This window comes from Bufo bufo, chromosome 8 (genome assembly GCF_905171765.1).
Source record: "Bufo bufo chromosome 8, aBufBuf1.1, whole genome shotgun sequence".
Taxonomy (NCBI): domain Eukaryota; kingdom Metazoa; phylum Chordata; class Amphibia; order Anura; family Bufonidae; genus Bufo; species Bufo bufo.
The window spans coordinates 131,893,228-131,954,175 of NC_053396.1; the positions used below are offsets into that span (position 1 = coordinate 131,893,228).

Sequence of the window (60,948 nt, forward strand, 5' to 3'; positions counted from 1 at the left end):
TCACATGACCTACATTAGCCAATAGAAGCCTGCAGGTCTTTCTCTTCATACCCCAACTGCCATACACACAGTCACATGTCCCTTATCAGTGAACAGAAGCTCGCAGGCCCTTAGTCTCCACATACACACAGTTTTACTCCAGGTTTCCATAACAACCCAGCCATTTTTCTTCACTGCTGCAGGTCAGCTTTAAAGGGGCAGAGCGCTGTAGATGACACTGTTAAGAGAATGGAGTGCTGTGGAGGTGACAGTTCAGGGGGCAGGCAAGGTTGCCATTCAGGCCACCCTCAAAAGACGGACTTAAAAACCCCACGCCCAGGTCCAGCTAAGCCACACCTCCAATCCGGTTAGGCTACGCCCACTCTCACTCCGCAGCCGACAGGGATTGAAAAAATGTAGGTAAAAATCAGCTTCTGTCAGCTGCAGGGGTGGGAGGGACGGTGACTCTCTCCCTGCAGCTCACGCTCAGACAGCACTGTGCTGCTATATGAGAGTGAGCTGTTCAAAAGGACATTCCTGCAAGAGATATTCCCAAAAAATGCATTAGCCAATAGAAGCCTGGTCACATGACCCTTATCAGCCAATAGAAGCATGTAGGTCCTTAGTCTCCATATACACACCAGATTTCCATAACAACCCAGCTATTTTTCTTCACTGCTGTAGGTCAGCTTTAAAGGGGCAGGGCACTGTGGATGACACTGTTAGGGGAGCGGAGTGCTATGGAGGTCACATTTCAGGGGCAGATAGGGTGGACATTCAGGCCACCCTCAAAAGACGGACTTAAAAACCCCACCCCCAGGTCCCACTAAGCCACGCCCCCTCCCACTCCGCAGCCGATGGGGATTGAGAAAATAAAGGTAAAAATCAACTTCTGTCACCCTCCCTCGATCCCCTGCAGCTCACGTGAGCTGTTCAAAAGGACATCCCTGTGTCCGTCCAGGCCCTGAGCTGGACGGAGAACAGGGAGTCTGAAAGCCAGACTGTCCGGCCTAAAACCGGACCTCTGGCCACCCTAGGGCAGGCTGTTGTGGAGGTCACAGTTAAGGCGAAGGTCCGCTATGGAGGTCAGTGTTAAGGGGCAGATTGCTGTAGAGGCCACTGTTAAGGGGACGGGGTGTTGTGGAAATCACTGTTAAGGAGATGGGGTACTGTGGAGATTACTGTTAAAGGGGCAGGCTGCTGTCGAGGTCACTGTTAAAGGGGCAGGCACTGTGGAGGTCTCTGTTAAGGGGACAGGGAACTGTGGAGGTCTCTGTTAAGGGCACGGTCCGCTATGGAGGTCAGTGTTAAGGTGGGCGGGGTGCAGTAGAGGTCACTGTTAAGGGGGTGGGGTGTTTTGGAGGTCACATTTTAAGGGAACAGAGCTCAGTAGAGGTCACTGTTAAGGGGGCGGGTTATTGGGGAAATCACTGTAAACAAGAGGTGGAGGTCACTAATAAAGGGGTGGCTGCTGTGGAGGTCAATGTTAAAGGGGAGGATGCTGTGGATGTTACTGTTAAGGGGGCAGACCGCTGTGGAGGTCACTGTTAAAGGGGCGGGGTACTGTAGATGTCACTATTATAGTGGATACTGTTGATATCTTTTAATGACACACACAAACATTAAATGAAATAGATGAAATATACCCGTACAAATCCGGGTCCTTCTGCTAGTTTATTATAAAATAATATTTAAGTATTTTAATTTTTTTAATTCCTGGAGAACCCCTTTACGGCTACTTTCACACTTGCGTTTTTGCCTGATCCGGCAGGAATCGGCAAAAACGCTTCCATTTGTAATAATACAAGCGGCTGCATCTGTTATGAAGGGATCCAGTTGTATTATGTCTAAAATGGCCATGACCATGATCCGTCACTAAAACCATTGTAAGTCAATGGGTGCCGGATCCGTTTTCTATTGTGTCCAAGAAAATGTTTTGCTCCACATCCCATGACGGTAAGAAAACCGCAGCTTGCTGCAACGAAACAGAACAGAATGCATTTTTGGGCATTCCGTTCTGTTCAGTTCAGTTTTGTCCCCATTGAAAATGAATGGGGACAAAACTGAATTGTTTTTCTCCGGTATTCATATCCTCTGCCGGATCTCAATACCGGAAAAGTTAACACAAGTGTGAAAGTAGCCTAGTCATGTACAGTCAGGATGGCGCTGATTTATCAAAACCGGCGTGTTCCACATCACTCATGATGGGCCCTGTGCTGCTAGAGGAGGCATTAAATGCTGGTTTAGATTTCAATAATAATTTAAAGGGCGTTGTCCCATGAAAAATATTCAGTTTTCAAACCAGCACCTGGATCTGAATATTTTTGTATTTGCATGTAATTAAACATTTTGTATAACCACTAAGGGCTCTTTCACACTTGCGTTGTTCTGTTCCGGCATAGAGTTCCGTCGTCGGGGCTCTATGCCGGAAGAATCCTGATCAGGATTATCTCCATGCATTCTGAATGGAGAGAAATCCGTTCAGGATGTCTTCAGTTCCGGATCGGAACGGTTTTTGGCTGGAGAAAATACCGCAGCATGCTGCGCTTTTTGCTCCGGTCAAAAATCCTGAACACTTGCCGCAAGGCCGGATCCGGAATTAATGCCCATTGAAAGGCATTAATCCGGATCCAGCCTTAAGCTAAACGTAGTTTCGGCGCATTACCGGATCCGAAGTTTAGCTTTTTCGGAATGGTTACCATGGCTTCCAGGACGCTAAAGTCCTGTTTGCCATGGTAAAGTGTAGTGGGGAGCGGGGGAGCAGTATACTTACCGTCCGTGCGGCTCCCGGGGCGCTTCAGAGTGACGTCAGGGCGCCCCATGTCACGTCATCCATGCCCATGGGGCGCTCTGACGTCATTCTGGAGCGCCCCGGGAGCCGCACGGACGGTAAGTATACCGCTCCCCACTACTACTATGGCAACCAGGACTTTAATAGCGTCCTGGCTGCCATAGTAACACTGAACGCATTTTGAAGACAGATCAGTCTTCAAATGCTTTCAGTTCACTTGCGGTGTTACGGATCCGGCGGGCACTTCCGGCAAATGGAGTACACAACGGATCCGGACAACGCAAGTGTGAAAGAGGCCTAAGATATTAAATAAAATGTATCTGTATAGCGCCACCTGCTGTTTGTTCTTTTTCTTATTTCTTTGTCCGGCTCACTGGCCGCACATGCTCAGATTAATCCTTCAACTGCTTCCTGAGTTGTAATAGGGAGAGAGCTGCATCCAAACGGACACACCCAAGCTTGATATAAATCTAGCAGAGCATTGAATGGGGAGATCTCTGGGTCCATGTGAGGTACAGGGCTGGGTCTAGCTTTTTTTTTTACAAAGAGACTGTCATGTACAGTCTGATTGGTACAGTCTAATATGGTGTCTGTGTCAGGCCACACAATGATAAAAGGAAAAGAGGTGCAAGCCTTATGGTGTTATGGTACAACCTGCACCAGGAATTGTCTTCTTGGTTGATCCCCCCCCCCCCACACACACACACACACACACACACACACACACACACACACACCCTTACATCTATGTACCTATCCTATAATACAATAGAACATTATTTCACACCACCTTTTCTTATGCCTATAACTTTTATACAAGACGTCAGAGGTCCATCGCACTGGGTCCTTGTCATATCAGTTACATTCTCTGGTTTCCTCCCATCACAGCACATAGGGGGAGATTTATTGTCTCTCTACGACAGTTTTCTGGTGGAAAACATTTGCGAAATGCATGTTTGCAACTTTTTTTAAACACCATTGTAACTAAATTTGATCACAAGGTCTCTACACTGCCCTCGCCACTTTCCCAGAAGGGAGAGTGGTGATGGTGGGAAGGGGGCAGAGATAGCAGAAGATGTGCCTCACCATAAACTAAGCACAGGGAATATCAAGACCGGCATACCACATGTCAGTCTTGATAAATATTTCCCATACTTTCTCACAGTCTGAGTCTCTACATAGGCCTTTGTCTAGCTGTGGGTCAAAGAGGGCAAGAATGATTCAGTGTATATATACACACCTCAACATTGAAATTGCAACACCAAGAAGGACAAGAGGTAAATCAAGGAAGTAGCAAGTGTTTGGGGAAAACAAATTTTTTTAGTCACATGAAACCTCAAAAGAAATCTGATGAAGTCCTGTGGTATGATTGCCTCCTGTTTGTCAATGTGCAGTTAACGCCAGTTCTTGCAAACTGAGAGGAACAGAATCCTTGAACTGAGAGTCCTTGGTTTATCATGGCAGATTGCTACACACTAGAAATGAGCGAATTTCTAAAAAATTTGATTTGGCCGGTTCGCCCAATTTTCTGAAAAGATTCAATTCGATCCAAATTTATTTGCGGTGAATCGCGTTAAAATACATCTATTTCCTGGCTGCAGAGAGCCTGTATAGTTGTGTAGAACACTGTGCCTTGCAGTAACACACATAGAGAGTCTGCTGTGGTAGTGAAACAATACTGTGAGTCAGTATGACACACACATGACAGGCGTCGCTCTTCACTTATTTGGGCAGTAACGGGGCCAAAACTGCCCAAATAACTCAAGTGTGAACTCAGCCTTACAGGTCGATGTTAGCACCATGTATAAGGAACTGTGCAGAGGGCCAAGATCCTACTGTAACGTGAAAGAGCGCACTCATTTCACACCGGCGTCAGCTGATTCCACATAGATGTCTACAGAAGCTGTCTGTTGAGCATCCGCATTCACATAGTCAGCATTTGGTCATTAATCCATCAGTATTGCTAAAGACATAAAAAAACAGGAGTGGATCCAAAACAGAGAAGACACGTGAATGGAATATTTGCATGTCTTCTGTGTTTTGTACCCACTCCTGCTTTTGGCTACCAAATCATAAGCCAATTCTGATGGGACCATACAGGCCTTACAGCTGCTACACAGACAGGATCCGTTGTGCGTCTCATTTTTCCTTCCTTCTGACAGATCAGAAGAAGGGTCAAATAAATGATGATGTCAACCAGGCCAAAAAGAAAAAATAGTGGCCCAATCATGGAGTGGGGAGGGTGAGGGAACAGCTTGAGAAGTCCACAGAGTGGCCCAATGACATAGTGTTGAGTTAGCAGCAGCATATGGAGGCCACAGAGTGGCAAGGTAACATAGTGTGGAGGTGGCAGCAGCAGCAGCATGAGGAGGCCACAGAGTGGCAAGGTGACATAGTGCAGAGGTGGCAGCAGCATGAGGAGGCCACAAAGAGGCACAATGACAAAGTGTGGAGGTGGCAGCTACATGAAGAGACCACAGAGTGGCCCAATGACATAGTATTGAGTTAGCAGCAGCATGAGGAGGCTACAGAGAGACAAGGTAACATAGTGCGGAGGTGGCAGCAGCATGAGGAGGCCACAGAGTTGCAAGGTGACAGTGTGGAGGTGGCAGCAGCAGCATGAGAAGGCCACAGAGTGGCAAGGTGACAGTGTGGAGGTGGCAGCAGCAGCATGAGGAGGCCACAGAGTGACACAAATACAGAGTGTGGAGGTGGCAGCTGCATGAGGAGACCACAAAGTGGCAAGGTGACATAGTGTGGAGGTGGCAGCAGCATGAGGAGACCACAGAGTGGCAAGGTGACATAGCGTGGAGGTGGCAGAAGCAGCATAAGGAGGCCACAGAGTGACCCAGAGACATAGTGTTGATTTAGCAGCAGCATGAGGAGACCACAGAGTGGCAAGTTGACATAGTGTGGAGGTGGAAGCAGCAGGAGCAGCATGAGGAGGCCACAGAGTGGCCCAGTGACATAGTGTTAAGTTAGCAGCAGCATGAGGAGGCCACAGAGAGATAAGGTAACATAGTAACATAGTGTGGAGGTGGCGGCAGCAGCATGAGGAGGCCACAGAGTGTCAAGGTGACATAGTGTGGAGGTGGCAGCAGAAGCATGAGGAGGCCACAGAGTGGCACAATATCAGAATGTGGAGGTGGCAGCTGCATTAGGAGACCACAAAGTGGCCCAGAGACAGATTTGTGAGTTGGCAGCAGCATGAGGAGACCACAGAGTGGCAATGTGACATAGTGTGGAGGTGGCAGCAGCAGCATGAGAAGACCACAGAGTGGCAATGTGACATAGTGTGGAGGTGGCGGCGGCAGCAGCATGAGGAGGCCACAGAGTGGCAAGGTGACATAGTGTGGAAATGGCAGCAGCAGCATGAGGAGGCCACAGAGTGGCACAATGACAGAGTGTGGAGGTGACAGCTGCATGAGGAGACCACAGAGTGGCAAGGTGACAAAGTGTGGAAGTGGCAGCAGCATTATGAGGAGGCCACAGAGGGGCCCAGTGACAGTGTTGATTTAGCAGCAGCATGAGAAGACCACAGAGTGGCAATGTGACATAGTGTGGAGGTGGCAGCAGCAGCATGAGGAGGCCACAGAGTGGCTCAGTGACATAGTGTTGAGTCAGCAGCAGCATGAGGAGGCCACTGAGTGCCACAATGACAGAGTGTGGAGATGGCAGCAGCAGTATGAGGAGACCTGAGTGGTGAGGTGGCAGCAGCATCAGGAGACCACAGAGTGACCCGGTGATAGAGTGAGGAGATGGGTGGCAATAACAGTACCCGCTGATGATGGTGGGTGTAAGAAGGAGCACTTGAGGATCATTAACATGAATGTGGTATAATTTTGTAGATTTTGCCCTTTTTTCCTCCCCCTCTCGTTTTTCATCTTCTCATGTACTCATTTTCGCAATATATGAGGTTCGTTAATATAAATATAGCCTAATCTTATAAACATAGGGACAGTTATATAGATTAACAATTTTGACATATGTCTCATATATGTATATGTGATTTTATATATAATGCATTTATTGTTAGTTTTTCTTTGATGCTGCATGATGATCATATGTATGGAGATGCATCTTGCCAAGCAATACTTATATGAATGATTTGTTATTTATACATATCAGGATGAACAACAATTAGTCTCCATTCTATATAGTATACAATAAAATTCACTCCACATACGATCATCTGCTTCTTTTCCGCCCCCTCATACGTCACAAGCACACATGACAGGAAGCTGGAAACATCTGACACGCAGGTGGAACGCACAAAAACACTTCCGGTCACGTGATTTCCGGATCACGTGCCCGGCATTGCCCGCACGCTGGCATACTTTAAATAGACACACACACAGGCACCAGCCTGAGATCCAGTGTACTCCATTACAATTGCTCCCAGGTAAGAGTCCTGCCTCCCAGATCTCCAGCCTTCAATATCGGCAGCATATTTATCTTTGCCTGATACCTTATCTGCATCTCGGTAACCCCGTTGTATTGCTTTTACCCCGTTTATTACTTCCCCTGTAGTGCTTTTGGACCGTTATATTATCTCTGTAACCCTTCATGGTGTCCTTTGATCACCGGCCTCTACAAACTGACCCCTGTATCCTTATATTACTTAATCACCTGTCCTCTCTTCCGCCCAACTCCCCTCCCCCTTTTTACATTTATTCACCCCTTGCAGTTCTTTTGCTTTTTCCCCACAGATATTTAGCATAATATATTGGGAGCTATATGCATGCATGTAATTTGATAAGTGTACCTTCTGCCTCCTCTAATCATGTATATTTTTGTAACCATTTTTTCCACCAAAAAAAAATTATTTGTAATTTTATTTTATTTCCCATTTGCAATTAAGTCACCCATTATCTCTGTTACTTTAATTATAGATTTTGACCGCCGAAGAAGGCCACTCTGGCCGAAATGTACGGTCATTGTACTCACCGATTGTGACTACCATTATGACATGGGGATTGTAACTGGATCATGTTAATGACGTAAAGTGATACTATTAAAACTTGAATAATTGCAGATCTAAGATGCTGTGTGCCGCAATTTTCTACTATTAAGAAGGAGCACTTGGCATCAGATGTGTGGCATCAGGCGTGTGGCAGCATCAGAATAGTAGCTGAGGCAGGTAGCCAGAAGAAACTGGTGTCTTTTGTCAAGGTTTGGGTGAGGCAGCATGGATGATCTAATCTGATGCATCAGGCATTGTTGGGTGGAAATCCTGGCTGATCTATGCCTGATTCATCTTGATGAAGGTCAGTCTCTCCACATATTGGACAGGCGAGTTCTCCTTGGGGTAACTATGGCCCCCGCCACACTAAACACCCGCTCTGATGCCACACTACTGGCTGGGCAGGACAACTTTTCCAGGGCAAACTCGGCCAGTTACAGCCATAAATCCAGTTTGGCTGCCCAGTAGTCCAGCGGATCTTCAATGTGGGGTGGCAGGGTGCTGTCCAAGTATACCACCACCTGCTAGTTCAGGTTATGCTCCAGGTCTAGCTGCTGCTGCTGCTGGTGAGTAGTTTCTTCACTAGGAGGGTTAAGAAAGCTGCTCATCATCGACTCTAGACTCGAGTTTCTGCTGATGGAGCTGGTACTGCTCCTACCCCACCCCCCCACCCCGCCACAGCAGCCATGGCAGTGGAACGAGAGCGCTTAGGGCCCCCCGGGTCAGACCTGCGAGAGGATAAACAATGGCACAGATAGGCAGCCGCCAACTGACTACATAGGATGTCTCTATTGTAGTTCAGTTTGTCCTCCCTCTCAGCGGGTGTAAAAAAGGCGCCCAACTGGTAGCAAGGGTTCAACAAGGTGGAGAGCCAGAAGTCACCCCTCTGCCGAATTGTGACAATTCAGCTGTCACTACCCAAGCAAGTGAGCATGCAGCGGGCCATTTGCGCAAGTGACTCGGAGGGACTCCCTGCCTCTATCTCCACTGCATACTGCTTTGGTGTGCCTAGGTCATCTGTCTCATTTTCCTCATCTCCCTCTTGCTCCTTCGGCTGCTCCTGCTCCTCCTCTCCTGTCACCTGTGTACAAAAACAACCCATTTCGCTACACATTGCTTGTGTTCCAATGTCCTCTTTCTCCTCTATCGGTTCAGCCCCCACAGGGCTCATGTGGCCGTGAGATGTAGGCGCCAAGTCTCCAGTCCCCTGACCAGCCAGATATACCAGCATCTGTTCCATGATATTAAGCAGTGGAATAACGTTGTTCATCCTGTAGTACTGGCGACTGACAAATAACGTGGAATCCTCAAAAGGCCTGAGCAAACGGCAGGTGTCACGCATGAGCTGCCACTGGCTGACATCGAAGTTACACAGTTACACAGTTACACTGTCTGCTTGGATCATCAAGAAATCGTTTAGGGCCTTTCTCAGTTCCTATAATCGGTCCAACATATGGAGGGTGGAATTTCAACAGGTGAAAATGCCGCATATCAGCCTATGTTGGGGGACCCCGTTCTGCCGCTGCAGCTCAAGGAGGGTGTGCTTGGCGGTGTACGAGTGGCTAAAGTGCATGCAAAGTTTCCTGGCCATTTTTAGGATGTCTTGCAGATGGGTGGAAGACTTCAGGAACCGCTTGACAACCAGACTGAACACGTGCGCCATGCAGGGCGCATGGCTCAGCCCTCCTTGACGCAGCGCCGACACCATTTTCTTCCTGTTGTCGGTCACCATGGTTCCGATTTTGAGTTGTCGCGGAGAAAGCCAGGATTCGATCTCTTGATGGACATGGAGCAGTTTCTTCCCTGTGTGACTGTTTTCCCAGGCAAACGAGGTGTAAAACAGCGTGACACCGGCGTGCCCTGCATATGTGGTATGCTGGAGGAGCACTGTGAACTGTCCCTGCAGTGGAGGCTGAGGACACGGTGGAGGATGAGGAGGCAGAGGCGGACATTGTCGCAGGACAAACAGCATGAGAACGTGGAGGCGGAAGCGGCGTCACCTGGCCAAGTTGCTGGTTTGGCTGGGCAGGAACCACATTTACCCAGTGGGCCGTAAAGGACATATATTGTCCTTGACCGTAGTTACAGCTCCACACGTCGCCGCTGTCGTGCACTTTGGCAGACACCGACAGGCTCAAGGACTGGCCAACCTTCTGTTCTACATATTTGTGCAGGGCTGGTACTGCCTTTTTGTCAAAGAAATGATGGCTTGGGACGCTCCACCTCGGCTCGGCACAAGCCATCAGTTCTCTGAAAGGTGCAGAGTCCACCACTTGGAAAGGGAGGGACTGCAGCACCAGCAACTTGCTCGCATACTATTGTCTCTTGGAAATCGTTTTGGTTATCGATTGCTAACAGAATGACTGACGAGGAGTAGGAGTGTGAGGAGCAGGAGCATTAGGACCAGTAGATGATGGGAAGGACAGACAGCTCCCTTCGGCTGAGGTGGTGGAGCCTTGACTGCCTGAAATCTTGTGCATGCCAATGGGTAATGCAGGGGTTGCTGTGGCAGGCTGGACCACCACATTGGAGCCACAGTTCTCCCAAGGCCACTTTATTGTGACGCTGCATATGTTGACGCAGGGCCGTGGTGCCAACATTGGCACCCTGGCCACTCTTCACCTTCTGCCCACAGATTCGGCAAATGGCCATGTTCACCTCCTCCGGCGGCATAACAAAAAACTTCCACACCACCGAGTAGGTGATTTTACCCCCAACACTCCGCACTGACAACTACTTTCTGGACAGGTAGGCTCCTGCGAAGCGGGTGGTCTACCCCGGGCACGTTTGGCTCCCGACCTCCCACCCTGCTGACTCCTGGCCACGCTTCTGACTTGCTGGCTTAGCCGCTGCCTTACGCGCAAACTGCCTCTTCTCCTGTTGATAATGAAGCCTCTTCGTCACCAGGCTCCCAATTGCGATCAGCTACATCATCATTGAGTACTATCTGCACGTCACTGATGTCCTCCTCAACGTTCTCTGAGCCAGGAGCCTGACCGCTCGCAACACCAGCTCCCACTCCACTCTCCTCATCACTACTTGCCCGCCTACCGGAGGAAATGACGGATGTCTCCTCCAGATCTTGGCTGGGCAGTATCTGCTGACTGTCCTCTAGTAGCTCGTCCTCGCTGTATAGTGGAGCTGAGCCCACAGCATATAATGCTTCTCTGGCTGAGGGAGCAGAAAAGGACAGAGGCAGGTTGAGGACAGGTGAGGGCACAGAGCCTGCTTTCGGGCCATGCCAACTAAGGGTTGTGTCTGACGAACCCACCGACTCTTGGCAGGGGTGTCTGATGACGCGGGACGAAGTGGATGACAGAGTCAAACATTCAAGAACCGCTGGGTCGCTGGTCAAGACACGACCACTAGCTAACACCGGGAGCTCAGGCCTCTGAAAGTGACCCCTGCTGCCACGCCCCCTTACTCTGCTGCGACCTGTGCCTTCGACAGAAACATTTAGGCCTCTGCCCCTCCCCTGTGCAGGGCCTGGCACTTCTGTGTCTGACATACTGTTAGAGCAAATAAGTACCATATTTTCGCTTTATAAGACACCCCCCCCCCCCAAAAGTGGGGGGGGAAGTGGCCATGTGCATTATAAAGCGAATAGAGCAGTATTACATGGCCAGCACATCGCAGGCCGTGCTGTGCTGCATAGGCATAGTGGCCTGCGATGTGCCAGTGACATGTAAACAGGGGCGCTATCAGGGTAGTAGAGGGGACTGCGCAGTCACTGAACTTCGTTAAGCCGGGCCCCGGTCAGAGCAGCCATCACATATAAAATGTATGCAGCAGTCCCTAGCAGTGCTGCTTTACTAAACTAGCTGTAATCGCTTCTCTGCAGTACTCACTATGCACGCAGCGGACAGGCCGGCAGCGCACATCACTCAGTGACACTCCGGCCTGGCCCAATTCATTAATGAAGTGGACGGAGCCGGAGTGTCACTAAGTGATTAATGTGCGCTGCCGGCCGGCCTGCCCGCTGCGTGCATAGTGAGTACTGCAGAAAACCGATTACAGCTAGTTTAGCAAAGCAGCACTGCTAGGGGCTGCTGCATACACTTTATATGTGATAACTGGGCTGCCCAATGTAATAAGGTCAGATTCTCCCCCCCCCACATAACAGAGTCATCCACAGATTCCCCCCCCCCCCCACATAACAGAGTCATCCACAGATTCCCCTATAAGTGGTCCTCTACAGATCCCCCATAATAGTGCGCCATCCACAGACCTCCCATTAGTTCCAAACCCACCAAAAACAAACCACTTGGTTAAAAATATTTATTTTTTCTTAATTTCCTCCACAAAAACCTAGGTGCGTCTTATAAAGCGAAAAATACGGTAAATAAACTTTAACCTCTATCGATCCTGTGATTTCCATAATCCCACAATATTTCCTTCTTGGTGTTGCCATTTTAATGGTGAGGACTCAGTGCAGTATGCAGTAAGCTCCCCCTAGTGGCAACTACATGGAAACATCCAGTTGCCAATTTATTCTCACATTTCCAGTAGGACTAAGAGGGGAACAGTACCGCACAGAGTTCTAAAACATGAGATAAATTAGGTGAGGATGGTATTTTATTGTTTTATCGAAAATGCTGCCTTGTTAAAGGTTTTGTAATAACTTACACATCCCCTTAAAGGGGCTGTACAGCTTTGAAGCCGACAATCCCTGGGGTCCTCTCCTGTTCCCCAGAACATACCTGTTTGTGTTCCCAATGCTGCTCTGTTCACACAGGATTGGGAAGTGGCTAATCAAAGGCCGCCGCAGCTTGAACAGTACATCACTGCAGTGACGGAGCGCTCAAATTGCTGTGACTGGCCGCAGTGCTCCTGGGACCAAGCCGCTTCCTAGTCCTGCAGGGACTAGTAGCCGCTGGGAACGGAGAAGCAAAGAGAACATGGACAGGTGTTTTTTTTTATGTTCAGGGACACAGTGGAGGACCCCAGGGGTTGTTGGCTCCAAGGCTAGACAATGGGGCACATTTACTAAGGGACTTGCGACACTTTTAGGCGTAGAAAGTGTCGCAAGTGCCCTTTTCTGTCCGGCCGTGTGACAGGGGCTGGCATAGTTTTTACTCCAGGCGCACAGACAGCCATAGATGCGCCTAATTTATTACGATGTATCAAACGGCAGTGCAGAGGGGAAACTAAGAGCGGCGTAAGTGGGCCCCAATCACTTTAATTTTAGCTGCACAAATAAGGTTGTTGTCTGCACATAGAGTAAATTATTTTTTTTACCAGCACCTGAATATTCCTCGGTTTTCACTGGAAGACATTCAGTATCAGAGCCCCCTTTTCCAGCTCACTTTATTCACCACTTCTTTTTGTAACAATCCTGCAGAAGATGGTTAGAGGGGTGATTTGGTTGTGTCCTCCAGGTTTCTGCAGGGTGCACCACATTGATTGATAGTTGTCTGGTCAAGGCTTTAGAAGTTCCATCGGTGCCTTTCATTGGTGGATTAATAGTGTTTTTCGGGCAGCCTCACCATAAAAAAAAAAAATACATGATCTTTTCAGACAAGTTGAATGGGTCTGCATTCTCCAGCGCTGGCCACATGGACGGTACACAATGCAGGGCACCGGTGGCACACTTTCTTGTACCTTATACTTACATAAAGTTGACAGTATAATTCTGTAGATGTATGATCATGCAGAGACACACAGCATTATAACGCAGAGCGCTCCTGCAAAATGAGCAGTGTCAAGAACAGAGACTCACCCTCAAACATGGAGCGTGATTTACACCCAGGACACGCTCGTCTGAAACTAGCCTCAATAGGCCTTGCAACATTACTAAAGGATAGCAATCTCCACTAGATGGCACTATAGAGATAGATTTCTTTCGGAAGAATCTGCAAATCCTGAAATTTGTGAATCTTCTGCATGTTTACCCTGTACCATTAGGGCTCATTGCACATGACCGCATGAATTTTACAGTCCACAAACAGATAACATCTGTGTGACATCCGTTTTGCATCCGTGGTTTTTTTTGCAGATCCAAAATTGACAATAGGATATGCTCTATTTTTTTGCGGAACAGACATGCGGACATATGGAAACAGAATTCACACAGTCATTTCCACTTTTTTGCTGACCTATTGAAGTGAACGGTTCCGCATACGATCCGCAAAAAAAAAAAAAAAAAACAGAACGGACATGGAAAGAAAATATGTTTGTGTGCATGAGGCCTAACAGTACTATCCTTGTCCATAATAGGACATGTTCTATGTCTTTGTGGAACGGATATACAGAAACAGAATACAGAGTAACTTCTGTTATTTTGTGGAACCATTGAAATGAATGCACATACAGTCCGCAAAAACGGAATGGACACGAAAAGAAAATACGTTAGTATGCATGAGCCGTTAGGATTCACATGATGGTCTGCAAAAAATACAGATGATATCCTTTTAGCATCCGTATTGCATCGTTTTTTGTGGATCTTTTGTAACAATGCCTATCCTTGTCTGCAAAACGATCAAGAATAGGACATACTCTATTTTTTGCGGGGCTACGGAACAAACATTTTTTGCGGATCCATTGAAATGAATGGGTCTACATCCTATCCACAAACAAGAAAACAGAACGGAACCAAAATAAGTTTGTGTGCATGAGGCGCTAGTTTTTAGTGTTAGAGTCAGATCTTAGCTGAAAGTCTACGGTTCTTTGACACTTCCTTCTCTAAGAAAAAAGCTCCAGAAAAAAAACAAAAAACTGCATGCAGTATAGAAAACAGCACTTTCTATAGCTTTTTTATTTTTTTTTTTTAAACGCCACTGAAAATTTAGGTGTTTAAGGCTACTTTCACACTAGCGGCAGGACAGATCCAACAGGCTGTTCACCCTGTCAGATCAGTCCTGCCACCATTTCGTCGCGCTGCTGGACTGACGCTCCATCCCCATTGACTAATGGGGACGGGGCAGAGCTCCAGCACGGCTAGAGGCTGCCGGACTAAAAAGTCGGACATGCAGTACTTTTAGTCCAATGGCTTTTCGCCGTGCTGGAGCTCCGCCCCCATTATAGTCAATGGGGACAGAACGGCAGCATGACAAAATAGCGGCAGGACGGATCTGTCCTGCAGCTAGTGTGAAAGTAGCCTACGTGCAGATATTACAACTCAATTACAGCTCAACATCTCACCCTGCACTGTGTGTTTGGGAGGGGGCGCGGGATGAATCCAGCACACCGATCATCACTATGACCAGGTGAGATTTTCATCTACTGGACGTAAACACAGGTTCCCATTCCCTGGCCACAAGCTGTAGATGTGAGATTTCCTTTCATGTCAGATGATAATCCTAACAGACTACAATTGTATCTGTACCAGTGGCATTTGCATTGGTTCCTTCACCCTCGGGTCAAGTTCACATGTGGTCGTTTTGTTGCAGTTTTTCATGCTTTAACATTACCGTACCACACTGTACTGTACTAAAACATCAAGGGATGAAAACCACACGTTGGGCCTCACATATGACCGTGGTTCAGGTCCACATCCAAGCACCTTTTTTTTGCGGGTCAAATACAGACCGTCACTTAAATTGGTCTGCAAAAAGATGCGGGCAGAATCCAGTGTGCTGTCCACATCCGCACGTCTGTTCCTTGGACCCGCAAGAAGAAAAAAAAATGTTTGTTTTTTTAAAGAAAATTGTACTTGTCCGATTGTCTATCACAGACAATAGGACTGCTCTATTAAGGGCCGGATGTTTTGTTCCACAAAGTGCAGAACGCATGACCGGTATCATTATTTTCCAGATACTCAAGTAGTGGACCGCAAAACGGACATGGTCATGTGCATGAGGCCTTAAAAGCACATCAAAACTGGTTTCAGAAGGCTTTAAATGCTCTACTGGACCATACATAGACCAAAGAACACTATGGTGATGTATGTTCTAGAACTGCAGTAGACCCGGGTATTGCGTTTATTATAGGACTGTCAAAATGGTTTCACAATGGAGTTCTTATACATTTTCATTTTGGTCTTCAATAATCCAGACTGACAATCTGGTGTCCGATCGCTTTGATACTGGTTATGGATCGGTTATCTATCCTCTGGCCCGTATTAGAGAGTGACTTATTCCAGATCAGACTACTATTAAAATCAGGGTATGGCTACACGGCAACACGTTTCACGCAACATTTCATATAATTTATTTCAATGGTGCTGCAATGCAACACGCCATGACTGCAACGCAATAGTCACAAAAAAATTCCAATTTAGATGGATATTTTGCAACTGTTGCAGTCACAGCCCACCATTGAAGAACATTATATGAAATGTCACCCAAATGCCAAGCTTCACAGCAATATTACATCCCACAGCGCCGCAAAACCGTGGATGCCTGAAACTGCATCTAGACATGAAATTCTGGGCTCTCAGGCTAATCCGTTGAATGACCACAGGACACAGTATCATGAAGCCTGGGCTTTGGCTGGGGCTACATAGACTTTTGTAGCACTACTTCAATGTGACAGAACTACACTGTGGACCGATGAGCCCATGAGACGACCATCCCGCTACCTGGAGTTAAAACGCTTGTGCAGCAATACATAGTGATGACCTATCCTCACAATAGGTCATCAATATCAGGTCGGTGGAGGCCTAAAACCTGGCACCCCCGCCGATCAGTTGTTTGAAGAGAAGGTGGCGCTCCATGCGGGCACTGCTTCCTGTTTATGAAGGCTGATTCTCGGCCAGATAATCGCCAACAAGCACTCATAGGAATGCTCATCATCGATTATCTGGCGGTGTTATGGTGCTACTGATTACACAATGAAAGAGCAAAACATCCAGAATCCAAGGTGTGGGCTTTTATTCTGAGTAGACTGAACGGAGACACCCAATTTGTAGCTTGTCATGTAAACCGTGAATACAATGGTAGTTGGATGAATAGCACAGACCCCATAGACATCTTCAGGGCAATATATACACATCTAGGAGGCAAACCATATACACCACACGAGGGGCCTAGCACACTGCAACATTATCTGTCCAGACAAGCCATGAACTTGGCAATGGTGACAAAGCATGGTAAACCCTTTCACTACCAACACAGACTATGCAATGCTCTGAGGCTGCCAAGTAAATAGCTTGATGGCCGTCCAGGTGAGAACCGTAGGATTTCAGGGTAAAGTGCTCGTGGCTTCAGCTTTCATTCCCCAGGACATGACTCCAACCGTTCTTGCTCAAGAATTGGCTCTTGATATCGTTGACATTCAAGGGTTACACGTTACTCAGCGCATCCACACCAGGGAGGACTTTACCTGGAAGGTACAGGACAGAATACACAGATCTGGTTAGATGCTTACCTAGAAGCAGGGGAAACCCCGCATGAAATGGCAACCAAGTAAAAGGCCAGGCCAAGTCCACCAGTGTAGAATCTGCTCTCATCAGTTCTCCCTTCTAGCCAATACAGATGGAGGGACCCAACCCTCTGACATACATGACTGAATAGGGTCTCTGGACAGGTTGTTCTGGGACTACCCCTTTAAAATTACGTTACCTTCGAGAAGCTCCAGGCTCGCTCCTCCTCCGGTGCTCACGTGGCTGACTTTGTCTTCAGTGTCCCACTTTGCACAGCAGGTTGCTGTGTCTCCTCCACCTGTGGGCAGATTAAAATGTAAGATAACAAAAAGCATAAAAATAACAAAAAAAACTGTTTAAGGGTACTTTCACACTTGCAGCACTGGAACTGCCTGCTGGATCCGTCAAAATGCATGCAAACTGACTACAAATGCATTCAAAAAAACTGATCCGTCTCTCCGGTGGCATATTTTTTTTTTTCACTTTTTTGCGGTCAGACCGCAATGCCGGATGCGTTTTGCCGGAACACTCGGGATTAATGCATGTCAATGGGAAAAAATGCATGTGTTCAAGAATTTTGGACAGAGATAAAACCGTAGCATGCTGCGGCATCATCTCAGTCCTGAAAAGTCAAAAAGGCTGAACTGAAGACGTCCTGAACGGATTGCTCTCCATTCAGAATGCATGGGGATATGCCTGATCAGTTATTTTCCAGTATTGAGCCCCTAGGATGGAACTCTATGCCGGAAAAGAATAACGCTAGTGTGAAAGTGCCCTTAAACTGTATCAGACAACTGTAGTTTGGTAATACTGAGGTGATGAGTGGAAAAAACACTGGAAAATTTAAACGTCTGCTATATTTGGGGTGTTTGTGGTGCTTTTTGCTTACAGTGGCACAGACTTATTGAAAATGCTTATGTACATTCTTTGCGTCACATTTACCAACTGTTTTACACACTTTCCTAAGCATTTTACATAGGGCTGCACGATAAAATCGAAAAAATAATCGAATCGCGATAATCGGCAAGTGCGATATGGCGATTTGGCCGAACCGAAAATGCCGCAATTATATATGAAGGGGCCCCGCGCACATAACTGGCTTTGCGTGTAAAGTATTTTACTAGTGTGTGAAACAATCTCTCCTTTTGATAACATGGCCGCCTCTGTACTCACTGTCACTATGAATGCAATGCACGGCAGCGAGCGGGCCGGCGCGTGACTGACGTCACTTAGTAACGCTCCTCCCACTTCAGGAAGCAGGAGCGTTACTAAGGGAGGGAGCTTGTTTCACACACACACTAGTAAAATACTTTACACACAAAGCCAGTTATGTGCGCAGTTTAGGACACATGAGGGGACACATAGGGCCATGAGGGGGACCAGCATAAGATGCTATATGTCATAGCACAGATCCCCCCACACCACAGCGTCAGCCACAGATCCCCCCACACCACAGCGCCAGCCACAGATCCCCCCACACCACAGCGCCAGCCACAGATCCCCCCACACCACAGCGTCAGCCACAGATCCCCCCCACACCACAGCGTCAGCCACAGATCCCCCCACACCACAGCGTCAGCCACAGATCCCCCCCCACACCACAGCGTCAGCCACAGATCCCCCCCCACACCACAGCGTCAGCCACAGATCCCCCCCACACCACAGCGTCAGCCACAGATCCCCCCACACCACAGCGTCAGCCACAGATCCCCCCACACCACAGCGTCAGCCACAGATCCCCCCACACCACAGCGTCAGCCACAGATCCCCCCACACCACAGCGTCAGCCACAGATCCCCACACCACACAGAGTCAGCCACAGATCCCCCCCCACAGAGTCAGCCACAGATCCCCCACAACACTGTCATACCCAGCCGCGTCAGCGGCTCATTTGGGAAAATCCAAGCAAATAAACCTCTAGCACAATTCCCTTAAAATATCACATCGCATATAGTTATCGCAATTTTTAGGGCCCTAATCGCAATCGCACAAAATTCCCATATCGTGCAGCCCTAATTTTACACCTCTCCTGACAAGATGGAGTGGCCTAAATGCATGACTGTGCGCCAAATAGTTGGTGCGTTTTAAAAGTTCAAATTCAAACAAAGGATTCCTCCTGGAACTCCAGTTTCCTCCCACACTCCAAAGACATTACCATTTTCTGCTGTCATGATCTAAGTTCCCTATCAGTATGTCTGTAAAGTGCTGCAGAATATGTTAGCACTATATACACTGCTTGTCCAAAAAAAAAAAAAAAAAAAAAAGGAAATAAAATTAAATCCATTGATGAATAACCTGGTCATTTAGTATGTTCAGACCACATGACCTTCTTCTATTGCCCCAGAGTCCAATCTTTATGCTCCCTAGTAAATTGAAGCCTTTTTTCTGGTTTGCCTCACTGATTAGTGGTTTTCTTACGGCTACACAGCTGTTCAGTCCCAATCCCTTGAGTTCCCTTCGCATTGTGCGTGTGGAAATGCTCTTACTTTCACTATTAAACATAGCCCTGAGTTCTACTGTTTTTCTTGGATTTGATTCCAAACGTTTAAAGTGATCGCCGATCACCATCATTTAGGATTTTTTCCCGCCACATTTCTTCCTTGAAATTGATGGGTCCCCACTATCCTTCCAGTTTAATAATGCGTTGGGACAGTTCTGAACCCAATTTTAGTAGTTTCTGCAATCTCCTTAGATGTTTTCTCTGCTTGATGCATGCCAATGATTTGACCCTTCTCAAACAGACCAACATCTTTCCCACGACCACGAGATGTGTCTTTTGACATGGTTGTTTAAGAAATGAAAAGCAACTCATTGCACCAGTTGGGGTTAAATAACTTGTTGCCAGCTGCAGGGCCGATCCTACACGGGGTGCAGTGGGTCCCCCGCACCCCAGCGCTGTCACCCGAAAGGCCCCAAGCGCAGGGCCGGACTGGCCTGCCGGGATAGCGGGAAATTTCCCGGTGGGCCGGCAAGCCTGAGTGCCGCAAGGCCGCGGCCCTGGTGACAAGTGGGGGCGGCAATACAGATGCCTGTGCTGCGGGAGAGGTGTGTCCCCTCCTGTTCCTCTGATAGGCTGCCAGCACTAAGCCGGCAGCCTATCAGAGGCCGGTGCAGGCGGCGCGATGACGTCATCGCGTCGCCTGAGCCGTATAGCGAGGGACACAGACGGAAGAGGCGGCCTGCATCGCATTGCTGGAGGTAAGTATAAGTGTATTATTTTTTTTTTTTTTTTTTTTTTTATAGGGGGGCCTACTGGGCTGGCACATGATGAGGGGGGCCTTCTGGGCTGGCACATGATGAGGGGGGACTTCTGGGCTGGCACATGATGAGGGGGGACTTCTGGGCTGGCACATGATGAGGGGGGACTTCTGGGCTGGCACATGATGAGGGGGGACTTCTGGGCTGGCACATGATGAGAGGGGGCTGCTGGCACGGGAGGGGGGCTGCTGGCACGGGAGGGGGGCTGCTGGCACGGGAGGGGGGCTGCTGGCACGGGAGGGGGGCTGCTGGCACGGGAGGGGGGCTGCTGGCACGGGAGGGGGGCTGCTGGCACGGGAGGGGGGCTACTGGCACGGGAGGGGGGCTACTGGCACGGGAGGGGGGCTACTGGCACGGGAGGGGGGCTACTGGCACGGGAGGGGGGCTACTGGCACGGGAGGGGGGCTACTGGCACGGGAGGGGGGCTACTGGCACGGGAGGGGGGCTACTGGCACATAAGGGGGGCTACTGGCACATAAGGGGGGCTACTGGCACATAAGGGGGGCTACTGGCACATAAGGGGGGCTACTGGCACATAAGGGGGGCTACTGGCACATAAGGGGGGCTACTGGCACATAAGGGGGGCTACTGGCACATGATATGGGGGGCTCTGGCTACTGGCACATGACATTTATTTTGACTTGTCAAAGCCGTTGACTAAGTTATTGTCAAAGCAAATTGGTGGGGCTGAAGTTGGGGGCTGAAGTTGTTGCCATAGAAACATTGTAAAGGGGAGGAGTTAGTAAGATAACCACGCCCATGTGGGGGCACCAGAAATATTTCTGCACCCAGGCGCCTGTGACCCTAGGATCAGCCCTGGCCAGCTGAGATAATTTCACTGCACTTTCCACTACTTAAAGGCGCTGTACTCCACTAGTCATTTGACCTCCTGACGAAGCTCAGAGCAAGACTTGCATCGAGGTGTTAGGTCCTCCTAGATCAGGGTTTCTCAACTCTGGTCCTCGGGACCCACCTACTGGTCATGATTTGAGAATATCCCAGAGAATAAACACCTGCAGTAAGTCCTGATGCACTGACACTAATTCTATCACCTGCTCAATACTAAGGAAATCCTGAAAACATGAAAGGTAGGTGGGTCCCAAGGACCGGAGTTGAGAAACCCTGTCCTAGATCCACATTCCTTCATTATGTCCATGGGTGGGTAATGCATTTTGGAAGCTGAAACGAGTACTAATTATATTGTTTTGAGCTTCCCCTTCCAATTAGGGTCGATTTATGCATATTAGACACATCAGTCTGTGGTTACCAATTCTAGCACCTTTCGTTCCATATGGTTATCCTTTTTCCAGGGTACATGTTATTCTATTCTATAGGGGGACTGTATTGCCAGGGGTGATTTACTTGGAGCAGCATTTCTATGAGTATTGTGTTTATGTCTTAATGTAATCCTCCTGATTATTTATTGGGATATTGTATAACTTTAAATCAAATTTGATTTTATATTTTTCTACATATTAAAATTTCCTCTGTTCCTACTGTTGTATACTGATTCCACATGGTGGATAAAGCAGGAAAAAAACAACGTATTGTTTTTTGTAATACTCTGTATTTATTGATTCAATAAAAACGATTTGATTTAAAAAAAAATTTCCTCTGTTCCTTATGGGGACTTTTTTGTAGGTTGTACCCCAAATTTGTAGTTCTGGAAAGATTCAAATGAATTCCTTCTAATAAAGGGACACTAATATGCTGGCTTAGAGAAACGAATAAAAACTGAAGTACAACTCACCAATGATGGTTATACAGCCCTTTCCTGTGACTTCCACAACCTTGTCCATAACGGCTTTAGTTCCTTTAGCAAATTTGTCCCACTCAAATACACCGACTGGACCATTCCATACAATCAGCTTGGCTCTTCCCACAGCTTCCACAAACAGCTTAATACTTTCTGGCCCACAGTCAAGACCCTGTAAACCAAGAAAAACAAATTAAAAATAAATCATTCCACCACCACATGAAAACCTCAAAATACTAGCAACCCCCTCTCGAGCACCCTTCACTGGCAGCATTTTATTTTTAAGTTCAGCGCTTACATCTTCATCTTTCTGGCATTCTTGAGACTCACCATCCATCCTGCTGGGATTCCAGTGGAGACGCTGGCCTGGCCAGTGTTGGCGTTCTCATCAAACTTATCAGCGGTGGTGAAGTCCACGGGCAGGGTGATCCTTACACCATTCTTCTCAGCTTTAGCCATTAAGTCCTTTACAATTTTTGCACCCTCTTCATCATATAATGAAGTGCCAATCTGATTTTATAAGAAAAAGTTTGTATTAAAGCAAAGACATTAGGAATCATACACTGAACGACATACAGTAGGGGCAGAGATGGGGCTGCGAACCAACACATTTACCAATATGTGCAAAAAAAAAAGAAAAGTTATTATATATAATATATATTTATTTATATTATACATGAAATCTAGGTTAGCTCCTTGCCTGGGCAGCCTTCAATTTGTGACGCAAAGACCTTCAGAAGATGTGCCAAAATTATTAAGAGGCCAGCGCCTCTTAATTCTGGGGCATTGTACGCCAGCATGTTTCTTTATCAAGGCTGGCATTAGTAACACCAGACAATACATTTGTTAGCTTTAGAGAGGTGGCAATGACCACTTTCTATAACTTGAAGTGAGTGAAGACAGTGTACAAGCTCGTATAGGGGGATGAGACAGCGACAGACAGTCTACAGGAAAATGGCAACATTTCAACCTACTACAATGGAAAAGGCTTTTAAAAGAGGTTGTCTAGGATTTTACCATTGATGGTTTATCCTCACGATAGGCCACTAATATCTGATCTATGGGGTTTGACACCGCTGCTGATCAGCTGTTTTAGGTAGCATCAGAACTACACAGCCAAGTCCATTAACTAGTGGACAGAGCTGGTTTCTGCAGCACTGCTCCCACTGAAGCAGATTTCTGCAGCATTGTTCCAACTTACTTCAGTGGGAGCCATGCTGCAGTAACCAGCTTTGTCCACTATCTAATGAATGGAGTTGTGTAGTTCCAACTCCAAACTACAGCCCTATCTTGAAAAAGCTGATTGGTGGCGGTGGTGCAGGGTGTCGGGCTCCCAAAAATCAGATATTAACGGCCTATTCTGACAATAGGCCATCAATAGTAAAGTCCTGGACGAGTTATTTTGCTGGTTAGTAAAATGTCAATTTTAGCTTTACCGGATCCCCTGGATTTAACAAGTGATATTTAACAGTATATAGTGTGCCACACACCATGCAGACTTGTAGTTGCACTACTGTAGTCCCCTATCCTGTCGGCAATGCCCCCACAAAAAAAAAAAAAATATTATTTACCTCCATATTGTTCAACACTTTCAAGAAGGTGAATGCCATTCCTCCGCCAATAATCATTTCATTCACGTTATCCAACATGTTATTGATGAGCTGGATCTTGTCCTTGACCTTGGCACTAGAAATGAAAGGCAGCTGTCACGCACTTAGAGATTTATATGTGCAACTCTCCCACTGCCCTAAATCTGACCCATGCAAAGGAAGATTATCCAACCCGAGTTATGAAATTCACTGAGCCAACAGATTGAAGTAGGATTATGACCTGCCATTCATCAGCAGGGGAGCGTTTGCTACCTCCCAGTGAACACATTAGCTTTAAGTTAAAGGGGTTGTGCAGGGCACCTGAGGATAGGTCATTAATACAAAACCCCTGCACAACCCCTTTAATAAATGCAGCTACTCTAATGCACAGGGTTAAACTTGGCAGGGGGAACACACACACAGATGTTACATGAGTTGCTTTCGTCATGGTTGTATATGAAGGAATTCTATGAGGGTAACCCTTTTGTAAAATGTCAAGGAAGGGATTAAAATATAAAAATAAGTTATACTTACTGATTCAGATACCCTCCACTCCTGAACCACCGCTCCAGCAGGGATATGCCCATATACTGCATGTGACTGCTACAGCCAATCATTGGACTTAGTGACTGCCTGCAGTGGTCACATGTGGTATACGGCAAGTCCTCATTGCAGCCAAAAAGGACAAAGTAAAGGTTGCAGCAATGTGGAGGATCGGAGCACGGAGGTTAAATATAACTTTTTTTATTACTTTAACCCCTTCCGTTATTTAACAATCCTTTAAAGGGGTTTTCCAGGTGTTTGATATTGATGGCCTATCCTGAACCTAGGTCATCAATACCTAATCAGTAGTGATTCAACAACTGACACCCCTGCCGATCAGCTTTTTGAAGAGACTGTGGCGCTCTGACCGTGTCGTCCCCGACCCAGAAAGCGGCAGCAGTGGCTTCTTCAAACAGCCAAGTCAGACCCCCACCGATCAGATTTGACCCATCCTGAAGATAGGTCATCAATATTAAAGAAGCACTCCCACAAAAATCTTTATTCTCAGGCCCATTGGAAAGGTACATGTAAGTTGTACTGAAGGTAATCTTACCAGTCATTATTTGTGAGTTATAACCTCCTTTCTGATCCCCAGCTATGTCATGTGACCAACACTGCCTCCAACTGACACAGGACAGGAAGTCAGTTTCTCTGAGACAGACATTGAAGCTCCTATATGAATACATAGAGAAAATGGCTTTGTCCACACATAAGATGCTGTGTCAGTTGGAGATGCAGAGTGTTGGTCACATGACATAGCTGAGGATCAGAAAGGAGGTTATAACTCAGTCACCAGTAAGAAAATTACTTTCACTACAAGTGACATCATGTACCTTTCTAATAAGCCAGAGAATAAAAATGTTGTGGGAGTGTTTCTTTAACCCCTTAAGGACCCTGACATTTTTCACCTTAAAGGGTTTCTATCACTTCGTTTCACCTATTTAGCTTCCAGACACTAGCGATCCGCTAGTGTCTGCTTTATCTAACCATCCTAATATAAGAGCTTATTGTCCTGCCGTTTGGCTAAAAAAATAACTTATATAGATATGCAAATGAGCCTCTAGGTGCTATGGGGGCGTGATTAGCACCTAGAGGCTCCGTCTACCTTAACAAACTGCTGCCGCCGCCCAGCGCGTCCCTCCAGCCCGCCCATCTCCTCCGGAATGCGATGCTCCTCGTATTCGGCGCATGCGCAGTGAATATCTGATCGCTTCCCTGCTCAGACATCTCCACTGCGCCTGCGCCGATGACGTCATAGTGCTCCGAGGAACAGGCGCAGTGGAGATGTCTGAGCAGGGAAGCGATCAGACATTCACTGCGCATGCGCAGAACAGAGACGCGCACGGAGAGGATCGCTTCAGCTGGAGATGGGCGGGCTGGAGGGACGCGCTGGGCGGCGGCAGTTTGTTAAGGTAGACGGAGCCTCTAGGTGCTAATCACGCCCCCATAGCACCTAGAGGCTCATTTGCATATCTATATAAGTTATTTTTTTAGCTAAACGGCAGGACAATAAGCTCTTATATTAGGATGGTTAGATAAAGCAGACACTAGCGGATCGCTAGTGTCTGAAAGCTAAATAGGTGAAACGAAGTGATAGAAACCCTTTAAGGACCAACCAAGTGTCACTTTGTGGTAATAACTTTAAAACGCTTTCTTATCCAGGCCATTCTGAGAATGTTTTCTCATCACATAATGTACTTCATGACAGTGGTAAAATGGAGTCAAAATATTTCATTTTTATTTAAAAAAAAATAACTTACCAAAAATGTGGCAGAATTAGCAAATCTCCAAATTTCAAAACTTTTATAACAGATAGTAATACCTACAAGAATAGTTATTACTTTACATTCCCTATATGTCTACTTCATGTTTGGATCATTTTGAAAATGAAATTTTTTGGGACGTTAGAAGGCTTAGAAGCAAATCTTAATTTTTAAGAAAATTTCCAAAACCAAATTTTTCAGGACCAGTTCAGTTATGAAAATCACTTTTTGGGCTTACATATTTGAAACCACCCATAAATCACCACAATTTTAGAAACTACACGCCTCAAGCTATTCAAAACTGATTTTACAAACGTTAACCCTTTAGGTGTCCCACGAGAAAATGGAAATGAAATTTCAAAATTACACTTTTTTTGCAGATGTTAAATTTTAATCAATTTTTTTCTGCAACACATCAAGGGTTAACAGCCAAACAAAACTCCATCTATTACCCCAAATCTAGAGTTTACAGAAACACCCCATGTGTGCTCAAAAACTGATGTATGGGCACACAGCAGGCTTCAGAGTGGAAGGAGCACCATATGGCTTTTGGAGAGCGGATTTAGCTGGAATGGTAATCGGGAGCTGCGTCGCATATTAAGACACCCTGAGGTGGCCCTACAGTGGAAACCCCCCAAAAATTACCCCATTCCGGAAACTACACACCTCAAGGAATATTTCAGTGTGTGTAGTGAGCACTTTGACCCATCAGGTGTTTCACAGAATCAGGAAACACTTGGCTGTGAAAAGGAAAAATTAAAAAACGTTTCAAGAAAAAAGTTGCTTTACACCCAAATTTCTCACTTTCACAAGGCGTAACAGGACAAAGCGCACACCACATTTTGTTCCCCATTTTCCCCCGAATACGGCAACACCCCATATGTGCTCAAAAAAAAAAAAGGATGTATGGACGCACAGCAGGGCTCTATAGTCAAACAGCAAAATATGGATTTTGCTGACCTGAATTAGCAGACATTGATTTCAGGTGCCATGTTGCATTTAAAAGATTTCGGAGGTCCCCAGAAATTAAAAACCCCAAGAAGTGACCCCATCCAAAAATTTTAAGTGGTAGAAATGGTAATTTTCAGCAAACAGGCGTCTCACAGAAGACAGAAACACTTAAAGGATTTCAAATCACACATTTCTGAAAGAAATTTTTTCACTTTCACAAGGGGTTAAAGGAGAAAATTGCCCCCAGTATGTGTTCCCCAATTTCTCTCCATTCAGGAAACATCCCATATGTACTTGTAGCCTGCTGTATGGGCGCACAGCAGGGCTCTAGAGGCAAAGTGCAAAATATGGTTTTTGGCAGGCCTGAATTGGCAGACATGGATCTTAGGTGCCATGTTGCATTAAAAAAAAATTCTGGAGGTCCCCAGAAGTTGAAACTCTCCAAGAAGTGACCCCATTTTGGAAAGCGCACCCCCGTACGAACATTTTAATGGGTGGAAAGGGCACTTTTGACCTAACAGTTGTCTCACAGAAAAGAATATGTAGTGGTTGTTGGAAAGTGGATATGCAAGCGATGTGGACTAAATCAGAGATATAAAGTGGAAATATTACAGGGAGCATAAAGGATGAAAATAAATTTATACTCCATAAATGAGTGGTACATTTTAAAACACCCCTGCATGCACAGGCCAGGTTTCACAGTGGTAAATGGAGTCTTTCCTTATACCCCTTTTGAAACACATTGCATCTTTTTTGGGTCCTTCCCTTGATGTCTGGGAAAACCTGACCTAGAAAATGTTGCCCTGGTACAACACTGGCATCATGACTTCCTGAAGTGCTGGGACCCTCCCCGGCCTGGGTTTGAAAAAAATTAGGCCCTTGATAACCACCTCTTGGAACTGAAGGAAAGTTCCCGTGTGGCCTACAGACTGAAATAGCACGTAGGTATTGCACATTGCCATCTGTACAATGTGTTCGGCCAGCTTTTTGTACCACACTTTAGTTTTTCTTGTGGCACTGTAGGGCTTCAGAATGTGCCTGTTGTAGTCCAGGATACAAACTGGTCTGGGGGTAGCGGTTTTGGTACCTCATACAGGAGCAGGGGAGCTTGCATTAGTGTGAATGGTGGTCAGTACAAGGATGTCCCTCTTGTCCCAATTGGGTGAAAGTAGGGCTTTCACCCATTCTCAGTGGTTGCCCTACCAGGGATCTAGGGAGGCCTGATTTTTGCGCACTGTGCCGCAAGCCACAGTACCTATGGCAGTTAGGGACATGATTAGGGGTAAGCTGGTATAATAGTTATCCACATAGAGGTGATAACCCTTATCTAGCAGTGGGTGCAGCAAGTCCCGCACGATCTTGCCACTAACTCCTAGGATGGGGGGGGGGGGGGGGGCATTCTGGGGGTTCTATCCGGGAATCTTTCCCTTTGTAAATGAGGAACTTGTGGGTGTACCCGGAGCTACTCAAAGTTTGTATATTTTTATGCCATAGCTTGCCCGTTTGCTAGGCAGGTACCGGCGGAATCTAATCCTCCCTTTGAGTAATAGGGACTCATCTACACAGACATTTTTATCTGGGTTGTACACCTCAGCAAACTGTGTTAAAGTGGTCAACGACAGGCCTAACCATGAACAGACAGACAAATGTGGTGTCGTTTTGGGGTGTGCACTGAATTGTCATTGTAGTGTAGGAATTTCCTAATGGACTCAAACCGCTTCCAGGTCATTGTGTTACTGTAAATTGGAGTTTGGTACAAAATGTCCGAACGCCAATATTGTCCAACGTTTGATATTTTTACAATGCCCAAATGCAGCACGAGTCCCCAAAACGTAATCTCTGCTGCACTTACTGGGGTCCAACCTAGGGGTCTAGCGTATGCCGATGTAGGGTTCTGATCAATAAATTGTTGGGCGTATAAATTAGTTTGGACCACCATTACATTTGGAAAATCTTCAGAAGATTAAAAATTAATAAGAACAAATCTAGTTCAGGGAAGCCCACACAGTCAATCTGTATTCTGGAGCTGCCCTCAAAATCCAGAATTTGGGGCTGATCATTGTCAGGGGGTGGGGTCCATAAGGATTCACTCTGAGGGCAGGCGGGCTGCCTCCGCTGCTACCCTGGGGCACCTTCTAGAGGGTCCCTCATCAGCAGATAAAGATGATTGGGTAGCCGAGTATACTTCTTGGGTTGGACGGGCCATTTTTATTTTATTGGGGTGTGTAGAAACCTTTATTTCGTGTGAGGGGTGTGTATGTTGTGTTTTCACATGTGAAGGGGCTTGTAATAAATTTGATTTTAAATATTTTAAATAAAAAATAAAAAAGTGCAAAGAATAATCCCCAGGTGCTGATCAGGCAGGTACGCACTGAACAGCACTTGGCGGTCACAGCCCGCACGCAGAAAAAGTGGTGCAGAGCTGGAAAATTGCAAATAAATTATTTTTTGATTTTATATTTATATTATATTAAGTCCCAGCAAGCCAACAGCAGCACAGAACCTCTGCATGCAGTCACCAGCTAGTTCAGCCCTTTCCTGTGCAGCTGTAGCGCTGCTATTGGCTGGAGCGTTGTTCCAGCCAATCACAGCGCTGGCAGGGGACACCAAACACTGGTGTCCCCTGCCTCAAGTCTGAGGAGACCGGTGCTGACCGGTCACCTAACCCCTGACAGCTTCTTCCTGCGCTGGGATGTGCCGGTGTTCTGTCAGAAAAACCTTAAATCGTCAGATTCCCTTACCCCACGTGACTTCCAGGGGTGTGCGCCTCCGCGCAAGCGCAGCACCATGGCACGGCGCCTCCTCCTCGACAGCGCAGTACCACGGCTTGGGCAAGTTAAATTTAAAGTGAGCGTTGATTCATGGACGCTCGCATGGACACCGCACAGGCACCCAACCGCGCGTGCTCTCTCAGGTGCGTCCATGAATCAACGCGCACTGTCATTTTACCTTGTCCATGCCGTGGTAGGTGCTGTGCCGTGGTACTGCGCTTGCGGAGGCGTACACCCCCAGAAGTCACCTGGGGTAAGGGAATCTGACGATTTAAGGTTTTCTGACAGAACACTGGTCTACATTGACAGGCAAATAGCGGCACTGCCAGTAAGAGCGGACATGGTGCCCCAATTCCCCAGAGTCACACAGACCTTGCGCCGTACATGTACGGTGCTGGTCCTTAAGGGGTTAAACACCTGGACAACTCTTAATTGCCAGCCATGTAATATTCAGTAAGCCCTCAAACTCATCCTCCTAAACCCGACCTGCCTATATACCGCATATATTGACAGGTATTCCAGGTGACCGTCCTTGGATGGTTAGCAGTCCGGCATAAACATGTAGAAAACCGTGAAATACCTGAAATAAAAAGATCCAAGTGCACTCAGACCACGCTATAATAACGGAGCGGCAGCGGCCTGTACAACTGAAAACACACAGGCTACGCTATAGCAGACATCTTGCTGCTTACTCAGCATTTGCCAACTCATCCAGAACATGGAGTAGAGAACAGGTCAAAGTCCATAGAGCCTCACGAAGACACATCAATGGTCTTCCACAATGGAAGCAGCCCGATCATGCACATCAATGAGCACTTTGTGCCAAGCTGTTCCCTTGTAGTTAAAGGCCACACTATAACCAAATAAATTGGGACCCACAGCTTTCTGCAGTGCTAACAGACTAGGACATTTATCAAAACTGGTGTAAAGTAGAACCAGCTTAGTTGCCCGTAGCAACCAATCAGATTCTACCGTTGATTTTTCAGAGCTCCTGAAAATGAAAGGTGGAATCTGATTGGTTGCTATGGACAACTGAGCCACTTTTCCTTTACACCAGTTGATACATCTCCCACGTTGTACATACAGTACAGACCAAAAGTTTGGACACACCTTCATTCAAAGAGTTTTTTATTTTCAGGACTATGAAAATTGTAGATTCACACTGAAGGCATCAAAACTATGAATTAACACATGTGGAGTTATATACATAACAAACAAGTGTGAAACAACTGAAAATATGTCATATTCTAGGTTCTTCAAAGTAGCCACCTTTTGCTTTGATTACTGCTTTGCACACTCTTGGCATTCTCTTCATGAGCTTCAAGAGGTAGTCCCCTGAAATGGTTTTCACTTCACAGGTGTGTCCTGTCAGGTTTAATAAGTGGGAGTTCTTGCCTTATAAATGGGGTTGGGACCATCAGTTGCGTTGATGAGAAGTCAGGTGGATACACAGCTGATAGTCCTACTGAAAAGACTGTTAGAATTTGTATTATGGAAAGAAAAAAGCAGCTAAGTAAAGACAAACCAGTGGCCATCATTACTTTTAGAAATGAAGGTCAGTCAGCCGAAAAATTGGGAAAACTTTGAAAGTAGGGGCTATTTGACCATGAAGGAGAGTGATGGGGTGCTGCGCCAGATGAGCTGACCTCCACAGTCACCGGACCTGAACCCAATCGAGATGGTTTGGGGTGAGCTGGACCGCAGCGTGAAGGCAAAAGGGCCAACAAGTGCTAAGCATCTCTGGGAACTCCTTCAAGACTGTTGAAGACCATTTCAGGGGACTACCTCTTGAAGCTCATCAAGAGAATGTCAAGAGTGTGCAAAGCAGTAATCAAAGTAAAAGGTGGCTACTTTGAAGAACCTAGAATATGACCTATTTTCAGTTGTTTCACACTTGTTTGTTATGTATATAATTCCACATGTGTTAATTCATAGTTTTGATGCCTTCATAGTCATGAAAATAAAGAAAACTCTTTGAATGAGAAGGTGTCCAAACTTTTGGTCTGTACTGTATATAAGGCAAAATATTAATGAGCGATGAGGCAGCGGTCTACAGATTTAAAGGGGTTGTAATGGCACAAGAATTCACTTCACTGCCTCCAGGTTTCCCTTAGGCCACATGGAGATGACCCCTCAATGCCAATGTAAGGAAGCCATAGTATCCATCTTTAGCTTTCCCGGGATGGTGGAGGTGTCTTCTACTACACACATGCTGAAGAAAGGATTTAACACTGGTGTAGATACAGGAGATCCTGGGAAATGATGTCCTGGATCTGCATTAGTGCTGAACACTCAGCGGAGATGCCTCCAAACACCACAGCTCATTTGAGGAGTATGTAAAAAAAAAAAAAAAAAAAAAAAAGCCAAAAGACAGCAATAGAAATAACTAAAAAACCAATACACCAGGTCGATCCTGCTGCTCCAGTGGCAGCAGTGACTTCCCAGTTATTGCAGCCAATCACTGGCCTCAGTTTTGAGTTGTACACTGTTGAGGCCAGTGATGTGTAGACAGGCATGTCACTGCTGCAGCCAAGTAAACCAGACCAGCAGCACTAGAGCAGTAGGGTATCAGACGGGCGAAAATTTGTTTTCTGTTATTTTGTTACATTGTCTGTCGCTGCCCAATTTATGAACCTAGACAATAAAAAAATAATTAAACATACAAAGCATGCAACATTTATAGCTCGTCAGCTGCCAAGCTAGCAAAATTCTAGAAAACAGCTTAAAATGTACTTATGAGTAGCTATTTTATAACATTTTAATAAAATTTTTCCTGCCTGGACGAGCCCTTTAAGAACAGTCTTCCAAAAGATGCAGACACTTTATAAAAAGGAGATTTTTGTGAAACTCACCTGTAAAATCTTTTTCTCGTCTTTTCCATTGGGGGACACAGACCATGGGTATAGCTTGAGGTATTAGTAGGAGGGACACTATGCAAATGAAAGAGCTCCTCCTCCTCGGCTATACCCCCCGACTCCACCAGGAGGAACTCAGGCGTTGCACAAGCAGTAGGAGAAGGAGCAAGAAAAACTTAAGGAAACCATCGGACCAAGCCATAAGGTCCAACCATAAGCAGAAAACTGAATTGAAGCCCCCTCCTGCAATAGACAGAATGGGTGGGAGCTGTGTCCCCCAATGGAAAAGACGAGAAAAAGATTTTACAGGTGAGTTTCACAAAAATCTCCTTTTCTCGTGCTTTTTTCCATTGGGGGACACAGACCATGGGACGTCCTAAAGCAGTCCATGGGGTGGGAAAAAATCTCCGCACCGCCAGGAGGAACGTCCAACGGTCAAACAGGAACCACAGCCTGCAAAACCCTGCGGCCAAAGACCGCATCAGCCGAAGCCAGTGAATGCAACTGATAAAAATTTGTAAAGGTATGTAAGGATGACCAGGTGGCCGCCTTACACAGCTGAGACGCAGAGGCATGATTGCGTCTTGCCCAGGAAGCCCCCACTGCCCTAGCGGAGTGAGCGGTAATCCTAGCAGGGGGAACTCTACCACAAGCGCGATAAGCCGTGGAAATAGCCGAGCAGATCCAGAGCGCCGAAAACGGCAGACGGAAGCAATACCCGCGAGATACACCTTCAGGGCCCGTACGACATCCAGGGAATTGCAGAGTGCGTTCCTTGGGGAGAGCCGGAGAAGGGCAAAAGGAAGGCAGGACCAGATCCTCATTAAGGTGGAAGGGAGAGACCACCTGGGGCAAAAAGGAGGGGACCGGACGGAGCACAACCTTATCTTGTTGGAAAACCAGAAAAGGCTCCTGATAGGAAAGAGCGGCCAGCTCCGACACCAGTCTGATTTAAAAACTTGAGATGGGATTTGAACTCACAGCTTCTGCATAATCGCCCAGAACTTTAATCACTACGCTATGTAGCTGCATTAGAACTTATGGCCCCAAGGAAGACCACTTTCCAGGTGAAAACAGTCAGAGAGACGTCCCTCAAAGGGGGCCGACTGCAGAGCGCGCAGGACCAAATTGAGATCCCAAGGAGACAAAAGGGGGAACATGCGGGGGAACCGAATGTGCCACCCCCTTAAGAAAGGTCTTCACCGGACCCATAAGAGCAAGGGACCACTGAAAAAAAGACGGCCAGCGCCGAAACCTGACCTTACAGGGAACTAGGCGACAGTCCCTGCTCAAGCCCAGACTGAAGAAAAGACAGTACCATCATGATGGAAAAGCAAAGGGGAGGGAACCCCGAACTCTCACAAAAAGACAGGAAAGGCTTCCAGGAACGATAGTAAATCCGAGAGGAAGAAGACTTCCTCGCTCTGATCATGGCCCTAATCACTGAATCCGAGAACCCCCTCTTCTTCGGGATGGCGGTTTCAACAGCCACTCCGTTAAACGAAGAGACCGGAAATTCTGGTGGAAAAGCAGGCCCTGAGACAGTAGGCCCTGTCTGTCGGGAAGAGGCCATGGGGCGTCCGCCAGCATCCGAGCCACGTCCGAAAACCACGCACGGCGAGGCCACTCTGGGGCGATGAGAACGGTCTGGATCCCTTCCGTCTCGATCTTGCGTAGAACCTTTGGTAGGACAGGAAAACAGAGGAGGCTGAAGTCCTGCCACGGAGACACCTGCACGTCCATCCATACGCCCTCAGATCTCGGGCGCGAGCCAGGAACACTGGGAGCTTGTTGTTGAACCTGGACGCCAGTAGGTCCACATCCGGACGACCACATCTGTGGCAGATTTCTTCGAACACTTCTGGATGCAGAGACCACTCGTCTGGATTCCCCTAGTTGCGGCTTAGACAAAACCGCTGTCCAGTTGTCCACTCCTGGAATGTAAACTGCTGACAACACCGGAACGTGCGTCCCCGCCCACGTCAGAATTCTCGTCACCTCCTGCATCACCATCCGACTGCGGGTCCCGCCCTGATGGTTGATGTAGGCCACGGCCGTGGCATTGCCCAATTGAATCCTCACTGGGAGGCCCGCAAGGAGAGGGGTCCAATGGGAGAAAGAGAGAGCGGAAAATCGCCCTCTGTTCCAGAATGTTGATTGGAAGGCGAGACTCTGCCGCCGACCCAATCCGTTGAACCGTGCGAGACTGGAGAATGCCGCCCCAACCCAGGAGGCTGGCATCGGTGGTGATGATCGTCCAGGAAAAAGGGAAAAAAGATCTCCCCGACCTCAGGTTCATCGGGGACAGCCACCAAGGAAGAGCTGCCCGAACCCACTGAGACAAGCAGACGCTATCGTCCAGACCCCGAGAGGTCTTGTCCCAGAGGTAAAGCATCTTCTGTTGCACCAGGCGAGTGTGAAACCGGGCATATGGAACGGCCTCGAAAGAGGCTACCATAAGACTCAGAACCTGCATGTACTCCCGTATGGATAGGCACGGGTAGCGCAGCAGATGTGGCACTGCGCCCTGGATCTGGGAGGACTTGAAGGCAGGCAGAATACTCTGGCGGCCGAGGTATCCAATAACATCCCCCAGAAGGAGAGCTTCTGGGACGGGAAGAGACAGGAGTTTGGGAAAGTTATCAGCCAGCCGAACTGCTCCAGTCTGAACAGTGATCCGTACGCTATCCTCGGCCTGCGGTAGAGAGGGGGCCTCTATCCGGATATTGTCCCGATAGGGCAGCAAAGGAATGCCCCTGGTACGAAAAAAGCGCCATGAGCGGTCCAGGACCTTGGTAAGGACCCGAGGGGTGGTCGCCAATCGAAGGAAGGGCGACAAACTGACAGTGTCGACCCCTAATGGCGAAGCGCAGGAATCGTTGGTGGGAATCCGCAATCGTGACATGCAGATAGGCTTGGGCGCAGCAGGGCGAGCTGACTGGGCCCTCTAGTGCCGGGAAGGCTGGTTTAAAGGAAGGCCTTTTTGCGGACGACCTGAGACCCCCAGCGGGGGAAGCAGGCGACAGCCTACCACATGAGAAACGGCAAAAGGCATGCAGAGATGAACTTGTCTAACTGATCCCCATAAGGTCTGGAAACCCCAAAGGGGAGATTAGCGAGGGAACGCTTGGTGGAGGCATCGGCGTCCCACACCTTTAATCTGATCTCTTCGCACTGAGTGACAGAGATGGCCAACCTGCGGGCAAAGAGGGGAACAATGTCCCTAGAAGCTTCGTAAAGAATCTTAGAAGCCTGAGACATCTGGAGAACCAACTCCAGTGTGTCAGTAGATGCAACTTGCTCCGCCAGTTCCTGGTGGTGGCGCTGTAACCACACCGAGAGAGCACTGGCTACCCCTGCTGAGTGAAAGGTAGGTCGCAGGGACGCGCCTGCCAGTGAAGAAAAGGACCTGGAAAGAGAGTCTATGCGTCTGTCTACAGCATCCTACAAAGAGGAACTGTCTAAGACAGGGAGAGCCATATAATTGGCTAATCCAGCCACCAAGGATCCACCCTAGGGGGAGGAGACACATCTCCTCGCCATCAGCAGGGAAAGGATAAAGTATATTCACGCGCTGGGTGGTCGAGAACCTTATTAAGACGACCCCAGGCCCTGGATATGACCGCGGAAAAATCCCTCATGGACCGGGAACACGGTAGTCTCCAACTCCCTGGACAGAAAAAAGGGGGGAACTCCTGACCAGTGGAAGGAGGAGAATCCCCTTGGAGAATAAAGGTGTCTCAGACAGTCGCCACTAAGTCAGCCACCACGGTGGAGAGCTTAGGCAAGGGGTCACGCTCCATGACCTGGTCAGAGCCAGACATTCCCCTTCAGACTTGCGCTCCCTAAGGGAGGAGGGGAGAGTCGTCCGAACGCGCCACTAGGCGAGGGGGGAGAGACGGAGCCATTCGAGGATGGATGCTGCCGCTCACGCTCCCTGTTAGTAGTCGGGCGTCTTCTGTGGAAAACCACAGAGAGGTGGTTGGTGTCACAGGATTTGAAAATGCCCTATAGTCCAAAAAAGGACCTGGCTCGTCTGAGCCGGATAATTCCCCTTCGGATTGCTCTCCCTAGGGAGGGGGAAGAGCAGTCCGAAAGCGCCACAGGCGAGGGGGGAGACGGAGACATCCGAGGTGGTATGCTGCCGCTCACGCTGCCTCTACGTAGCCAGGCACCCACTGTGGGGACCACTGAGAAAGATGGAGAGGTTAGCGCCACAGGAATAAAGGCCAAGGCTGCCTTGGCGACTAAGACCAGTTCAGCGGCCGCGCTGGACATGGCAGATGCCCAAGCGGGGACCGCAGGTTCCCAGGGACGGAGGTCCTTGTAAACCCAGATGGGAAATTTTTTAATTTCATTTTATTTATTTATTTTTAATTAAATTTTTTTTTTTTTTTTTTTTTTAAAACATCAGAGGTCAAGACCTTAACTCACACAGCTATGAGCTGTAGTACCGCCGTCTCCGCAGAGAGGCAGGATAGCGTCATGCGGAGGGAGGACTGGGCTGAGCAAGAGATGGAGGATATCCTGTCCAGGGGCAGAGCACAAGAGACAGGCGACGAAAAAAAGGTTGAATGGCACATCTGACAGGACCCCAGTGGGGCCTGAGAAAAAAGTTATGGCAAACCAAGGGGAAGACTTATCCCCACACCTGCTTTAGCTTAGCAGCCAGGTCTGATAACGCCCATTTGTATCTGTCACATCAAAGGCATGGCATTTACTCATACAGCAGAAAGCTGTATTAATGGGCAGCAGAAGAGGACCACCGGCGGCTTTTTAAGCCATTCTCCTGATTTGAGAGGAGCAGGGAAGTCGCGCGAGAGTTCGGACTGCACGGCCGAACACAGCAAGAGGAAGTGCCAGAGCAGAACAGAGGCTCCGCCCCCCGGCCGCGTCATAATGGCGCGAAAAGAACGCGCGCGCCGTATGAAAAAATGGACCCATCGTTACCCGGGCCTCTTTACATGTATCGGGGGCTAATGTCCCTGGGTTAAAAAGGGAAGAGCCAGCGCAGCCGCGGTGAGTACCACCGCCGAACTCTGTGGTGCGTCCCTGCTCAGGAGAAAAAAAGAGCGATGCCGGCAAGTGCCGCGCATAGCCTGCCAGATGCCTTTGAGCCTGCCTTAAAGGCAGGCAATATGTGCCCCTAATAAAGAGCCCAAAGTGCCCCCAGAAGGATTCCTATCTCTGCTTCACCCAGGCAGCTTCAGGGGAATGAGAATGGTGGAGGATCTGTCACATCAAAGGCATGGGTAAGGCAGGGTGCAGGTTTACTTATCTGCTCCTGCAGATCTTCTCCCTCGACTCCAGGACCAGCAGGGATGCACCTCTTCAGGCTTCTGACTCCTTGCCCAGGAGTGCAGTGCTCTGGTGGAGGGTGGCAGCAGGTGACCCAGAGGCTGGTGGGAAACCGGAGCTGCAGGTCGAGCCCGGATCCACTTGTCTTCTTTGGGGGCAATGGAGGCAGCCAGGCAGCGTCCAAGGACGGCGGCGGGCACTCCACGGGGGACCAGGAAGGCGCCATGCCGACCTGTGTCCCCATCTAGAAAGAAAATAACAAAAAAGGAGTAGATATAGTGATCGTGTCAACCTCCTTCACCGGACACTAAGCAAAGACTGAGTTCCTCCTGGTGGAGTCGGGGGGTATAGCCGAGGAGGAGGAGCTCTTTCATTTGCATAGTGTCCCTCCTACTAATACCTCAAGCTATACCCATGGTCTGTGTCCCCCAATGGAAAAAAGCACGAGAAAAGGAAAGTGCAAAAATAATGAACATTGAGACAGAGGAAAGCTATGAAAGGCAGCACACACTCATTTAGGCTTACTTACCCTCCAAGAATGGCAAGGAATGGTCTCTCTGGGTTCTCCAAAGCTTTGGCAAAATAGTCAAGCTCTTTCTTCATTAAGAAGCCAGAAGCTCTCTGGGGCAAATTAACTCCCACCATGGAGCTGGAAGAGGAGGAGAAACACCATGTTAAAAAGGCAGGTCTTGGTGCATGGATTCCTACAGGATTGTGGCCGCAGTAGTGCTGATGACACCAACAGCAGCCATCCACGAAAGACGAGGCAAGGATATACAGTTGAAGATTGGATTAGGAGGCTAGTTTGACTACTGGAGCACTACCATTGTTTGGTTGTAAAGTGCAAATCATACTTAAAAAAAAAACAAAAAAAAAACAAAAAACCCGTCAGCACTTTTGACCATGCTAAACTGCTCAAGGTGCCAGGTAGGGGCTGGGGACAACAGTATCAACTTACCTTTTGTGGAGCTTTTCTCAGGAGTAGTGAGAATATGAAGTTTTACTCTACCAAATTCTGCTCTCAAGTGCCCAGAGTGAGGCTTCACTGTAGTGCCCTCTACATTGAGCAGCTTCAAGCCACCCCCCTTTGCTTTAAATGACAACTATAGCATCCAAAAGGAGACCAGTACAGCTGTCACTCAGAGCAGAGGGGAGGGGCTGTAAAGCAGCTCAATGCAGAGAACACTTTACAGTGAACACCCACCCTGGGCACTTGAGAGAAATGAATTTGGTAGACTAAAACTTCATATTCTCACTACCCCTGATGAGAAAATCTTCAAAAATTATGTTTGTCCTGCTCTCCTCAACCCCCACCTACTGCTTTCAACAGTTCGGCATAGTCAAAGCTGCTGACAGATTCCCTTTAAAGAGGACCTTTCACCAGAAGTATGTAAACTGACCATACAGACGTGTAGAGCGGCGCCCAGGGATCTCCCTGCACTTACTGTTATCCCCGGGCGCCACTCCGTTCTCCGGTTATAGCCTCCAGTAAGGCTCCACCCAGGGGAACCTGCCGGCGTCTCTCCTATGCTGCAGCGCTCAGCTCATAGCCAGGCTATGAGCTGAGCGCTGCGATTGGCCAGCGCTACAGCATAGGAGAAGGAGACCGCGGCAGGCTTAACTGGGTGGAGCCTAACTACGAAGATACCGGAGGCTATAACCGGAGAACGGAGCGGCGCCCGGGGATAACAGTAAGTGCAGGGAGATCCCAGGGCGCCGCTCTACACGTCTGTATAGTCAGTTTACATACTTTCTTCTGGTGAAAGGTCTTCTTTAAAGTCAAGAGCCATATTTGATAAGATTGAGAGGTATCCATTTACTGATTATGTAATAAGTGGGTGTCTAACCAGTTGGCCCCTCTACTGATCACTAGAATGGAGGATATAATCCTTTGTCCCCTCTAAATGAGGTTTGAATGTAGTAGCAATGAGCATGCCCAAAGCCGCTCCTCAATTGCTATGGGTCCTACATACACACACCCAACATGTCACATGACCAGTGGACCGTGCTGAACAATTATGGCTGAAAAACTCCTTTAAATGCAAGACAACCGCTATGAGGCCATAGGGAAGACCAGGAGCCATAACGCTACCCTGAACCAAACATAGCTTCACAAACTGTGAAGTTGTACTCGTGCAGAAAAGCCAAAGTAATATATGAAGTTTCTCACTGGAAATCACAGCAGAGGCTAGAATAGAAAAACGGGTACCAGCTGGCAAGTTGGCAGCCATCCAGTTGTTACCAGGACTTCTTTCTATGAACTGGCAAATGGGGAAAATTCATCTGGCACAACCCAAGCCACATAGCCGGCAGACATTTTAGGCCAGAGTAGTTGGCGCAGATCAGTGCTTAAAGGGCTTCTGTCACCCCACTAAAGTGATTTTTTTTTTTGGGCTAGTTAAATTAGTTATATTGCGATATATGAAAATACAATGGTGTTACTTTGATCCAGCAGTTTCTTCTGCAGCAGCTACCAGCAAGTAGACGCCCTACTTGCTGGTAGAGACCTAATTTACATATTATAAAACTTCGTTTTTGGAAGAAACTGCTGGATCAAAGTAACACCATTGTATTTTCATATATCGCAATATAACTAATTTAACTAGCCCAAAAAAAAAAAAAACACTTTAGTGGGGTGACAGAAGCCCTTTAACCAGGGCACTAGTTTTCAGGAATGATAATTGCACCAAACAGCTAAAAGGAAATGTGTCACCCAAAATTTTTTCCCCCTCAATTAAAACCAGAACCTTTTTTCTAATCAGTTTTTATTTTCCGATTGCAAAAGGAAAGAATAGATAAGCTTTGACAATCACCTATTGTGACTGGTGGATCCTGTCTTATCTATACACAGGTGATATTACAGGCAGGATTACAGATAAGCAGGTAACTGTAGTAAAGTGTTCTCTACAGACCAGGAAATTATGCCCATTAGACTTAGCAGCCAGTGCAAAAACCGCAGGATTTTATGCTTCTTGTTAATATAGATGACATGGAAAATTTAAAAACATCAAAAATATGCTAAACATAAAAACATGATTTAAACAATATGTCGTTTTGTGAGGACATATTCCCCTTTAAATATGGCAAGAAACAGACTAGAAAGATGGAAAATGTCCACCTTTGTAGTGCCGTCTGTTGGAGGGTGCAGGAGATGATCTGTCCTCTGCAGGTTTGCAGTACCCAATGCGGCTTTTATTAAACCATAAATAAAAGAGCATCCTGGACCTTAAATTCCCCAAGATCAAAGAAGTTCAGACACATATGGCATTTAGTTGTGTTGAAGCGACTGCATCTATTCCCTACTGGTTCTACAGCTAGCGTGGCGGTACTTCTGAGACTGCGGTACACAGAGGACGTAACCAATTTACTAAGCTTTTATTTTATCATGCAGCTGGGTTACCTGTGAGCTCTGTGTGCCGTCCCAAAGGCATCATTGACGTAGATGTCTCCAAGTTTGGACAGAGATGCTCTGAAAGCTTCAACTTTTGCAGGATCTGCCTTGGTCTGAAAGTAAGAGGGTGGAAATTCTTATTAGAACGCATGCTCCGACACCCTGACAGCCATACCAGATCATGGCATCAAGTAATGGATTAGTGCGAGATTTCCTAACACATGATCAATACCCATGCAAATAAGATTTAGATTTCTCCTACAAGTCCCAAATTTGACATGGCATATTTCATAACTAAAGAATTTGCAAAGACATGCCAGGGTACAATGCATACAGTGCGCTTAGTTACTAAATGTTTTTAATAGACCCCTTCGGAGTGGGGTTCATACTTACCTGGTCCCCACCGCATCACTCCACGGCCGCCTCTGCAAGTCAACATCCTGTTGACAGGGGTCAAGTGATCGCTGCAGCCAATCACTGGCCACACAGTTGACAGGTCACCGCATGACCCCGTGACATCTCGCATAGGTGACAGACTGATTGGCTGCAGGAGTCACGAGACGCCCTCTAACAGAACGTCGATTCCCAGAGACCCAGGACCTGCGGAGGTGGCTGTAAAGCGATGCAGATGGAATCCAGCAGACCAAGTCTGTTAATTATTTTTTTTTTACTGTTGGATAACCCCTTTAATGGAAATTTTACCCTGAAAACTGCCGATCTGAAGATGCATTAAGAGGAACAGAGAATATGTACTGTCTGGTAGTAAGGAAGAGACTGAAGGTCTCCACATATCATGAACAAGTGAACCCTCTAAAAGTTCACATACTGGTTCTCCCATTTCAGCCAGTAAAGGTCAGACGTACAGGCCAGTATTCAGCCAGCTGTACAGTAAGGGAAATACTCCAGGACAGTGTTAAACCAGGTCAGCCATGCCAAAAATAAAAACGTTGAAGAGGCTCTTTACTTGACCTTCAGTAAAATGTCAGGAGGTCATAAGCCCAACAGATAGGATCAGGTTTAAAGGGCAACTAAAAACTTTTCTAAAGCGAAGAGCTGCACCTCTCCACCCTTCATCAGCTCTGCTTGGCTGTCAAAGCAGGTGCTGTACATATCCGGCCTTTCACATGAAGGACACGGACTACGTTGGGGTCTGTTCAATGGAAAACTAATGGTTTTGCATCTAAGATGAACCAGTGTTATCCGTGACTGCGTTTTTTCCCCCTCAAATCCGGAGTATCAGTTTTAGATTTCTCACACGCCTCAAGAAAGAGGCCTTGCGTGTGCAGTCTGTTTTTTTCTTTGACCCATTGAATGGGCCAGTCCTACGTGAACATCTCATGAAGAGAGAACGAGCTGCAATTTTTCCTGAATGCACAGATGGTTCATGAAGAACAATGACCATGTGCATTTACTTGTGGAAATTAGTTGGTCCGGATTCAGTCTGTTGTAAGCATGGACGGCATACGGACAGAAGAGCCGCCTGTGTGAACTATCCCTACGGGGTCTGTACTCCACAAGATCGGCTTTCAGAGGTGATGAAAGCAAGAAGAGGCACAGCGCTCAGATCAGCGCCTGCCGGTTCATTTCAGAACATGGAGTCTTCAGATTTCGTGTACAGTCACTGACCTTGTTCCCAGCAGCATCTTTGCCTTTTCCCTCTTCCTCCACATGGAATCTCAAGTTCTCCAGGAGAAGGATGGTCCCAGGGGCTGGATCTGCACATGCGGCCTCGACTTCTGCTCCCACACAGTCCTTCAGGAACACTACATCTCTGTACAACGAATGTATGAAAGAGGTTCTCAACACCAACTAGGATTGTTCCATCATGAAGACATGTTAAAGGGGTATTCCAGTCACATTAAGTTATCCTACCTCTCTACAGGGGTCAGAAGACATGTTAAAAAAAAAAATTATAATTAGATGATTACACTTACTGGTAATCAGATTTTCCAGACCCCACGACAGCACCCTTCCTAATTATGGTGCTGTCGTGGGGGAGGGGAAAATGTAGTGCGACCACTGACTGGGCCACTACTGGTCGTGAGAAGAGGGGCAGTGTCCCCCCTGTTTAACTGGAGCAGTAGATACACAAGTGTCCGCCACTCTATTCAAACGGTGGAACACAGGCCACAGTTCTCATGATCGGTGGCGGCCCCAGTGGTTGGATCCTGTGCATTGGGGATAAGTGGCTGACAACCCCTTTAAGAATTCCAATTTAAAAGCATTCACCCTTTAATAAATTTTATACTAAAAAAGGATGCCAACCATTTTAAATTAATTCAGTGTTTAGCATATACCTTACTTCCATGAGTCTCCCTTCGTGTCGCCAGAGGCTGGCTCTGGACAGAATCAGTCTCCATCTCCCCCTGGCAGCTGACAATATTGTCCCTTCTTACTTCCCATGCAGAAGGAGTCTGAACAGAGGATCACTATGCAGACCCCTGGCTGTCCATCAGCACACAGCTTAGTAGATGGACATACACACTGCTGTACACTTTGAACCCCAGGTGGCGCCATACTATGTAGGTAAATGTGATCACTTTCCACTGATGCTTTATTGCAGCATGTAAATTGTATGCATGCTTCTTGTTTTCTGATTTATACAATGACTACGGCATGTAATGGTGGCAAAATACCCTCCTAAAAGATGAAAAACTATTACCTCTTCAAAAGAGACTTCAGTTCCACAGCTACCGGTGCCAGGGAGTACTTCTCAGGCATGGGGACACCATCTGGCCTGCCAAGGTGGCTCATTAAAACGACTGATTTAGCACCATGGTCCAAGCAGTGCTGGATACTGGGGACAGCGGCCTTAATCCTGGAGATCAGTGACAGAAAGAAAAATGATAGACGTCAGCAGTTTAGCAAACCAAGAAGATTTCCAACCTCAGCTACGACCATCATGCCCGAATAAACCACGTAGGCCATTCAGATGGGCAGAGAGCAGCAAATGCAATGAAAATTGACACATCTAGAAAACATACGTGGATGTCACGTGTGCCCAAGAGCAGGTGACCAGCCAAGCACCCGAGAAGGTCCGCCTTGGCAGGTCAATATAGTGAGTTTTAGGGGACAGTGGCATCATACATGTTCGACTAATGTCAGCCAAACTCTCCCATTGTGTATGGAGGCCTCCTGATCCTCCCCTGATGCCAGATAAAAAGGGTAAGGCTTGTGTATGGAGGCCTCCTGATCCTTCAGTCGTCAGGGGAGAAGATAAGCCACCGCTACAGGGGTCCAGCTGTGGCTTACTCCCCCCTCCACAACATGCATGTATGTATTTTCTGACCACAAGAGACTGCAGAGTTATCGTTCATGACAAGAATACCAGCGCACCCAAAGGAAGCCCCCATTATAAGTCAATAAGGGGTCATTACCGTCAAAAGCCATGGAGCTTGTACAAACAGCCATGCACTTTCACACTAGTGTTTTTCTTTTCCGGCATTGAGTTATGTCCTAGGGGCCCAATACCGGAAAATAACTGATCAGATTAACCCTAATGCATTCTGAACGGTGAGCAATCCGTTCAGGATGCATCAGTTCAGTCCCTCTTACGTTTTTTGGACGGAGATAATACCGCAGAATGCTGCAGTTCTCTCCAGCCAAAGACCCTGAACACTTGTCGGAATGCCGGATCTGGCATTAAGTGTTCTGGCAAAATGGATCTGGTTTTCTGGTATTTCAAAGCATTTGTCAGACGGATCCGCCTAACAGATGCCATCCGTTTGCGTCAGGATTGCTTTGTTACTTAGAACAGCTACTCGGAAACCATTAAATAGTCAGTCAGTTTGGCTGCACTTTCCATTGGGGATGGGAAATTATGGCAAAAAAAGAAACAAAAAAAAGATTATTTCAACTTTATTAATTAAAGGGGTTGTCATACAAAAATATTGTTTTCAAACCAGCACTTGGATCTAAATATTTGTAACTGCATGCAATTTCCATTTTTGTATACTGAGCTACTCAATAAAAGGTATCTGTATAGCGCCACCTGCTGTTTGTTCTTTTTCTTATTTCTTTGTCCTGCTCACTGAGTACGGCGCACATGCTCAGTTTCATCCTTCAACTGCTTCCTGAGCTGTGATAGGGAGAGCACAGAGACGCCCCCTTGACAAAGACACTCCCCTTGAGCTGCAGCAGAAAAGACCCTCCCCCTGAGCTGTCAGCTTGATATAAATCTAGCAGATCAATTGAATGGGGAGATCTCTGGATCCATGTGAGGTACAGGGCTGGCCCGGGTCTAGCTTTGTTACAAATATTTTCATATACAAGACGATGTCAGATTCCCATTTTTTACATTAGTCGTGGGGTAATCCTTTAAATATAAAAACACACGCAGGGCTTAAGGTGGCACATGACACAAACACTTTGGTGAAGCACGTGATGATGCCACCTGGCAGTATCTTCACGATTCACCAGAGGCCGGTGATTCACCCGAACTTCGTAAATGACGGGCACCAGCTTCTCCAAGACAGAAGTGGAGATTGGGGAGGTTTGGAGGCAGATAAATAAATGGCGTGCTCCATTTTGCAATGTGCGTTTTGGCGATTTAGCAAGAAACGGACAGTGTCAGCTTCAAAGTGGGAAAATTAACTCATTCAATTAATCATCCAGCCTTGGTTTCCATTTACCCTACACGTCGTACATCGGAGATGAACAAAGCAGACATGAGGGCAGAAAGTCACTGACGCAGCAGCTTACCTTTGGTTGTTAGTAATCTGGTTGTTTTTCATGGGAACATTGAAGTCAACCCTAAAAAAGAAGGAATTATAGTATAGTAAACTTTATATTCCAGGAATCTGCTTCAAAGTCAAATATTCAGAAACATCTAAACAATAAATAAACCATCACATACAAATAGCTCATCATTAATTCATAGCATAGTAAGGCTTTGTGCTCACATCACCGTTCACTTGCCCAGTTTAAGAGCAGGAGAGCGGAAAGGACAGATTCGGCACATAACTGAGCCAAACTGAGCCCTTAGGACCCCATAGACTATAATGGGGTCTGTTATGTTTCCGCTCAGAAGAGGATTTTGAAGCGGAGACAAAAGTCCTGCATGCACTACTTTAGTCTCCGCTCCAAAGTCTTCTTCTGAGCGGAAACATAATTTACCCCATTATAGTCTATGGGGTCCTAAGGGCTCAGTTATGTGCCGAATCCGTCCTTTCCTCTCCTAAACTGGGCAGAAGAACGGAAAGGCTGAACGGTGATGTGAACAAAGCCTTAGAGATCACCAAAACCACCAGTCATCAGCTACCTCCACTGTTCAGCCATCACAGCTTACAGACTACTGTACTACAGCCATCACAGCGCACAGACTACTGTACTACAGCCATCACAGCGCACAGACTACTGTACTACAGCCATCACAGCGCACAGACTACTGTACTACAGCCATCACAGCGCACAGACTACTGTACTACAGCCATCACAGCGCACAGACTACTGTACTACAGCCATCACAGCGCACAGACTACTGTACTACAGCCATCACAGCGCACAGACTACTGTACTACAGCCATCACAGCGCACAGACTACTGTACTACAGCCATCACAGCGCACAGACTACTGTACTACAGCCATCACAGCGCACAGACTACTGTACTACAGCCATCACAGCGCACAGACTACTGTACTACAGCCATCACAGCGCACAGACTACTGTACTACAGCCATCACAGCGCACAGACTACTGTACTACAGCCATCACAGCGCACAGACTACTGTACTACAGCCATCACGTTAAGAGATTCTACAATATTATTACTTCTATGGAAAGCCAATAAGTTATCAAAACTAGTTCAGAAATAAGCATACATTACACCTATGTGCCTATATGGAACCACAGGCTTAAAGGGGATGTCTCACTTCAGCAAATGGGATTTATCATGTAGAGAAAGTTAACACAAGGCACTTAGTAATGTATTGTGATTGTCCATATTGCTTTCTTTGCTGGCTGGATTCATTTTTCCATCACATTATACACTGCTCGTACCCAGGGGTTATGACCACTGCTGCAGCGCAGATATGAGGCGGCAGGGGCAGCTCCACATGTGTGCCCATGTGCTCTCCCACGGTCCCGCCCACCAGAGAACAGCGCCTTCTCATCATGTGCAAGCTCGATCACCATTGATGGATTGCAGGGTGGTCGTGACCATGGATATGTGATGGAAAAAAATGCAGCCAGCAAAGGAGGCAATATGGACAATCACAATACATTAGTAAGTACCTTGTATTAACTTTCTCTACATGATAAATGCCATGTGCTGAAGTGAGACAACCCCTTTAAGGGGTGTTCCAGGATTGCTATGGTTTTTGCTCACGTACAACTTCCCAGTGTTTGTTTTCTCACTTTGGACCCTCCTGACTCATTTTCACCATCTACACAAATCCCTCGGGTTTGTTTCCATCCTGTATGTAGCACATTCACCTCTAGATACCCACTCCGCTGTGACACCCTGCAGCACCTAGTTCTGTAAGGGCCGGGGGCACACCCCGTCTGGCGTGCCCTCTACCACATGTAACACAAGTGTAATTATTCGCCAGCCACGCTTGCCTTGCCCAGTTATTACCTGGCTTGTGATAGACTGAAGAGTTAATCCCTTCAGCACGCCGCAGGATGACTCAGCTCCACGCCACAGGGTGACAGCGGAAGCGCTGTCTTTTTGGCAAAATTACAGACAGCAAAGGGAGAGGCTTCAAAATGTAAGACAGGAAACTAGGTTACCTAGAAGAAACACTGCTTTGTTCAAAGTACAGCCCGTGTGCAGAATGGGCCACCATACATCAGAAATATACTGGCAAGAGCTTCCGTTTTTAAAAGGGCAGCACACAGACCATAGAAGCCAATGGGGCCATTCACACATCCACATGGCCAATCGAGGAATCACTGCACGTCATATCCTGGTCTATTAAGGCCTCTTTCACACGACCGTATGGCTTTTTCAGAGTTTTGCTGTCCGTTTTTCACAGATCCATTGTTTGTTTCCGTTCCGTTTTTCCGTATGGCATAAACAGTATACAGTAATTACTTTAAAAAAATTGGGCTGGGCATCAAATTTTCAATAGATGGTTCCGCAAAAACGGAACAAATACGGAAGACATACGGACGCATTTCCGTATGTTTTCAGGTTTTTTTGCAGACCCATTGACTTGGATGGAACCACAGAACGCGATTTGTGGGCAATAGGACATGTTCTATCTTTCAACAGAACGGAAACGGAATGCAAACGGAGTACATTCCAGTTTTTTGAACCATTCCGTATACGGAACGTAAACAACGGCCCGTAAACAGGGGGGGGGGGGGTAAACACGGTTGGGTGAAAGAGGCCTAAGACCCCTTTCACACAGGCGAGATTTCCGCACGGGTGCAATGCGTGAGGTGAACACATTGCACCCGCACTGAATCCGGACCCATTCATTTCTATGGGGCTGTGCACATGAGCGGTGATTTTCACGCATCACTTGTGCGTTGTGTGAAAATAGCAGCATGCTCTATATTGTGCGTTTTCCACACAACGCAGGCCCCATAGAAGTGAATGGGGCTGCGTGAAAATCGCAAGCAAGTGCGGTTAGAAGGGAAAATAGCATTCTTGATACAGACGGCATAGTACAATAGGGCTGGATGGGTTAAAAAAAATAATTTAACTCCCCTTAATCCACTTCTTTGCGCAGCCCGGCTTCTCTTCTGTCGTCTTCTTTGCTGTGTACAGGAAAAGGACCTTTGATGAGGTCACTGCGCTCATCACATGGTCGGTCACACGATCCATCACCATGGTAAAAGATCATGTGATAGTCCATGTGATGAGCGCAGTGACCTCATCAAAGGACCTATTCCTCAAAGAATAAGACAGAAGAGAAGCCGGGCTGCGCAAACAAGTGGATTAAGGAGAGTTACATTTTTTATTTTTTAACCCCTCCAGCCCTATTGTACTATGCATTCTGTATTAAGAATGCCATTTTCCCTTATAACCATGTTATAAGGGGAAATAATACAATCTACACAACACCCAACCAAACTCGAACTTCTGTTAAGTACGGGTCTGGGTACCAAACATGCCGATTTTTCTCACGCGCGTGCAAAACGCATTACAATGTTTTGCACTCATGCGGAAAAATTGCGCATGTTTCCGCAACGCACATGTGAAACCAGCCTAAGGGAGTGAGAATAAAAACCTTATGACTGTTGTGCCATTCCTTTATTATTCCTGCTAGAAGTAATGATTACTAGCATTTTGCAATGAAGGTCCAGATCGGTGTGACCAGTTGGGGCGTGTCCCTGCACATTCTGACACTCTACAATCAGTGCTGCCAGTGTCACTGGTAACACCCACCAGGACTTTCAATGCAAACCGAGAGTAACTCATTCATAACTTCTAGCAGGAATAATAAAAGGAACAGCACAACAGAGTAATATGAATAGGAAGATGCAAGCAGCGTCTAGAACAGACATGTCCGGAGAGGCGACAGGTTCTCTAAGTAGGAGTCGAATCACCAGTAAGAAGTTCTTGAGTTGTCCCTCTAAAACGTTCAGGATTCCTACACAATTTTTTGGTAGCGTTTTACTACGCAAGCTTTTGGGCTGTTCTTTTTCCAGTTTTATAGAGATGCTTACTGACAATGCGGGGACCGAAACATGGAGTTGGCAAGGAGGACCGGAGCAGGCAAGTATGAATCTCCAGTTGAGGGCACTTGCTCAAATCTCCTCATTTCCAGAGAACCCCTTTAAGCCACGTGCTAGAAGAACATTTTCTTGTGGCTGGCTGTGGCACCAGCACTTCCTGCTGAAGGTTGTAACACAAGCAGTATACGTGCACGGCCCTGCGCAGGTTACACCAGGCCTCCGTCACCCCTCCCGTCATCCCCTGCTGTGCTATTTTAGTCTTCAGAAAGATGCCGGCCAGAATTATCTTGACAAAAGCACACATGTGTGGGTCAGGGTGGCATGTTAGGCCTTTAGGACACCTACACTTACTACTTGCTAATAAATCTTAGGAAAGCAATCTGAAAATGAAAGGTAATTGAAGATGGTTTAAAAAAAAAAAAAAAAAAAAAAAAACTGTCCTGCCCGTAGACACTACATGGACCATCTCCGAGGTTGTAGAGCGAGGAGGAATGGGGGCTCAGCACCCTGGTTCTAGTGATCTGTGAGGGTCCCGAGAATCAGACATGTATCACCTATCCTGTCAATAAACTAGGGTTTTTACAAAAAGATGCTCAATCAGATTATGAATGGCACATCATACCAGGTCCCTGACTATAAAAAACTGCGTAATAACACATTGGCGGAACATTCAGCAATATTGGACATGCAATTTGCAGCTAAACTAATGAAGCTCTTGGATTTTACTAGAGATTGACTGGGGCCTTCATACTGGGAGGTCCTCTTCTCACAGGCTTTTGCTGCACTGATGAAGAAAGTCAATGACAGTATTTTCCCACGAGATGTTCTGACATCACCACCGACCTTCAGTCTGTCCTTCACAGGAAGAGATGGGACAGAAGAGAACAGCAGCAACATGACGAGTAGAGATGAGCAAACTTCAGGTTATGAAATTTGTTCACGCTTCGTTTGGTGGTAAAGGCAGAATTGAGTTATGGATTCCGTTACCACAGACCATAAGACAATCCTATGACGGAATGCATGACAGTAGGCCTTTAGAGGCATTCCGTTATTTATTCCGTCATAATATAAGTCTATGGGCTGAGAGGACTCCCCTGCATAACGGAAACTGGACGGATCCGTTTTCCAGCCCATAGACTTCTATTATGACGGAATGAATAGTGGAATGCCTCTAAAGGCATTCCGTTATGCATTCCGTCATAGAATTGCGTTATGGTCCGTGGTAACGAAATCCATAACGCAATTCTGTTTTTACCATGAAAAAAAAGCGTGAACGAATTTCAAAATATGAAATCCGCTCATCTCTAACGAGGAGGATGCCACCCTCCATGACTGATGGGCTCACACCTTGTACAATCACTTCCCATGAACATCTTCTGGTCCTCACCATAGTACTCTTCGTTCCCAGAATGGGAGGGACTTGAAAAGTCAAGAGGATGCCCTGAGCCTTGAAGGTGTTCTGCAGGGTTATACTAGACCAAATAAGTAGCGATGTAATAGACTGATTGGTCTACTTGCTTCGTGGCGTTGTCCCACCATAAGAATTTAGGATAAGGGGTAAATATCTGATGTGTGGAGAACTGACCACTGGGACCTTCAGAGATCACAAGAACGAGGTTCCAGAGTGGTGGTCACACATGTGCACTGCCTTCAACTCCATGGGGCTGCCAAAGAAAAGCCAAGTACTGGGCTTAACGAGCTCTTGGAGTTGCATAGAGTTGGAGGGAGCAGCAGCTCGGGTAAGTGACCACCACGCCATTCACTGCAGGGTAGGGATCACCAAATCAATTGGTCTCATCAACTGGAGTCTTTCCCCAATGAGGGGTTGGTGAAGAACGATCCATCACAATGAAGGCATGGTGCCCTGGACCATTCAGAAGTCAACAAAACCTGGTTATTTACAAGGTGGCAGTGGGTCTCCCAAGATCTATATAACAGAATCCCACCAATGACATTTATGAACACTGCTATGGGAAACCAATATTATATATATATAAAAATAGAACGCCCATTGATTCAACCAAAAGGATGAAAAAGTTACGCCTCATAGTCTGGCCGTAGAGACTGCAATCATGACTGGTTGTGAAACCATCTTCCTGTGACCATGAATCATGAGAACATCCTGGAGGTATCCAGAGGCCTCACTATCCCACCCCCTCCTCTGTGGCTAGGTGATCATGGCATCCAACCAGACCAAGGACTCCAGGTAAACTTCTAGGAGAAAAGAGATCCTCCAACATTCAGGCAGATCACCTCCGCAGTGGTCAGGGGCCTTCAGATCAGACGTGTTGACCGGTCTCATTCCCACCCGGTTATCTATAGCCTGTTCTAATGCTGGACCCGGAGCCGCCATGTATGGATGGACCGCCGCTATCTAGATCTCAGGGATGGAAGGTCACACCCACACGAGCGCTGCCGACGACCCTGGAGCCGCCCGCCCGCTGATGGCCCCACAGCCCCGACACTCACCTCATCACCACTCGCTTCCCCTTCACATCCACCTTGTCCAGGGTCAGCTTGTTAGACAGAGACATGATCGCGACCGGTCCGAGTCAGCTCGCAAATGGCAACAGGACTAGCACGGCGCAGGTCACCTTAACACTTCGGAGGCTCCGCCTATAAACAGCTCTCATTGGTTCAAAGTGGAGGACGGGAAGACTTCGAGCTACGCCATTGGAAGAACTGGTTGTCAGATGTCAAAGTAGACACGCCCACTGAGCCCCGCTATAGGGGCGGGGTCGAGGAGACTGACGGTGACTCAATGCGGAGAGCGGGGTCGCCATGAGCCGATCACGTGTGTCACGTCCTAGAACCGCACAGGAACAGCTCGATACAAGGTTTGGTGATGTGAGTGGAAAGAAAAGCTCAGAAGCAGACATCAGGGAGTGTTCACACTGATGCAAGGAAGCGCACAGTCATTACATACATTTATACATGCAGGGCCGTTTCTAGGGAATTTTACCAACAGGGCGAACATTAAAAAAGCGCCATAAAGGGGTTCTCACACTTCAGTAAGTTGCATTTATCATATAGAGAAAGTTAATACAAGCCACTTACTAATGTATTGTTATCCATATTGCTTCCTTTGCTGGCTGGATACATTTTTCCATCACATTATACACTGCTCGTTTCCATGGTTACGACCAGCCTACAATCCAGCAGTGGTGGTCATGCTTGCATACTATAGGCAAAAGCGTCAGCCTCTCTGGTGGCCGGGACCGTGAGAGCTCACATAGGCTGGTGCTTTATCCTATAGTGTGCAAGCACGACCACCAATGATGAATTACAGGGTGGTCGTAACCATGGAAACGAGCAGTGTATAATGTGATGGAAAAATGAATCCAGCCAGCAAAGGAAGCAATATGGACAATCACAATACATTAGTAATTGGCTTGTATTAACTTCCTCTACATAATAAATGGCACTTACTGAATTGAGACAACCCCTTTAAAGGGCTTCTGTCACCCCACTAAACAGTTTTTTTTTTTTTTTGGTTACTTTTAATCCCTATACTGCGATTTATGCATACATACTGTAATTAATCATTTTCGTTCAGCAGATTCTGTTAAAAACTTACTTTTAAAATATGCAAATTACCTTACTACCAGCAAGTAGGGCGGCTACTTGCTGGTAGCAGCCGCATCCTCCTATCCTAAAGACACCCCCTCCGCATGTTGATTGACAGGGCCAGCGGACGAGATCGTCCTCTGGCTGGTCCTGTCTGCTATCAAGATCCTGCGCCGTAACGGTATTTAGTCAGCGCAGGCGCACTGAGAGGAGGACGCTCGCTCGGTCGCTCCTTCCTCAATGCGCCTGCGCCGGGTGTAGATGTGACGTCATCGGCGCAGGCGCATTGAGGATGGAGCGGCCAAGCGAGCGTCCTCCTCTCAGTGCGCCTGCGCTGACTGAAGACAGGTACGGCGCAGGCGCCAGATTTTGAATGCAAACAGGGCTAGCAGAGAGAGATCCCGTCCGCTGGCCCTGTCAATCAGCATGCGGAGGGGGCGTCATTATGATAGGAGGATGCGGCTGCTACCAGCAAGTAGCCGCCCTACTTGCTGGTAGTAAGGTAATTTGCATATTTTAAAAGTAAGTTTTTAACAGAATCTGCTGAATGAAAATGATTAATTACAGTATGTATGCATAAATCGCAGTTTAGGGATTATAAGTAACCAAAAAATAATAATAACTGTTTAGTGGGGTGACAGAAGCCCTTTAAGGGCTCATCCATCATACAGTGGGCACATGTCCGGTGCCCGTATATATTGCGGACCCGCTGTTATTGCGGGGCCACAATACAGGTACGGCCATGCTGCTGCTGATGAGATGCCAGTCACGGGGTCCGTGGGCGGGGTGTAGTAGAATGGGTGGAGGTCAGGGGCGTTGCTAGGGTCAAAAAAGATCTGGGGCCCAAGCCCCAATGAATATGGCCCAATTCTCTAAGTCCACACCGCATTTTGCTGTACTTGCTATACAGCGCCCCATACCTCTTACATCTAGTGACGTCTCCTTTGATGTAGATGTTCTCTTTCCTCATCTTCTTCTTTCAGACCAGACCATTATTTTTCAGGCATTTTTCGTCTCTGCAGTTTGACAAAAAAAAATCTTAGTTTACTACTTTTCCATCATCCTCCCATCCAGTGGTGTGCCTAGGGTGTTTGTCACCCGCGGCGGGTCCTTTCTCTGGCACCCCCCACCAATACTTTAAAAAGATTGTACCCCCCTACAGTAGTATTGCCCTCATTGTACAACCTTCACAGTAGTTTTATCCAGATATGTGCCCTCTCATGGTATTTATGCCCATATTGTGCCCCTTCAAGGTAGTTATGCCTTCACTGTACAACCTTTACAGTCGTTATGCCCACATTGTGCCCCTTTAAAGTACTTATCCCTCCATTGTGCCCCCTTCACAGTTGTAATGCCCTCTTTGTGCCTCCCTCAGTAGTTATGCCCTCTCTGTGCCCATTTAAAAGTAGTAATGCCCTATCTGTGCCTCCTTCACAGTTGTAATGCCCTCTGTGTCCCTTCAGAGTAGTTATGCCCTCACTGCCCCATACCAGTAATAATGCCCACTCAGTGCCCCATAACAGTTATGCCCACCCACTTTACAAGAGTAATGCTCTGTGCCCCCTTCATAGTAGTAATGCCCATTGTGCCCCCTTAATAGTAGTAATGCCCATTGTGCCCCCTTCATAGTAATAATGTTAACTGTGCCTCCTTCACAGTAGTAATGCCCATTGTGCCCACTTCATAGTTATAATGCCCATTGTGTCCCCCTAATACTAGTAATGCCCTTTGTAATAGTATTGCCCTCTGTGCCCCCTTTGTAGTAGTAATAATACCCTCTGTGCCCCCTTTATAGTAGTAATGCCCTCTTTGTAGTAATGCCCTCTGTGCCCCATCCATATGGTAGAAATACCCTCTGTGCCCCCACCATGGTAGAAATGGTTTCTGTTAAATAAATAAAAATACACAGTACCTACTCACTTTGTCCCTTTCCTGAAGCCCACAGTCCTCTCTCCCCTACAGTCACAGATCGCGCTGCAGCACTGTGTGGGCGGAGCTTATGCAGAATTACGGTCTGCAGGCTCCACCCACATAGGCCGGTAGGGCGATCTGTGTCTGCAGGCTGAATGGTGGAGCGGGGAGAAGTCTTCCTGCTTCACCATTCAGTGCGGGAGAGACAGAGCGCAGGGAGCTGAGTGACAGGACAGCAGCTCCCTGTGCTCCTGTAATGAACGCTTCCATCTGTATTGATGGAAGCGCTCATTGCTTCTAGGCTCTGGCACCCCCTGAGAGCCGGCACCCAGGGCGGAGCACCCCCCCCCCCCCCCCCGGGCACGCCACTGCTCCCATCTTCTGGACAAATCATCCTACCACCCCCAATACTGTGCCGCTTTGCTCCCCAATATTATACTGTAGAAACCGATAAACCCCCTGATAATACTAGTACCTCACAGAGCCCCCCATATAAAATACACCTTCTTTGTGGCCTCAGTAGATGCCCCCATAGTGCCCCCCTATAATGTGCCAGTAAGAAGTGCCCCCAATAATGTGCCAGTAAGAAGTGCCCCCATTGATGCCCCCTAATAATGTGCCAGTCAGAGGTGCCCCCCATAGATGCCCCCAATCATGTGCCAGTAACAAGTGCCTCTCCATGCCCCCCCCAATCATGTGGCAGTAACAAGTGCCTCTCCATGCCCGCCCCCCAAATCATGTGCCACAAGTATTGTCCGGTATAAAAATAAAAAACAGTTATACTTACCTCCATGGCAGCGATGCGACGCAGGCCTCTTCCGGCCTTTGTCCCGCACTGAACGGTTCAGGCGTTGCGATGACTGCAGGTGCCTGCAGCCTATCTGAGGAACAAGGAAGAGAGACGCCTCTCCCTCATCTCCCCCGATCCGCTTTCTGCCCTGACTCTCACTATATTCTCAGGGGGAAGGGGCAATTGACCGATTGCCCCCCCCCCCCCCTGGATCCGCCAGTGGCTGCCAGCCTGTAAATAGATGCCGACGGTGCCCCCCTCGTCTTGCTGGAGACACAGCCGAACACGGACATAACCCCTTCTCTACTCATTCAGCATGATACTCCCCCTTGCCTTAGGCTACATCTAGGATTGCCACCTTTCCCTACAAAAATAGCGGCCAAGTTAAGCCACACCCCAAAGGGAGTGTGGTTGTGGCCGTGGCTTAACAATAAGTGTTAAGTCGCTATGTCATACTGTGGCTCCCAGTATTAATAATGCCCCCATTAGTGCCCCACAGTAATAGTATTATTGCCTCCATTAGTGCCCCCAGTAATAGTAATGCCCCCATTAGTGCCCCCAGTAATAGTAATGCCCCCATTAGTGCCCCCAGTAATAGTAATGCCCCCATTAGTGCACCCCAGAATTAATAGTGCAAAACAAAACAGCCCTCGCCCTGTGCTGGGGAGCATTGCAGCAAGAAATGCTTTACTCATTCCATTTTTTTCTTATTTAAAGGGATTCTGTCACCAGGTTTTGGCCTATAGAGATACGGACATGTGCGGCTAGATTGCCGCTAGCATGTCCGCAATATATCTGTCCTATAGGGCTGTGTGCTTTTAATTTCTTTAAAAAAGGATTTTATAGATAGGTAAATGAGTCTTGTATGTGTCCAAGGGGCTGTACTAACCTTCCTGTAGCCCAGCCGTGCCCGCCTGTGAAGGAGCCCAGCACCGCCTATGGCGCAACCCATCTCATATGACATAGAGAAAAAGGACTAACGTGTATGACACTGTACAAACAGCCCTCTCGGAACATTTAGAACAGGGTGGGAGGTACCGCATCCACGATTGATAGGAGGGAAGGGCCGATATGAACAGGGTGTACATGATGAAGCCAGGACACCAATGCCCTAATGCTTCCATTGAAATATTCTGGCAGGATAGAGGCATGCCACATAGGGTCACTGCTTTGCTTGATGCAGAGGATTCACTATTTCAAGGAAATCCCTGGAGAGAATGACAGTCCTTGGCAGCTATTGAGGGCTTTGAGCATGCCGCGCTGCTGCTGGGGAACGCAGGAGAGGGCACTAGGGGCCAAAGGGGGGGCACAAGGTGGACATAACTACAGTGAGGGGGCACAAAGGTGGGCATTAGTACTGTGAAGGGACCACAAGGAGGACATAACTACTGTGAAGATGCCACAAGGAGGACATAATGTCACGGACTTACCGAGACATACGGACATCCCGGCGACAGTGAGTGGTTTTCCTTGTGGATCAATAGGCGTCTATGTTGTTTCTGGTAATGGCCAGACCCCTTGCCTCCAGGGGTTGCTTATGTGGTCATTTAACCACCTCCCGTCCGCCCATAGACTATAAACGTCCTATGGGTGGACCTCTATTTCTGAAAGCACGTTTTAAAACGTCCTTTCAGAAATAGCAGCTGCACGCTAATCGTGCAGCTGCTGATCGGGTTGCCCGCTGTCAGTGACAGCAGGGAAACCCTAAGACAAGGCAGGGACAGTGCCCAGGTGTCCCTGCCTTCTGGATTGCTGCAGACACAGCGCTCACCGACCGCCGGGACCGGAGAGTGCAGGGGCTGTGTGAGGTCTTTCACAGACCTCGATCAGCCCTGCTGTGAGGCTGTACAGCGCTGGATTGCTGCTGTACAGCCTCTCTAGGGGTGTATTTGTCCTGTAACTGGGGCTACTATGTCAGCCCCAGTTACAGGAGAAATCAACAGTGAAAAAAAAAAGAAAAAGTGAAGTAAATGTCCCCCAGAGGTCTTGTATGACCTTATGGGGGACGAAAAGTGTAAAATAAAAAAAATAAAAATTAAACGTTGAAAATAAAAAAATAAAAAAAGTTTCACATGTAAAAAAAAAAAGTCCCCAAGTAAGGAATGAAAAAAAAATGTTAGAAAAAATAAAATAAAATAGACATATTTGGTATTGCCGCGTCCGTAAAAACCAGCTCTATGAAAATATCACATGACCTAACCCCTCGGGTGAACACCGTAAAAAAAAAACTGTGTCAAAACAAGCAATTTTTGTCACCTTGCATCACAAAAGGTGCAACACCAAGTGATCAAAAACGCGTATGTCCCACAAAATGGTACCAATAAAACCGTCACCTCATCCCGCAAAAAATGAGCCCCTACATAAGAAAATCTCTCAAAAAATAAAAAAACTATAGCTCTTAGAACATGGAGACACTAAAACATAATTTTTTTGGTTTCAAAAATGCTATTATTGTGTTAAAGTGAAACAAATAAAAAAAGTATACATATTAGGTATCGCCACGTCCGTAACAATCTGCTCTATAAAAATGTCACTTGATTGAACCCCTCAGGTGAACGCTGTAAAAATAAATAAATAGAAACTGTGCTAAAACAACCAATTTTTTGGTCACCTTGCCCCATAAAGTGTTATAATGAATGATCAAAAAATCATATGTACCCAAAAATAGTACTAATAAAACTGGCACCTTATCCCCTAGTTTGCAAAATGGGATCACTTCTTGGGAGTTTCTACTGTAAGGGTGCATCAGGGGGCTTCAAATGGGACATGGCATCTAAAAACCATGTGGAGTTCCTTTTCTTCTGCGCCCTGCCGTGTGCCCATACAGCAGTTTATGACCACATGTGGGGTGTTTCTGCAAACCGCAGAATCTGGGTAATAAATATTGAGTTTTGTTTGGCTGTTAACCATCGATGTGTTAAAGAAAAAAATTGATTAAAATGGAAAATCTGCCAAAAAAGTGAAATTTAAAAATTTGATCTCCATTTTCCTTTAATTCTTGTGGAACGCCTAAAGGGTTAACAAAGTTTCTAAAATCGGTTTTGAATACCTTGAGGGGTGTAGTTTCTACAATGGGGTCATTTATGGGGGTATCCACTATGTAGGCCCCACAAAGTGACTTCAGACCTGAACTGGTCCTTAAAAAGTGGGTTTTGGCAATTTTCTTAAAAATTTGAATTATTGCTTCTAAACTTCTAAGCCTTCTAACGTCCTAAAAAAATAAAATGACATTTCCAAAATGATGCCAACATAAAGTAGACATATGGGGAATGTTAAGTAATAAATATTTTATGAGGTATCACTTTCTGTTTTAAAAGCAGAGAAATTGAAATTTAGAAAAGTTTTCAAATTTTTGGGTAAATTTGGGATTTTTTCATAAATAAAGGTGAAATATTTTGACTCAAATTTATGACTATCATGAAGTACAATGTGTCACGAGAAAACAATCTCTGAATGACTTGGATAAATAAAGGCGTTCCAAAGTTATTACCACATAAAGTGAGATTTGTCAGTTTTGCAAAATTTGGCCTGGTCTGGAAGGGGGCAAATGGCCCAGATGGCAGGTGGTTAAAAGGATTCTGTCACCAGGTTTGACCCCTGTCAGCTAAACATATGCTGATGTTCAGGGCCTCATCACGATTCCTAATGTGTTCTTATAAATGTGATCTGTGGGCTTATTTAGCTAAAAAACAGCTTTTACTAACCTGTCAGTCAATCAAATAAGGTGCCCAAGGGGATGTGAAGCGATGGCAGGTGCCGGCCGCACCCGCCGCCGTTCGTGCCCAGCGCCGCCTTTCCGGACTTCGCCTCTCGCTCTCCCTCCCTCCTCCTGCTGTAAGATCTCGCACTTGCGCACAGGCCTCTGCCTGATGCGCCCGTGCGGACTTCTCCATTTGGCTTCTTCCAGCGAAGTGCGCATGCGCCGGCACTTTGCTCAACCCCTGTATGCGCGAGATCTTACAGCAGGAGGAGGGGGGAGGGAGGGAGAGCGAGAGGCGGCACAAGGATTAGGAGGCGGCGCAGAAGTCCGGAAAAGGCGGTGCTGGGCACGAACGGCGGCTGGTGCGGCCGGCACCTGGCATCGCTTCACATCCCCTTGGGCACCTTATTTGATTGACTGACAGGTTAGTAAAAGCTGTTTTTTAGCTAAATAAGCCCACAGATCACATTTATAAGCCCACATTAGGAATCGTGATGAGGCCCTGAATATCAGCATATGTTTAGCTGACAGGGTTGAAAACTGGTGACAGAATCCCTTTAACCTTATTTATAGTTTCTTCTCCCACTATGCTGTGCAGTTTATAGCTTCTCTGCCTGTGGATTGTTTGTGGTTGGATTTCGGCTGAGTTCCTGGTGCTTCCATAGCCTCTTTGAAGTTGTCTTTCCTTTCCCTTTTTGTATTTTGTTTGGGTTCTGTGTGTTGCATTTCCCTATTGTTTGTATTAGGCCTAAAGTAGACTCCTGTTCGTCCTTCATTTTGGAGGAACAGGTAGTCTTGTCCCTGCCATTAGTACCAGGGTCCTATAGGGCTAGATAGGACTCTAGGTATTCCTGCGTATGAACTCACCTACCTTTGGTGTCTGTTCATACTGCTAGTCAGTAAGGATTTTGGTTAGGGTTTTCACTAGGAAGTGTCCATCTTCCTTCCCTAGCTCTCAGGCCTGATTCCCTGTTTCCCCCTTCCCTCCTATGCTCGGTGTGGTGTTTCCCTCCCACACCGAAGCGTGACACATAATTACTGAGAGGGGCACAAACGTTGTTATAACTGTAAGGGGGCACAAATGTGGGCATAACTAGTGTGAAGGGGCCTCAAGGAGGGCATAACTAGTGTGAAGGGGCCACAA

The 60,948-nt window shown here is 47.2% G+C and overlaps 1 protein-coding gene across 1 annotated transcript; it reads right to left on the reverse strand.

Moving 5' to 3' along the window:
• Positions 1–16,519: 16,519 nt before the first annotated feature.
• On the reverse strand, positions 16,520–52,447 carry LOC120977372 (phosphoglycerate kinase 1). Its single transcript, XM_040405299.1, has 11 exons — positions 52,306–52,447; positions 45,911–45,961; positions 43,872–44,027; positions 42,836–42,980; positions 41,219–41,322; positions 38,348–38,467; positions 23,620–23,734; positions 22,379–22,558; positions 22,043–22,220; positions 17,234–17,332; positions 16,520–16,994 (listed from the first exon to the last, which is right to left on the reverse strand). The coding sequence occupies exons 1-11, from the start codon at positions 52,368–52,370 to the stop codon at positions 16,954–16,956; spliced, it is 1,254 nt and encodes a 417-aa protein (XP_040261233.1). The 5' UTR covers positions 52,371–52,447; the 3' UTR covers positions 16,520–16,953.
• Between the last annotated feature and the right edge of the window lie 8,501 nt (positions 52,448–60,948).

Coding starts and splice junctions, on each gene's coding strand:
- LOC120977372 (XM_040405299.1), bottom strand. CDS start 52,370: ATGTCTCTGTCTAACAAGCTGACCCTGGACAAGGTGGATGTGAAGGGG. Junction 45,962..52,305: donor GGGAAGCGAGTGGTGATGAG/GTGAGTGTCGGG, acceptor CTTCTTTTTTAG/GGTTGACTTCAATGTTCCCA. Junction 41,323..42,835: donor AAGATGCTGCTGGGAACAAG/GTCAGTGACTGT, acceptor TCTTACTTTCAG/ACCAAGGCAGATCCTGCAAA.